The sequence below is a fragment of the Grampus griseus genome (genome assembly GCF_964374135.1).
Source record: "Grampus griseus genome assembly, chromosome: 2".
NCBI classification, from domain to species: domain Eukaryota; kingdom Metazoa; phylum Chordata; class Mammalia; order Artiodactyla; family Delphinidae; genus Grampus; species Grampus griseus.
Genome location: NC_139018.1, coordinates 116,133,642 through 116,200,571, shown reverse-complemented (window position 1 = coordinate 116,200,571; position 66,930 = coordinate 116,133,642). Strand labels below are relative to the sequence as shown.

General features: G+C 52.6%; 1 protein-coding gene across 1 annotated transcript; it reads right to left on the bottom strand.

Moving 5' to 3' along the window:
* Positions 1–17,751: 17,751 nt before the first annotated feature.
* LOXL1 (lysyl oxidase like 1) lies at positions 17,752–41,220 on the bottom strand. The gene is made up of 7 exons (XM_082649154.1): positions 39,763–41,220; positions 26,150–26,258; positions 23,240–23,377; positions 22,593–22,749; positions 21,907–22,002; positions 20,182–20,297; positions 17,752–18,090 (listed from the first exon to the last, which is right to left on the bottom strand). The coding sequence occupies exons 1-7, from the start codon at positions 40,913–40,915 to the stop codon at positions 18,084–18,086; spliced, it is 1,776 nt and encodes a 591-aa protein (XP_082505280.1). The 5' UTR covers positions 40,916–41,220; the 3' UTR covers positions 17,752–18,083.
* Between the last annotated feature and the right edge of the window lie 25,710 nt (positions 41,221–66,930).

Here is a 66,930-nt window from a genome sequence, read left to right as displayed (position 1 = left end):
GTAGAGGTAGACCAGCGTAGACCAAACCACCATTGGGTTCAGGTTTCAGCCCCAGGGCCCCTTCCTGGAGGGCCAGAGCCCCAGGTTGCTGCCCTTGCTCTGTCCCTCTCTCCACTCCTGGAGGCCGCCCAGCCAGGGCTGCCTGTTCAAAAGCCTTCCCTCCAATCCCCACCGGCCACACTCCCGCTGCCCGTGAGCCCTGGTGGGGCATGATCTTCTCTGCTTGGCCTGGGCTCCCCCTCTACTTTGGCGCTGTCGTTGTGCCTATTCCCCACTGTGTCTGTCACTGTTCTTGCGTAAGTGCCTGCCCTCCCTGCTGGACCATGAGCTACATGCCCGAGCCATCCATCACTGTTCCCTCCATTGTTACTGCACACAGTGCCCCAGGGGGAAGAGGGGAAACCCCACGCATCTTCCTCATGAAAGCTTAAGGGAAACCAAAACTCAGATCTTCTTTGTGGCTGTTGGAGGATCAGCATCACAGGGGAAACAAACTTTTCTAGATGTCTGTGTGGGTGGAGAGCAAAGCCTGCTGCCAGCCGTTAATACCCTCCTGTCCAGGGGAACTCATTCCTTGGGGAGGCCAGCACTCCAGGAAAGGGAGCCCACAGGTTCAAGGCCTCTGAGTTTCGGAGGACCCAGCAGACTTTGTAGTCCCCAGTGGGTGGACGAGGGGCACCTAATGGGGCCAGGGTGTGGGGAGGGAGGGAGAAGGGTGTCCATCAAAGAAGGCTTCCTGAGGAGATGTTGCCTGAGACTCACAGCTACATGGAGATGAGAGAAGAAAGGAAATGGGGGGAAAGACATTCGGTAGAGGGGGAAAGTCCCTGTGAGAGCACAGGAAGAGGTAGTGGGCACCTCCGATTTGGGAAACTGGAACCTAAAGTCTGAAGGGGGATGTATGCAGGGATTTTGGGGGGACTGACGCTGTGCCAGGTATGCCCCTGTACTGCACGAGGCACTTCCTATATTTGTTTTCCTCAAGATAACCTGATGAATAGTGATAAAGAGTTATATTATTATGCTATATTGATATATAATGTATTATTCTGATGTTATTTTAAAATAAGTATTTAATTTTGAATAGAGAGTTTTAAAAAGGCATGCTATGAAAATTGTCCCTCACACTCCTGATTCCATCCACATATTTTCAAACAGGTATCCCATGGTATTAGTTTCTTGGTTATTCTTCCAGAATTTGAGGTTTAAAAAAAATACATTTACAAGAAAATCCAAATATATTATTCTCTGGACGGGGGTTGCTTGTTTTTTGTTTTTTTTACAGAAATGGCAGCATAGCAAATACAATGTTGATTTGTTCCCTTAACCTTACAGTTGAGGAGCTTTCCGTATTAGCACACCTAGATTTTCCCTATTCAGTTTTGTAGTTACATAGGATTCCATTGAATGGGCGTATCATAGTTTATTTAACCTGGTTTGCATTGATGGACATTCAGATTTTTTGTGTGTGTTTTGCTATTTCAAACAATCTTGCAGTAATCTTTCACATACGCTATTTCACCTGTGGTTGAAGTTCATCTGTGGGATAAAGTCCTAGAAAGGAAATTGCTAGGTCAAAGCATTTCTAATTTAATATTGCCCAAATGCCTTCTCTGGGGGTTATTGTAATTTACGCTCCCATTATCAGTGAGTGAGAGTCTGTTTTTCCTCATAGCCATGCCAACACAACGTGTTTTTAAACTTTTGGATTTTTTGACAGTCTAGTAAGTGAAAAATTGCATCTCAGTATAATTTTTTAAAGTTGTTCAATTGCTTATTGCTTTTTAAGACTTGGATTTTCAGTCCCAGCAAAAGCAAAGGGTTTTTGCTGGCTTTCTCCAGCGTTTACTTTTTAAAGTATGATATGATAAAAATGCACCCATTTTAAATGTGCTTGATGTGTTTTGACAAATGTGAACACCGTGTAACCACCAGCCACCGCAATCAAGATATAGAACATTTCCATCAACTCACGTAGCTCCCTTGTGTCCCTTCCCATTCAAGCCTCGCTGTCCCCGCCCCCGCCCCCCCAGGTCCAGGTCACCACTGGTCTGCTTTCTGTAACTCTGATTAAATTTCATTTTTCTAGAGTTTCATACAAGTGAAACTATACCGTGTGTACCCTTCTCTGTCTAGCTTCTTTCCCTCTAGTGTTTTTGAATCATCTGTGTTATCATGTGTATTTGTAGTTTGTTCTTTTTTATTTTTAGTGATATTCTGTTGTATGGATAGATGTGTACAATTTATATATTCATCTGTTCATGGACATTTGAGTAGTTTTCAGTTTTGATTATCAGACCTCCTCTGAACATCTGTCTGTGTACAAGTCTTCGTACGGATATATGTTTTCATTTGGGTAAATACTCAGGAGTAGAATTTCTGGGTCAAGAAACTAACAAACCAATTCCAAGATAGTCGTGCCAACACTTGGTGCTGTCAGTCTTTTTCACTGGGTGTGACTGATGACTTTGAGCCTCCTTTGTGCTTATTAGGCATATGTCTTCTTTTGTGAGGTGTCTGTCCAATATTTTTTCTCACTTTAAAAAATGGCTTATTTATCTTATCAGTATAGATTCGTATTAGCTTTAAGACTTCCTAGTAAATCCTGGATACATGTTTTTTAGCACATATTTGGAATATTTTCTCTCAGTCTGTAGCTTGCCTTTCTAACTTCTTAGTGCTTTATCTTGAAAAGCAGTAGATTTTAATTTTGATAAAGTCCAGTCTACAACTTTTTTTTTATCCAGTTTTTTTCCCTAAATTTATTTATTTTATTTATTTTTGGCTGCGTTGGGTCTTCATTGGTGCGCGTGGGCTCTCTCTCGTTGCGGCGAGTGGGGGCTTCTCTTGTTGCAGTGCACGGGCTCTAGGTGCGCAAGCTTCAGTAGCTGTGACTCGCAGGCTCTAGAGTGCAGGCTCAGTAGTTGTGGCACACGGGCTTAGTTGCTCTGCGGCATGTGAGATCTTCCCAGACCAGGGCTCGAACCTGTGTCCCCTGCATTGGCAGGCGGATTCTTAACCACTGCGCCACCAGGGAAGCCCTATAACTTTTCAATGGTTAGACGTTTTGTGTCATTTCCTGGATGTCTTTGCTCATCTTTGCTCACGGTCTTGAAGATTTTCCCCTATGTTTTCTTCTAAAGTCTAAAAGTTTATAGATTCAGCTATTACTTTTAGGCTTGTGATCCATTTTGAGTTACTTTTTGTGTATGGTATGAGATAAAAGGCTGAGGTGTTTCCCCCCCCCGCCCTCCCCCCCATGGGTATCCAATTATTCTAGCACTTCTTGTTGAAAAGATATATTTTCCCCATTGAATTACCTCAAAACTTAAACTTTTTCATTTCTTTTATGTTGTGTGAAGTTGAATATTTTGTAATATGTTTAAGAGCCATTGTGTTTCTTTTTCTGTGAACTGTTATTTCATCTACTTTGTCCATTTTTTTAGTGTTGGTTGTTTCTAGTTTTGTTTTTACACCTGGGAGCTCTTTAAATGCTAGGGAGATTAGCTGTTTTTTATATGAGTTGTAAAAATTTTTTAACCCAATTTGTTGTTTGTATTTTGACTTTGCTTATACTTTTCCATGAAATTTGACAAATGTATTTGAAATGACATATATTTTATTTTATGGCTTTTAGGTTTTAAGTCATAAGAAGAACTTCCATTCTGAGATCATAAAGGAATTCCATGTACTCCCATTATTTTATTTTTTACATGTAGCTGTTTGACCCACTCGGGATTTAAATGAGCATAAAATATAGACCAAATTTTTTTTTCAATGTCATGTATTTCTGTTTGTCTTGGGGTCCATATCTGGGTTTTCTGTTGTGTTCCACTGGACTAATGTTTTTTCATGCACTGGGGCCACATGGTTTTAATGATTGAGGCTTCATAAAATGTTTAATATCTGTAAGATTAATTCTTTTTAATACTTCTTAAGAAATTCTTCCTGGGAATTCCCTGGTGGTCCAGTGTTTAGGACTCTGTGCTTTCACCGCAGAGTGCGTGGGTTCAATCCCTGGTAGGGGAAGTAAGATCCTGCAAGTCGCGCAGCCCGGCCAAATTAAAAAAGAAAAGAAAAGAAAAAGAAAAAAAAAATTCTTCCTGCCTGTTCTTCTTCTTCTTTTGTTTTTTTAAAAATAAACTTTAGAATTACCCAGTCTAGTTAAAATAAATTGTTTATATCTTTATTGAGATCATGTTAAATGTGTGAAGTAACTCAGAAAATTGCAATCTTTATGACACTGACTCTTCCTATCTGTGAACTTGGCATGTTTTTATGTCTTTTTTTAAATGTTCTTCAGAAGTTTTACAGTGTTCATATTGGTCTTGAACATTTCTTATCAAGCTTATTCCCAGGTACTTTACCTTTTCTGATACTATTACTATAAATAAGGTCTTTCCTTTCATTATATTATCTGATCAGAATGCAATTTACTGCTCTGTAGGAATTCTGTATGGTACTAACTTAATTCTTACCTTACCAGCTGTATTGTTATTCATAGTACTTCATCTTCAGTATACAATCACCTGCAAACGTCGCCTCATTTCAGTGCTTTAAAATGCTTTCTCTTGTGTAATTGCATTGGTTAGCACAGAGGTGGGTAATTTTAAGGTGGAAGTGAGAGGGTATTATGCTGAGGGGAAAGATCCAGTAGGGAGAGAGAAAGGGAGACTCTAGAGGAAGAGACGGGAATGGTATCCTGAGCCCTGATGGAGGGATTAGCTGTGGACGAAGACTGACACCTCCCTCAACCCTGGCGAAAGAAGGGAGGAAATAAGGATGGGGGCAAACCTCCCCCCTCCCCCCACGCACAGCCTAGCACATGGGGACGGGGTGGGGTAGGGGTGCGGCTCTGGGATGTTTATTAACTGTAACAATTTCAAGGGAAAGAAGTGCTAGTGGTAAAATCTTAGTCATTGGGTCATTCACACAGGCCTCGCAGGGTTAGCCTTTCGGTGGGGCCTCCAAGCCAAAAACCATGAAATGAGAGTGTTGAGGGGGTGGGGACTTGGGGAGATTTGCGTGTTGGAGGGGTAGCTGGAAGGAGAAGTTTTCTGGCTCATCATGGTGAGTGGTTCTTGATTCCCATCCTAGGCCAAGTGGAGTCCAGCTCCCCAGCCAGGACAGCAAGTCGTTTAGTGATGGCCACAGGCCAATGTCTTCAAGACTGACAAAGAGAAACTGGGAGTGCGAGGTGATCCTAGAAGGTGGCCAGGTAAGGACAGTCCTGTAGAACTAGGGTGCAGAGCTGGAAGGGAGCAGGAGATGATTGGTCCACAGATGGGAAGACCAAGGCCCAGAGAAAGCCTTTGCAGAGGGATTGTGGCATGGCTGGGCCCAGAACCTATGTCTCATACCTCCTAGCCCATGACTCTTCCTCTACGTCAGTGGGGGCCATGGTGCAGTGGGAATGGCTTAGAATAAAGGGGGTGTCAAGATCCTGGGGCTTTGTGTTGCTCTGCTAAGCCCTACTCCACTGTATGGGGATGGGTGTGGACTGTGTAGGGGTAGACAGAGAGGGGCACGTTCCCCATCTGCTGCCCCAGATTCTCTGCCACTCAGCCAGGAGAGAGGCTGGAAAGAGAAAGAGGAAAGGAGAGAAGACGGGGAAAGAACAGAGAGGAAAGAGAGGGGCAAGGAGAGGGAGGAGGCTGAGGATAAAAGGGACCTGCCCACCACAGTCCTCTGCTGGGAGCCTCTTCCCCTGGACTGTGCTGTCATTGACTTTCCAGAGCCTGGCACAGTGTCTGCCATATAATGGGCACCAGCAACTGGTTTTTATTTCTTAATAGTTATTTCTCTTTTTTTCCTTTAATTTTTTTTGCGCATCGGGTCTTAGTTGAGGCACGTGTGATCTTTCGTTGTGGCGCGGGCTCTTCGCTGTGGCGCATGGGCTACTCTTTAGTTGTGGCGCGTGGGTTTTCTCTCTCCAGTTGTGGCACACAGGCTCCAGGGCGCTGTAGATTGCGGCCTGCGGGCTCAGTCAGTAGTTGCCGCGCCTGGGCTTAGTTGCCCCGCAGCGTGTGAGATCTTAGTTCCCCGACCAGGGATTGAACTGCGTCTCCTGCATTGGAAGGCAGATTCTTAACCACTGGATGACCAGGGAAGTTCCAGCAGCTGGTTTTTAAAATGGACTTGTTGAATAAGATGAAGCAGCATTAGATTTACTGAGGAAGATGGAGGTAGAGAGAGACAGATAGAGGACAGAGGGAGACAGGTGGGGATAGGGAGAGAGGAGAGACGGAGGGAGAGATGGAGGGAGAGACTGAGGGAGAGGGAAAGATAGAGACAGACAGAGGGAGGCTGGAAGATGAACAAGGAGAGACAAAACAACAGGGAGACAGGGACAGCAAGATGAAGTAGGAGCCAAACCACTGTGCCTGGCACAGGGCCCAGAACAGGGCCCTGAGAGTCACCCCTGAGGAGCAGAAGATGCTTGTGAGGAGGACACTCAAGTGGTCTCCCGGGCGCTCGTCCTCCTGGTCTGAGTCTCCGCTCCTTGAAGGGAGCCCACAGAAGCCCAGTCATGCGCTTGTGGCACCATCTTGTGGCAGTTTGGGAGATGGCTGGTTTTCTCTTTCCAGATGTGCTTTCAAGGGCTGGGAAGGATCTTGGGGACAGAGGAGTTGCCACTGTGGAGAAAAAGTGCAGAGCAGAACCAGAGCCTGAGGTGCAGGCCTAGGAGATGCTCACCTTGCCTGCTGGTTCCCATACACATACACACATCCCTGTGTGCACCCAGGCCCAGAGCGGGCTGAGCGGTGATGGGGTGAGGGACAGGCAAGTGCGAGAATTTGGCCAGGAGAATTGGGGGAGGTTGACCAGAGTAACCAGGAAACTGCAGATCATGGAGCTAAATCTGCAAAATGGGGCTAATTATATCAAAGGCCATTTTAAGACCTTCCTAGGGTAAGGTGCTATTAGTTTTGGAGGTTCCTCCCCCAAATCAATTATTAAAATGCACAGAATTGCTACATTAAATATATTACTGTAAAATAATATGAAGTGATTTTCGTAAGTTTGCCTTGGAAATTATTTGGCTAAGAGTAATTCATTCACAGTATAATTATCTGCAAGTTCTCAGCACTCCGTGGGCATTCGTTTGCATTCTGGAAGTCCTTGCAGAGTTTTAAAAAATCTAATCTACAAATTAGTTTCAAATAGAATGAAATTCTTATGAACACTACATTTAATGATTAAAGAATTTGGCACAGAATTAATGACATAAATTAACAATTGATGACAGTTTGTAGACATTTGATTAAACATTTATTCATTTGGGTTATTCTGTAGTTTTTGTATTTTGGAGTCAGACTTTTCTCAGGTTTTAATCATTTATGTAGGTTCCTGAGAAGCTCTGGAACTCTGGGCACTGTGTCCCTTGGGACTACCTTACCTGAACAATTAAGTGGCCCTGATAATACCTACCCTGTAGGAGAGCTATAAAGAATAACAATGGGATAATATATGAAAGCATTAAGCATAATGCCCAGTAAACTCCAAGCACCCAATAAGAATTAGCAGATGTCATTCAATGTATCTGCGCACACGCATAATCCCCTATTCTTTTAATCATTCATTCTAAAAAGTTGTATTGGGCACTCACTCTGTGCTGGACAAGGCAATGTCATAGGTGTTGGAATGGTAGTGAATGAATAAACTAAGATGCCTATCCTTGTGGAATTTACATTCTAGTTTGGAGAGCCAGACATGAACAACAAGCATTAAGAATAAGAAAGGACATGGGTACCGCATGAGGGCCTGCTCATCCGGAACGGATTTTTACACCCATGCTGATCGGGATACTGGGCTGGGAAGAACTGCAAACAGCCTCGATTATCCAAACTCAGCTTTGGCACCTTAAAAACCGAGTCTGCGACTCAGGCACAGAGGATGAAGGTTTCACGGGGCAGCTTATGTTGATACCAGCTCCCCGATCACTGCCCCTTCGCCTAAATATACATTATTTAAAAAAAAAAGTCATACAGTATGTTAGAAGGCCACCGGTGCCTTGAGAGAGGGCCTGGCATGTTTTGGAACAGCACGGAGGCCAGTGTGCCTGGAGTGGAGAGCGGGGGAGAGTGGGAGATGAGGCTACAGGTGAAAATGGGGCCAGTTCATGTGGAGCCTTGTAGCCATTGTAAGGACTCTGTGCAGTGGGATGCTGCTGGAGAGTTCTAGGAGAGGAACTGACTGTACAAACAGACAAGGGCCAGACCACATATAAAAACAACTCTGATCCTCAACCTGCAGCAACCTGCCAGGAAACCAACCCCTCATATGCAACAGTCAGCCCCGAAAGCCAGCCTGCCGGAAGTCAGACTCGCAGGAAGCCAGCCTGCTATCTCGAGTGACGATCCAGGAAGCAAAACAATAACTTCCGTAACAATCAGCCCCCAGTGGTCAGGACTCGATTAATAACTCACAGCTTCACTAATTTTTGTCCCTGCTTCCAACTTGGGACCAACCAGAGAAAGCCAAATATGCATCCCTAACCAATCACATAGGCTGCCCCCTTCTGGTCAGCCCGCCTCCAGCTCCTGGGGCTCGCAGCCCCCCGGTCAGGGCACACCCGAAGCCTTCCCTGTTTTCCACTATAGAGCTTTCCACTTCTCTGCCTGTCTTTGAGTCTCTGCCAAAACAGAGCCATAGTGGCTGACTCCCTTGCAAGCTCTGAAAAAATAGAGACCCATTAAGAGGCCGTTGTAATAATCCAGGCAAGAGATGATAGTGGCTTGGACCAGGCTGGCAGTAGGGCAGGCGATTAGAAGGGGTTGGATTATAGTTATGCATATTTTATTATTTTTCTTTTGAAATTATAGATTCACTAGCAGTTGCAAAGAAATGCACAGAGAAGTCCCATGTGCCCCACTCCCAGCCATCCTAGCATCTCATATAACCACAGAACCGCATCAAAACCAAGGAACTGACATTGGCATAATCAATCGAGTTTACTCAGATTTCACTGGTTATACGTGCATTTATTTGTGTGTGTGTGTGTGTGTAGCTCTACACAATTTTGTCACGTGTGTAGCCTGGAATAACCACCACAGCAATCAAGATGCTCGATGGTACCATCACCATGAGATCCCTGGTGTCACCCCTTTATAGCCACACCCCTCCTTCCTGTTCCTAACCCTGGCAGCCACTAATCTGCACTCTATCTCTGTGATTATGTTACTCAGGATTGTTGCATAAATGGCATCACGCGGTATGTATTCTTTTGAGGTTGGCTTTTTCACTCAGCACAATTCCCTGGAGATGCATCCTAGGTGTTGCCTGTGTCAGCAGTTCACCCCTTTATTGCCGAGTGCTATTCTGTGGTGTGGATGCACCACAGTTGGTTTCACCTTTGCCCCTCTGAAGGACGTCTGGGTAATTTCCAGGTTTGGACTATTACAGGTAAAGCTGCTGTGAACAATTGTGTACAAGTTCCTCCATGAAAATAAGTCTTCATTTCTCTGGCATATGGCTGGGCCCTTGTTAAGTCTGTTTTTAGTTTTGAACTGGGTATATTTTAAGGATAGAGCCAAAGGATCGCCTGATAGATTGGATGTGGGCGTGAGAGAAAAAGAGAGGGGTGGTTTGAAATGGGCTAATGCACTTAGTGCTGGAACATAGTAAGGGCTCAGTAAATGTCAGTCAGCTACACAAGTGACAGCAAATACAACCCAAACCGTGGGGAAATAAAAAAACTCATGAGATATACGCCACAAATGTCGCCCGAGAAAGCGTTAGGAATCACTCAGAGGGCACTTAGTGTACAGAAACCCCTTTGATTATTTGCACGTAGAAGTGAAAGAGAGGAGTTTCGCTTCCTCTTAGGATGTCGAAAGCCACAAGAAAATGTTACTCCCATTCTGACAAGAAGAAGAAGAAGAAGACAGGTAATTTGCAAAATTTTTTAAACCCATCAGAGAACTGAGGTTGTCACAGACAACCAAGAGAACTGAATTCCAAAGAGCCCCAGGGTTTTGCCTTGGGGAGAGCACGTATGGGGGTGGGGAGTTTTCCCCACCTCCCAGCTCTTTCCCAGGAGGAGGATTGGAGGCAGAGCAGTAGTAGGAGAGGGAAGAGACCCCCTTGGTGGCACAGACGTGCAAGAGGTGACTGGCTGCTGCTGGAGGGCAGGCTCACAACCTCACTTTCTTCCTGAAGGAAGTTCTCCCAAAGCCACTGTGTGAGAGGGGGGCGAGGGCAGGCCGCAGCAGACTTGGTCCCAGGGCTGCTGAAAGAGAGGCAGAAACTAAGATCCACTACTTCTGGGGGAAGGGTAAGTCAACGCACCCACTTGTCCCTGTGGGAGGGGCAGGAAAGGTTCTCCTGTCCAAGACCCACAGACGACGGTCAGGAACACTGCCAAGGCCCACCCTCTGAGCCCCAGGTGCGCAGGCTCAGTGAGGCTGGGCCAGGAGGACCGAGAGACAGCAACAGCAGTCTACCACCAAGGGGCGAGGAAGAGCATCTAGAGGGACCCGCTCCGAGGTGGAGGCAGGCAGGGACCTCTGCAGGCAAACAGCGGGGGAAAAACCCTCCAGACCCCAAGGCTGTCTACAAGAAACCCATGTTAAATATAAAGAACTAGTTAAAAGTAAAAGAATGAAGAAAAGACGTGCACTGATCCAAAGCTCAAGTGTCCATATTAACACGAGACAAAGTAGACTACGGAACAGAGAATATTTCCAGGAATCAAGAGGGGCAGTACATAATGATAAAGAGGTCAAGTTCATCAAGAAGAAAAACAACGTCAAAGTATATGCACTGGAGAACAGACCATCAGGACACATACAAGTACGACTGATAGAACTCAAAGGAGAAATAGGCAAATCCACTTGTCTCTCAATATTTGTTAGAATGAGTGACTAAACAGAAAATCAGCCTGGCTATGGATAACTTGAATAACACTATTAACCAGCTTAATCCGAATGACATTTATAGGATTGACTCCACCCAACAACAGGAGGATACACATTCTTTTCAAGGCATATGGAACTGCACCAAGTCAGACCATATGCTGAGCCATAAAACAAGTCTCAACAAATTAAAAATAATTAAAATCACGCAAGTTTGTTCTCTCACCATAATAAAATTAAACTATAAATCAATAACCGAAAGATATCTGGAAAAACCCCAAATAGTTGCAAATTAAACAACACATTTTTAAATAACTCATGATTCAAAGAAGAAAAAACCAGGAGAGTAATTAGAAACATTTTAATTAAAGTGAAAACACAACATATCAAAAGTTAAAGCAGCACTTAGAGGGAAATTATAGCGTTACATGCTTTATATTAGAAAATAGAAGAGAATATGACTGTTCAGGTAGAGATTTCTTAGATAAGGTAAACAGTACAGTCCATAAAAGAAATAAAAAACATGATTATATTGGCTTTCACCAAAATCAAAAACTTCTGCTCTTCCAAAGGTACTGGTAAGAAAATGAAAATACAAACCACAGATTGGGAAAAACTATTTGCAAAACATGTAACTGATAAAGGATTTGTATCCGGAATAGATAACTCTTCCAACTCTATGATGACAGACAAGTCAATTAAAAATGGGCAAAGGATTTGAACAGAAACTAAATCAAGCATGAGATACGATGGAAAATATGTATGTGAACAGATGCTTAACATGATTAGTCATTAGGGAAATGAAAATTAAAACCACAATGAAATACCACTACATACTTAGTAGAATGGTTTAGAAAACACACATAGGATGCGAAGTGCTGGCAACAGCCACTTCGTGGAGCAATAGCCACTTTGGAAAACAGTTTTTGGCGGTTTTTTGTACAGTTAAACATAACACTTATGTGACTAAGAACCTAATTCCTAGATAGTTACCCAAGAAAAATGAAAATGTATGTCCACTCAAAGACCTGTAGGTGAATGTTGACAGCAGTTTTTTTTTTCATAATGGCCCCAAACCGGAAACAACCCAAAGACATATCTTCTGATAAATGGAAAAACAAATTGTGGTCCACACAGTGGAATACTACTTAGCAATAAAAAGGAACAAACTATTGGTACATACAACAACATGGAGGAGTTTCAAAAGCATTATGTTAAGAAAAAGAAGACAGATGCAAAAGGCCACATACTGAATGATTCCATTTATATGAGATGCTGGAAAAGACAAAACTGTAGGGACAGAGAGCAGATTAATGGTTGCCAGGGGATGGTGGGTGAGCGGAGAAAATTGACTACAAAGAGGCATAAGAAAACAGGTGATGGAATATTTTACATCTTGATTGTGGGGTGTTTTCTACAACTGCACATACTTGTCAAAACCCGTCAAAATGTATGCCTAAAATGGGTGAATTTTACTGGATGCGGATTATTCCTTAAAATGCCTGAATTATATTGCAAAAGTGAAAGAGACAATAGCTGTGAATCAGAAATAAGATGGCCTGGGGCTTCCCTGGTGGCGCAGTGGTTAAGAATCTGCCTGCCAAAGCAGGGGACGCGGGTTCCATCCCTGGTCCGAGAAGATCCCACATACCACGGAGCAACTAAGCCCCTGTGCCACAACTACTGAGCCTGTGCTCTAGAGCCCGCGAGCCACAACTGCTGAAGCCCGTGCACCTAGAGCCCGTGCTCCACGACAAGAGAAGCCACTGCAGTGAGAAGCCCGCGCAGCGCAACGAAGAGTAGCCCCTGCTCGTCGCAACTAGAGAAAGCCCGCGTGCAGCAACAAAGACCCAACGCAGCCAAAAATAAATGAATAAATAAAGTAATTGAAAAAAATTATCCTAAAGAAATATTTCTAAAAAAAAAAGAAATAAGATGGCCTTTGATGTCACATATTCTGGAAATAGAGTCCTGTGCTATCTGGTGGCCTCCAGGGGCAGTGGCAGTCCTATTTGCTGGCTGAGAAACTCCCAGGCTACTGGGACCCCAGACAGAGGCCAAGGACCCACCTCTCTTGTCTGCCAGGGGTGCGCTGCCAGCTGGATCAAGCCCCTTGGGCCCAGGGTTCTGTTGCCCAGGTCCCCACAGTCAATGTCCCCAAGTTTTTTGGGGGGATGCATATTGATACAGCCAAGAGGGAATTCCGCCAGGACTTAACTATTTAATCAGACGTTGCCAAGCCCAGCAGGGAGAAAGCAGAGAATGTAACATTTAAAAACAAACAAACACTTAAGAACTTCTCAAAAAGGAAAAGAAATGACAAATTATCAACCTAACAGAGTATTCTAGCTGACCGCAAGTTTCCAACAAGTGGCAAGTATTCAAGCTGTAGCCTTTTTGTATTTTTGCAAGCTTTGCACACCTGTTCCATTTTATTTTCTCTGCTTCCTGAGAGGGGCACCTAGGACCATAAAAAGGGAATGTTGTGTCCAAATTGCCTGGATCCAAATATCGGGTCCAGTTTTGCCCCAGCACAGATCTGGGGCACGGGGAAGCATGCCAAACACTGGGTGCTGGACAATTGTGGGCAACGCTGACTGCATTAGGCAACACCATAACACGGGGTTCCATTTGCTGGCCTTTTATCCAGGGTTTTGTATCCATTGCCAAAGTAAAACTGGTCTGTGGTTATCAACACGAAGGTGGGTAGGGTAGCATGCTTATCTTTGTCAGATTTGAGTGTCAGGATTACGTGAGCTTCGTAAAATCAATTCGGAAGCATAAAATCCATCTATCATTTCCTCCATATGCTTGGGAAAAGTTTAAATAGAGAAGTAGAAATGACCTGTTTTTCCAGTTTGAAAGAATTCATGCGAATACTCTCTGCATCTCGGATCTATTTTAGAGATGACCTGTAAAATTTCTTCTGTAGTTATAGGTGTTTCACTCACTGAGTCAATTTTGGCAATTTACAAATATATTCCTAGAATATTTTTATTTAATGTTGAAACACTGATTAATAAGCATGGAGAATGTATGTACTATTCTCTTAAAGTTCAAAAGTCAGGGACTTCCCTGGTGATCCAGTGGTTAAGAATCCATCTTCCAATGCAGGGAACACGGGTTCGATCCCTGGTCGGGGAACTAAGATCCCACATGCCGCGGGGCAAATAAGATCCCGCGTGCTGCAACTAAGACCCGACGCAGCCAAATAAATAAATATTTTTTAAAAAGTGCATTAACAAAAGTCATCTCCACAGCTGTGTTAATATTTCCTTTTTAACCTTACATTTTGTAGTATTTTTCTTGATTAGACCAGTTGATGGGTTGTCTATTTTAATTTGCTTCTTCCCATAAAGAACACTCTGAATATGAATTCCACTACTTCTAGGAGGAATTATGCTTCTCCTTGCCCAGCCACTTTTTGAGCTGCTGTTTCCAGGAGTCATGAATCCAGAGAGCTGAGGAGGAAGGAGATGAAAGTTTGAACAGTGACCTGGCTGTGCTTCAAGGCACCGGCATGTGGCTTTTTGTCTGGTTTCTGATGCCTTTGAGGATCTGGTGGAAGCCACGCCCCTGTCTCCAGAAATTTGCCTGCGTTTGAACCCTGGCTCTCCTATTTACTTAGCTGAGGGACCTGGGGCAAGTTACATGACTCTCTATGCCTCAGCTTCCCCATCTGCAAAATGGGAATAATAACAGTGCCTTCCTCGTAGGGTCACTGTGAGGATTAAATAGGATAACCTTTGTATAGCATTTAGGGCAGAGCCTGGCACATGGCTAACTGTTCAGGAAGTTAAGCGTCCTCATCATCATCATTAGTGGTATCTCCTGCTGGCTCTTTTTCTCCCTCCACCCCCAGGACGTACTTGTGCTTCCCCACGCCAAGGGCCAGATCTGAGGTGGCTTTGGTGAGCCAAGGCACACTGTGGGGTGATGGAAGGTTGCCCCAACTAGGAGGAGGAAAGGATTGAGGAGTTAGGGAGGTTGTGGTGGAAGCAGGCAGAGGAAGGAGGTCGAGACAGCTTCCCCCAGACTTGGGACATGGGGGCCATGGCTCTGCTAGTAGCAAGGAGGGTGTCCTGCTCCTGGTCGTGCCCTGAGCAGGTATGAACCTTGAGGGACACGCTGCTTGGGTGTCCTTGTGCCCAAGCTTTGCAGGAAGTGGAGACACCCGCCCTCGGGGGTTCAGTCAACAAGCCTGCATGCAGTGACTAGATGGGACCGAAGACCGCAGGGCACCTCTCTGATGTTCTGGGCCTTTTGAGGCCTCCAGGGTGGGAGTAAAATTACTCAGCACATTGAATTTCCCACCTGGTAGCCAGTGGCTCAAAGTGGATTAAATTTCACTTAGAAATTTTTTTTAACTAAGTGATTTCACATAGCCAGGGCGTATGGGAACCAGAATCCATGCCTGCTTCCCCTGCCTTCCACACCTGAGTTTCTTTGTTAAAGCTTTTTCAGGACTTTCTCACTCTTAGAAAGTTCTACTGCTATTTCCAGGGTGATGTGTGTCAGGTGCACCCTTGGGTCCCCGGTTCTGGCTGCTCTCCTCACCCAAATCCCCGGACTTCAGTGAGGTTTCCAGGGTGTGGGCACTGCCTCTCATTCTCCTTGGCCAGCTGGTGCCAGCCCTGCCCGCAGACACTGCCTGTAAGACTAACTCTGGGGGACGGCAGGGGTTGGTGGGGAGGCGCGCAGGGCTTCCCAACAAATGCTGTGGTTGGGTGTGTACCTGATGCAGCCACAGTGCGGAGCAGCTGGGGAGGCCCCATCCCTGGGCATGACCAGCAGAGGCTTTGGAGGACGGCCTTGGTATCTTGACCATGGAGGGGAGATGCCCGGTGGGAGCTGGGGAGTGATCCCCCTGCCCCAAGCTGGAAGGGCGGTTGTTGTTAAGCTCACTCAGCCTGATTCAGCAGGGCAAGCAGGAACCTTCCTCAGGAGGCTGGCCCAAGGGGTGGGCATCAGGTGTGGGGCCGCTGCAGGGGCCGTGGAAGCAGGCTGAGGGACCTCCAGCGCAGAGGGGAGGGGCTGGGCGCACAGGCACTGCCGTGGACCAAGAGAGAGCCTCTTTGGCACCCAGCCCCCCGCCGCCCAGGAAAGCCCCGTACTGTTTTCTTGGAATACGGCTTCCAAGGAACAACCCTTTTTTGGTTCAGGCACGAAGGTGGTCTGCTTCTCCTCCCCTTCTGTTCCTCCTGCTGTGGTCTCGCTCATCCTCACCCTCTAGCCCTTCCAGAGCCAGAGCACCTCCTCCCCGAACCAAGAGCCCTGTGCCTCCCCAGGAGCCTCCCTTGAGCATCTGCTGACGCCTGTGGCCTCAGTGGGATAGGCTCCCATTCTAGGCCTCAGCTTTCTGACCTGGGAACTGGGGACTTTTGACCCTACCTCCTAGGTAGACAGTCTGGAATTTGGGGACCTTGTCTCAGCCCTCCCCTTCCCTCCTGGGGGCACCTAGAAAGGAGAGAGGTGGGGCTGGAATCAGGACAGCACCTCTGAGGCACACATGGGTACAGGGTGCAGCAGAACGGGGACCTCTGGATGACAGGCTTCTGCCCCCACCCCTTCTCAGTCCTGCAACCCGGCCCCAGATGGAGAGGGGCAGAGCCGCAGCACTCACCCCATGCCAGCACAGACTCAGTGAGGGAAGGCTAGATGGGCTGCAGCCACATTCCACTCCATCCCCTGCCTGGGCTGGTGAGGGGCCCAGGGGCTCCAGTAGGCTGGGGCCAGGTCCTTCTGGAGGCACAGCCCGGCTCCAGGAAGCCCTCCTTCTCCACCCTGGCAGAGTACCTACTTGCTGCCAGGGACCCTGAGGCATGAATCGTGTGAGAGCCGAAAGGGGGACCCCCTTCTCCTTGGAGGATTCTGAGTGCTGAGTGCAATGGGCTGGGGAGACCACAGTGATGTGGAGGGGTGGGTCCAACACCCTGCAGCTCACCCAGTACCTGACTCTGCAGGAGTAGCTTACCGGCTCTCCAGGTCAGCATGTGAGCCAGGCAGGAGAGCATTCCTGTCTTACTGATGGGGAAACTGAGGCCCGGAGGTGTAGTATGCCTTGGCCAAAGTCACACAGCTCACACAGTGAGCAGGAGAACTGGCCCTGGAACCCAGAGCCCTGGTTCTTGGACCAAGTTTCTCTGCCTTTCTCACTAGTGTTACTCCCCTGGGAAGGAAGGGAGCTGGCAGGAGGCAGGTGGGTGCAAAGGTGTCCTGAGGGCATCTGGGAGGGGAAGGAACAGGAGAGGTGCCTTCCTTCTTCTTCTCCCTGCCCCGATCCAGTGTCCAGGAGCTCGGGGTACCACTGCCAGGACAGGGGCTAGAGGGCCACCGCCCCCATCAGCCTCTCCCAAGTAAACTCTTCTCCCTTCCTTTCCTGGGAGACGCTGCCTCCCAGATGAAGGCTCCACGGTTGCCCCCAGGGGCTGTCTCACTAGGTATGGGGTTCACACTGGTGGGTGCACCCGCCCCGCTGTGAGCAGGAAATGTGTCTGATTCTCCTGTGTGTGCTCAGTCCCACCACAGGCCTGGCATTCAGTAGGTGCTCAATAGGAGAGTAAGGGAGCAAGTGGCAGGTGGAGTTGGTGACTGTGAGTGAGCAGGGTGGTGGGAGTGGGAGGCTGCAGGGTGGGTAGTAGTGGAGGGTAAGATACCCAGGGCCCCTCCCCCAGCAGGATGTGGGCTTCTTCCCACGCAGCAGGCTGGGCTCTGAGATAAACCCTGTGGGGTTTCCACAGTGGGTTTGATGCCCTCTTGGTCAAGCTGTGGTCCTCAGACGGTGGTGGCTGCCCTTTCCACATTCTGCTAGGGAAGGACAAAGCCCAAGGACGCCCTCTGAGCCCAACCTAGCTTTGGTCAACCCGGCCGGCAGGCTACGTGCAGAACCACAGAGTAGAAAAACCTTGTTTTATTCAGCCCAGGCCTGGGCAATCTTGCTCTGTGGTATGGCCAAAATATAAAAAATAAAAACCAACAACCAACAAAATCACGTTGTAGGGGAAAGTTAAGTACCCAGTTGGGCCTGGCATCCGGAATCCCTGTGGTTTTGGTCCACGTTCGCTCCCTGAGGCGGGCAGGGAAGGATGCTCCCAGCGTCCAGCTGCCCCTGCCTGTGGGTGGTGGCTGGGCCCCTTGAGCCGGGCTTGTCCTGGCGGGAGGCTGCCTGGGGAGCAGGGCCTGCTTTGGGAGGTGGGGAGGTTGGCCATCTGCACACCCTCTCCTAGATCAGGATCTAAGGAAAGAAAGAGAGGAGGTCAAAGGCAGGCTGAGGCGTGGGCCCCTCGTTCAACTGTCAGCAAGGCGCCCACTGCCTCCCCAGCTGAGCGCTTCCCTTCCACAGCCTGGATCCCAAGTGGGAGGGCAGGCGTGGGCCTCCATTTCCGTCAGTAATCTGGGCTCAGGAAAGGGGGCTCCATAAAGAGGGGTTTCATGGACTCCCATGCAGGGCACGGTCTCGGCACCACCCCTCCCCATGCCCTGAGTTCCAGATTCTTTTCTAGGCCATTAGCAGAGCTGCTACTGTCTGGAAATACTTTCTTGTTTTCTCTAACTCAGTACTTTTGGAAAAAAAAAAAAAAGGCCTCCTTTTTCCTCTTCAGAAACATGATTGAAACCCACAGGCGTCAGTCCCGTGGCCTTTCTGGAAACGCTCCGTCCGGCTTCCTGCGCGCTGGCCCAGCTGCCCGCCTGTGGTCAGGGTCGAGGAGACGCACTAATGAGACCTGAGCCTCTCCAAGCACTTATGTAAAGGGCTCGGGAGGAAGGGCCTCGGCATGCCCTGCACTCACAGGCCCCAGGGTAGCTGGAGGGGGGCGCAGGGCAACTTCTCTGTCTGCCCTGCTGAGGGGCCCAGCTCGTGGTGCCACCTGGGGAAGCGGGAGGCTATTTGGATGTACCTTTCCCAGCAGCAGGGGGTACAAGAGGGCATGTAGGCTCCCCACCTCCCTCGCACCCCTCAGCCCTTGTATGCCCCTGCCTCCCTTCCTCCTGCCATCCTTCTCCTTCCCTAGAACTGCTTCCCAGAAAACCTCTACTGTTTAGGTGACTCCTGGATTTTTAATGGCTGAACAAGACAAGTCCTGAGTGAGAAGGTGCTGCAAACCCAGGCCTGCCGAAGGGCTAAGTTGCCAGGGATGGGGCGGGAGTCAGTCGTTCCCAACACACTCTGTGACCTGGATAATTCTGATCGAATTCTGCGAATGAGGAACCTAGTCTCTGAATTGAACCAGAGGCTAGTGTTCTCACGGTGTGGTGGAGGGCTGTGAACATTAGCTTAGCGGTAGCAGCCAAGGGTGCGAGGGCTATCTCCAAACACACACTGAGTCCTCACACACCAAGCTCTGAGCCTGCTCACGTGCTGAGCCCTGACCCTGGTCGCATGCTGAGCCTTAATCCCGGTCACACACTGAGCCCTAATCCCGGCCACACACTGAGCCCTGACCCTGGTGATAGCCTAAACCTCTCATACCTATCAACCATTAATAAGCAGACACGTTTGGGGAAAGATGCTTCTCTGGGCCTTGGGATCCCTGCCATTTGTTCCTCAGCTGATGGACTAAAGCTCTAGGAGACTACTCTTTTTCTCTTTACTTTTTAAATGGAAAAGAGTTGCTTTGACCTGTTCAAGCATTTAAAATGCACATGGAGTGGGATGGGGTTTTTAATGAGTTCGTAAGCAGGGGGTCCCTCTGCAAAGTACTTCATGTGAGGAATCAGGAGAGAGGCTGAGGACAGCCAGCGCAGGGCAGCAACAGCTGAGGCGCCACGTGCCAAAGGCCTGGGAGTTTATCGACTCCCTCCACATCTGGGCCCAGGGACTGATGACTGTTAGAAGTGATTCCAACCAGAATCAGTTCTAACCTGAGACTGCTTAATTCAATCCACCTGATACGGACGCTAATGATCACACAGCTGCCATTCACCGAGCACCCGTGTGAAGGGTCCTGGAACACACACAGATGGCAGGCCTTTAAATTCTCTTCACAAGTCTGCGTGGGAAGTGCTGAAGAGAAGAGTAGTCCAGAGAGGTGAGGTGAACTGCCCGATGTCACAGAGTGAGGGAGTCACAGAAGCAGGAATGCAGAGCCCGTGCACCTCCACCCAACGACACTGCCTGCTGCTGGTCTCCACCTCAGGAGAGATCATGCCCCGGGTCAATGCCCGCAGCCTGAGCACTCCGCTTGGGGTGGCCGGTCCAGCCGCAGCTGTGTGCGGCCATCAAGGTGACCCACAGGGCAGGTATCCTACGTGTTTCATGTGGCCCTGCCTGCTCCTCAGGTAGGAGAGGGGCTGGGGTATGGAGAGTTGGAGGAAGGGCACTTACTGGACAATTTTGCAGTTTGTTGTAGAAACATAGCGACCTGTATAGTGGATGTTGCATCTCACCACATTGTTGGTGAAGTCAGACTCCAAAACAATGTACTTTGGGTTCACGTGCACCTGAAGAAGGAAAGGAACAGAAGGAAAAGGGATCTGGTCATGAGGCTGTGCTTCACTTGGTCACCAGGGAAGGTGGAGAGGCAGACAGGCAGACACAGAGGAGCCAGAGAGAGGGAGACAGGGAGATGGAGAAAGACCATGAGAGACCAAGAGACACAGAGACAGAGACACACGGATGGAGAGACGGGGGAAGATGCGGAGAGACAGAGAGAGGAATGAAGAGAGAGGCAGCTTACAGTCCAAGGAAGCATCGCTGGGTCATCCTTCTTGGAAGACAGGTTTCCCCAGAGTCAGAGCCCAGGCCGGGGGGCCTCGCACGGGGCATTCAGAGCCACTGCCCCAGGGAACCCAGCAATGAGTGAGGGGCCGAGCAGGGATCCCACGCCTGGTCTCCCTGACTCCGAGGCTCGCACCCTTTCACCTCGCATGCCTGTCTAGGTGACCTGTGGAAGGCCTGTCTGATGCCAGGTAGCATCTCCTGCCCTGGAGCCCAAGGTACCTGACACTCATTGAGATGATGACCCAAGCATAACCTATCTGAAGAGGAGCTGTCCGGACACAAGGAAATCCTTTAAATGCTGGATTGATAGGGGAGGGCTTCGCTGGGGTGGGCTACACCCAGCCTTATTTGCAGAACATTTTAAGAAGAGAGGAAACGATGTTATATTTAAGTTACATTCCTTAGGGGCAGGAACTGTGCATTACTTATGTGCCTTGAATCCTCGGAACCTAGAACTCAGAAAGGCCTTTGTACGAGTTTGTTGAGAGTGGATGAATGAGGAAAGGAAAAGAACACGCTTGACAACCTTGGCCCTTGGGCGAGGCTGAGCAGAGGCCTCACCGAGCCCGTGGAGAGGTGCCCAGGATGGGGCGTGACCAACTGCTTCCAGGTTGCCGTGTTCTGAATGCGGCCACCCAGCGGCCCGTCCTCATGCAGGTTAAAGCCGCCTCCCAGGCCCACCTTCCCTGCTCTTCCTTTACTCCAGCATAGAGCGGTGGGCCCAGGGGGCCTCCTAGAGTGAGCCCTACCCTCGCTTTGCACCTGTAAAGAGGAGGCGAAGATTTGTCTTCCCCAGGTGAGGTCATGATGACCCGGCCCCCGCTCAGCCTGCATGGATGTTCCAAGTTGGGCTGTGTGTCCTTAACGTGCTCTTCTACTTGTCTCCGCAAGGGACGGGGCACTGGAGCGAGTGTACATGGAGGAGGGGTTCGGGCCACATGGAACTATTGGTCACAAGTGCCCTTGGCTTTGCAGGGGTCCTATGAGGAGCTGAGGGTCTCTCTCAGGGAGGGCAGTGTCCTCTCCCAGATGGCACAGAGCCTGCCCTGCTCACAGACAGGGGAATGGACCCCATGGCTCTCCAAGTCCTCTGCCACTTAGGGAAGACAGAGTCACCGCCTCCTCTAGGATCACCACACTTGGGCCAAGGTTCCTCGGTGTTTTTACGGGAAGAGGCTGTGTCTGCCTGAGGCTAAAACCTTCAGGTGGGAAGTGCAGACCTCAGGGACCTCATCAGCTGATACGCCCAGCCGGTGAAGCTTATGTCAGAGGCGGGGACACCGAGGGTGAGCATCAGGTTGGAGGAGTGCCTCCAACCAGGGGCCCCACCTTGAGGATGTAGTTCCCGGGCTGCACATCGGTTATGTCAATCCACTGGCAGTCAATGTCCGCATTGTACGTGTCATAGCAGCCTGGGCTCAGGCCCTAGGAAAAGGGACAGGAAGAGAGGTTGGGGTGCTGTGCACTCCTCAGAGCCACCCCATGCCCACTTCAGCAGCCTGGGGCCCTCCTTCCTCTGTGATTCGTCCTGACCCTGGCCTGGGGTAGCTGCTCAGAGTGGGTCTGCCCCGTCCTAAGCCCACTGGGTGGATGGACCAGAGAGATGATAGATATAATAGTCAGATGGAAGGATGAAATGAAGGTGGGGGGATGCCTGGGAGAGATGGATGGAGGAATGGATAGAGAGACAGGCAGGCAGGATAGATGGACACTCTCTGGATGTTTGGACAGAAAGATGGATTCGGGTGGACAGCTAGGCAAATGGAGTATCATGCCATCCAGAATTCGCTGGAATGTTCCGCTCCTTCCATGAGCAGACACCCCTGGGAATGGAGGTGGAGGGTAGCCCCGAGGGGTTCTCTGGTGGCTTCAGGACTGGCAAGAAGACCTGCACTCTCTGAGCTGAACGGCCAGGAGCTTTGGCACTAGCCCATCTTTAGCTTGGCCTAGCCTCCCCATCCCTGGCGGGCTTCCCCCCGTCCTTCAGAGCCCCTGCCCTGCCTCTCCAGCCCAACCTGTGTGTGAGAGGTGCACGCGTAGCGCTTGAGGTTGCCGAAGTCGCAGGTGCTGTCCTCCAGGCAGAAGCTGGCCTTGTGGCCCTCGGCTACCTTCTTGCCCGTGACTGCGTCCAGCAGGTCGTAGTGGCTGAACTCGTCCATGCTGTGGTAGTGCCTGGGGGCAGGAGAAGAAGAGGGAGAAGAGGGCCTAGTCACCCCTGGCTTCCCAGCCTGTTCCCCTCCTGAGACGGGCCCAGGTGACCCTGCTGTGACACCACCTCCTGAGGGCTCCTGGGGCTCCTTGGTCACTGTGTCCCACAGGCAGCATCTCTGGTGTCCTCACTGAGCCAGTCACCCTAGGAGGGCACCTCCTCAGGACCCCTCACTTCCTCTTGGGCTCCCACCTGTACCGGCCTCCCTTGGGTGATGCCCTGTATTCTAGATACTTCTGTCCCCTATCAAGACCGATCCTTCTGTGTCCCATCTTCCATTGCGGCTTTTGCTAAGGCTCCTCTGAGAAATCCTTCCCCAGTGATGGATCCTTGGCAGAAAACAACGTACGGGGCCCTCCCACCAGCACTGCCCCTCCGGAGTGCTCCTGGGGAGGGGCACTCAGGCCCAGGGCCCTGGCCCAGAAGGGGGGGCAGGCCAGGTAGCCCACTCACTGGTGGCAGCTGTGCCACTCCCAGGTGTGCCGCGGCCGGTTCGGAAGGAAGTCTGCGGTGCCCTGGTTCTTCACGCGCTGGGGGAAACGCAGCAGCACCCGCACGTCATAGTCGGTGGCCTCAGGGGCGTAGGCTGTGCTGTGGGGACAGGCGGGGAGACCAGAGTGGGCTTGGGTACCAGACGCAAACACCCAGCATAGGTCGGCTTGTTCCTGAAGATTCTCACATCTGACCCCTGCCCTGCGGCCAAGGCTCAGGCCTCTGTTCCTCTCTGCGGGCCATCCCCTCCTTTCTGGCCTCTGCCACGTGGCTGGCAGCTGCCAAAGGAGTCTTTCTAAAGAAGCATTTGGCTTGATAATGACCCTCTGAGGGTCCCTGATGCCTGCAGGTGACTCTCAGCTGGGGACAGCCCCTGAGGGTGGGGGCAAATCAAAATCTTCGGAGGGCTTTTATAAAATAGCCCTATCCAGGAGATTCTGACCTTCTCCCTCCCCCTACACCTGGGTTCCAGCTTCAAACACTGTCTCCCAAACAGACCTAACTCTTTCACTGATCTGTACTTTTGCCTGTGCCGTTCACTTGACCCAGAACTCGCCCAGCCTCCTTGACCCAACTCAGGTCCCCTCCTCCAGGAAGTCTGCCTTGATTGCCCCACTTAGAGGAATCGTGACTGCCTGTGAGATCTAACAGTGCTGCCTACAACACACCCTGACACCATACACAACCTGAGCTGGGTCAGTGTAAGCAGACCACCTCTCCCTGATTGTGTGGCTTCAGGGCCAGCGACCTGCCCTTTTTTGCTCAGGAAGCACTGGTCTGGTGTAGATTGCCTGTTCACAATTCACTTGCTGACCCCCAATTGCCAGCTGAGATGGGCCTTGTGAGGTGAGAAGGGAAAAGAGAGGAAACTGAGGGGCAGCAGAGAGGGGACACACATCACACATCCCATAGGTCGGAACGAGGGCTAGCTGAAGGCTCCTTCCTCTTCAGCTGACTGTGGACAGCTGTCTCGGCCAGACTCTGGGGCACTTCCCTGGCAATCATTAAGGTCTGGGCCCTAAGGCTTGAGGCAGGAGGTGGCCAGTCATGGGGATTAGCTCTCTCTGAGAGGATGTCTGGACAACAGGCAGTGTAGGCTCCTGTCTGCCAGGACGTAAGGCCCTTGGCCTTGTCTGAGGGAGGCTTGGAACTGTGTCTGTGTCTGTGTTGGAACTAGACATCCTCCTTCCCTCTGTTCAGTTAAGTCCTACCCCTCTGCTGGGCTCAGCACACCGTGGGAAACCATTAGGGTCTGGGTTCTAGGCCCAGCTTGGCCACAAACTCGTGGTGAGACTTGGAGCAAGTTCCTTTCCTCATCTGAGTTCTGCCTGCTGTCTGTGAACTGGCACCGGTCCGCAGCCCACACTTTCGATAATCTCCGAGGGCCCTGCTGCTCCAGGGCTTCAGTTCTGCTGCATTTTCTAGGTCTGTATCCCACACCCAACCTCCGCTGATGCCTCAGCCCTTGCCAACCTCTCCCTCCTCTGGCCGCCCACAGTTCCAGCCTGCCAACTGCTCCTTCTAGCTCTCCTTCCACTCCCTGTCACTTGGTTCTGGGTAAGAGGCCACTTTCTCCAGCTAGACCAGGATAGCCCTGGGATGGAGCCCCACTGCCTCCGCCCCAGCCCATCTGGGAGCTCAGGTGTGGGCACACGGGCTATTCCATGAAGACGGAATAACAGTTTGGTTTTGACTCAAACTCCTCAAAACTCAGCCTCAACAGACGGCCATGGAGGCTGAGTTCCTCCCCACTGGAGGAGCTGTAGCAGGAGCAGTAAGCACGTTATGCTCTCTTCCCAGAGACGAGACCTGAGTGGGCAGGCCGACTCAGTGGAACTCACATGTGGTCCCTGGACTGGTGCCAGTTCGTACACTGTCTGTTGCCAGTCTGTTGTGAGATAAGGAATTTGCACCAGCATGTAAACCAACTACATCACGAATCACACTGTCTAGTTCAGCCGATACTTCCTTTTTTTGAAGCAAGACTTTCTCGATGAAGGAAGCAGTAAGTTGAGTTACATTCCAGTGCAAGCTCCTTGTTTTGTTACAGATGGATAACAATTTGTGGTCAGCTATTCTGAGTGGCAGTGAACGAGGTCTCATTAGTGAGAAAATGTTGAGGTTCTAACGGGCTTCCCAGGTACTCAAAAGTGAAAGTAAATAGAGTTCAACTGTTTAAAAAAAGCAAATAAGAAAAATAGGAGCTTTCAACATAGACAGCTGTCAATAAAAGAAGTACGTCAATATAATCTTTAACTAGTTCTTTTAGCACAGGGAGATGTCCCCAGAGCATACATATTTGAACAGAACATTCACTGTCAATAAATTCCGAAGCAAGCTCTGCAAGAGGCAGAATAACCCAGGAATAATGGAGAGCTGGCTGTGCTCACCTCCCGGGTTCAAGTAAACTGGCGTCCTTCCCTCCTCTCTAGTGCAACACATAACTGAGGCCTCATTGTTACCCATGCCCACAGCCCCTGCTGGACAACCCACACCTGTCCTCTGTGGAGATGACTCCATCATCCTGCCCTCTATCCTGAAGGCGTCTATAAGACTTCCCTGGGCTCCCCACGAGGAACCTTCTCATGAGACACCTCAGATCTGAAGGTTTTAGTTCCTCTCACTGCTCCTCAGTTACTGACAGGGCAACACAGACCTTTGGGGCAGGTGTGAAGATTAAATACCATTAGGTTCCTCATATAGTGATATATACAGAAATGCTGGATCACTCTCATTCTCCTCCACACCTGACTGCCTTGGGGCAGGCAAGGCCCACCGATGAAGAGGCCAGGGTCGTGCAGCCTTCAGGCAGCCTGGCCGCCACGAACACAGGTTCCGGGGACTGTCCACGCTTCATCCTCATCTCCTTACCTGGCCAGACACTTCTCCTCTGCAGCACAGCGCAGGGAGTACAGATGGGCTCTCTGGACATAAGTGGACGCTTGCACGTAGTTGGGGTCCGGGACCAAGTCAGGGAGACCTGGAGTGGGGAGAGGGAGAGAGGGAGGAGGGAGGAATGGTTGGCATTGAGGAGGGTCAGGCTGGTCAGGTGTAAAGCCCAGAGACCTCTCCAACCCCGAACGCCCTGTGCTGTTCTCCTTCCTCTACACAGGCTGTCACTTCCTCCTGGAAACCTCCCAGCGTGAGCAAGGTGTGTGATTTGAACCGTTCTCCCTAGGCTCAGGTGTGGGTCAGGGGGCAGGGGCTCACCTCTGGAATTCCGTGCTGTTGGGACCGCTGAGTCTCCTGGGACATGAGCCAGACCTGGGAGACTGGGTGGAATTTGGAGAGCAGAAGACAAAAGGGTATTCTCGGCAGGAGGAGTAGCATGAACAAGGGCCTGGAGGGAGGACTGAGGGACCCAAGTAATTTCCTGACAGAGACACTCCCCTTGGTGTCCTTATTTCCCAGGCCTCTGGTCACCAGACCCCACACACCCTCTGCTCCTCTCACCCCTGCAGCTGGCATTCTTTGTGAGCCGCCAAGAGAGAACCCTGGGCTTCTGACCCCGAGTGGGTCCCAGAAGGCTCCTGGGCAGAGCCAGGTGAACGCTGGTTGGCAGAAGTGGGGGTGACGAGGAAGGGAGGGGCTCACAGGAAAACATGTCCCCAGAGCAGGCTGCTGACCGGGCAGGATTCTCAGCCTGGGCGCCCAGCCCGCCCTTCTCAGGATTCATTTCATCCTGTCATTGGCCCCCAGACCTGACCACACCTTCCCCTGTCTGCAGCCTCAGGCCTCCAATCTGAGGAGGGCCTGGCTCCCTGCCCTGCAGGGCCTAGGGCCCAGTGCCCAGGGGAAGTCTGGAGTCTGCTCCAGCCCCTGGATCACTTGTTCCCCAGGTTATGCTAGAGCCAGGGGTCTGTCCATTCTGCCTCCCACTCCGACCCCGTCCCCGTACATAACTTAGTCCCAGTGAGAATGATTAGGAATAAGCAGAAACCGAACTCAGGTGTCCAGACCCTATCCACATGGAATAAAGAAGGAAAGATCTTGATGTTGGGTGTGTGGAAGGGGTGGGGCACGTGGTGGGGTAGGAGGTGGGCAGGGGGACTCCAGAGCCCTGGGCTCCATCTCAGCTCAGCCACCAGCTTAAACGGGAATGGGCCTGGACCTCCATGTACCCTCCCCTCTCAGGCTGCAGGGATTCTGGCAGATAAATGATAAAATGAAGCTGCAGGTTCCTCTTAGCTTCTTTCAAGCCCTCTGTTCTTGGGGGGCAGGCACAGTGAAGGGGCTTGAGTCATGCAGACAGGCTTCTAGCCCCTTCTTGCTGCCAAAACCCTCTTGTCAGCTTATAGGTCCAGAAGATGAGGCAGAGGAGGGGAACTCTGGCTTCTAAGCCTTTCCCAGAGGTGTCTGCTACACGCCACCCCTCACAAACACATGCCTGGGGTTCTCAGACCCTACCCCTGCTCGCCCTGGGGCTCCGGCCTCATGCAGGAGCAGCCGGTGTGATCTCACCTACTCGGAATGAAGAGGAAGCTTGGAACACAAGGGTGGGTGAGGATGAGGTGGCTCCTGGCTGATGGGGGCTGTCCTGGCCAGCCTAGGCCCCATTACTCAAGCCCCCAGGAATGCCTGTAGTCATTTCCCAAGGGATCCTCCGGCCTTGAAAGCAAGGACCACCTCCGTATTGAGCTGTTTCTCACCCTCTGGTCCCTAGAAGCTTGTGTTGCAGGGAGGGGGGAGGTGAAGAAGACAGGAATGGTCCCCTTTCCCATTACCAGAGAGCCTTTCCCTCAGCAACATGTGGTGGTGGGTCAGCTGGGCCTGAAGCTTCATGACACCCAGCATTTGGCACCAGATGGCCTACCACCCCCCACCCCAGGCCCGGTTTCAATAAACACTGCACAGATGGCTCTACAAAGCTTTTCTGGCCCGACCCTTCCTCTCTAGGCCATTTCATGAGTTGGCTCTGCAGTCCAGGGAAGCTGGAAGAGCCAGCTAAGAGGCCAGGGGTATTCAGGGCCAGCAAGGGCTGGTACCACTCCTGGCCTCTGACTGCAGCCCGGCTATGATCACATACTGAGTCCTGATCCTAGTCCTATACTGAGCCAAAGATGACCATCTTCCTTCTACTGTGGAGGAATCTCAGGTTCAGGCAGGTGCCTCCTGCTCCAGGAAGTCTTCCCTGATTGGCAGTGACATTCCAAGCTGCACACACTTCTCACTACTAGATCTGTATTGATCTATAATTAGATTCTATCGTATTTACCTGTGTCTACTCCCCTCCAGACTATGCACTCTCTGAGGGCAGGGCCTGGGCCCCACTCACCCCCTCAGTGGGGCAACCCACCGTGCTTCAGGGCTGACTGACCGTTAGGCAGTCAGTCTCTGTCAGGCAGGCTTCTTTAATGATTAGTGCTTCATACTTTACTGTTCCAGTCATCCACGAGCATGCTCCTCACCCTGTCTCCCTCAGGACACCAGGGCACACAGAGGTGCTGGAGGGAACGGAGGCTCAGAGAGGGCAATGAATTTGCCCACAGTCACACAGCAAGTCAGGGAAGCCCCAGGAGGAGCTCTTAGGTCCCAACCTCCTTCCAGGACTCTACTTGTTATTCTTCTTTTTATAAAAATAATTTCTTTTAGTTATAATTTACATACAGTCAAATGCACAGATTTTACGCATACAGTTTGATAAGTTTCAACAAATGTATACACGGTGTAGCTACCACCACAATCAAGCTATGGATTGTTTCCATCCTCCCTGAAAGTTCCCTCCAGCTCCTTCCCAGTAAATCCCCCCTCCCTCCTTCCCAGGTAACCACTGATCTTTTTTTTAATCACTTTAGATGCTATGCCTTTTCCAGAACTTGAATGGAATCACCCTGATCATTATTTTATGTTCTTTGTTCTGCACCTCTGACCATCACAGAGGTCCTGTGACTCCCCTAACCAGCTCCCCCTGGCCCGCCCTCCACCCCTCCCTGTCACACCCTCACTGCCCTGGGATAAGCTGCTGGAAAAGAGAGCAGCCTTGGGAGTTCAGGCTGGGTCCCCCCCACCCACTTCAGGACCCCTGCAGAGGTCCCTGGGAACAGCAGACCCCCTCCCTCAGCTGGTATGTTTTCCCAGGAAGGAACAATGCCTCCTTCTCCACTGCTCTCCCAGGAGGCATTCCATTAGCAGCCAGGCCTGCAGGCTTGGGTTTTCAGCCCCTCCATAGGGGCTTGGGTGTGTGGGTGGGTTGTGTGATGTTGGAAGGAGGATAAGGGAAGGCTTGAGTGGGGGCTTGTGGATGTAGGGTACCAGTTTGCTGTCTCTGGCTTGTGGGGTACAACCAGGCCCTCCAGGCATGGTGGCCAATGTTGGGTGAAGTCTGGTTACAACCAGACCCGTGCTCCCCTCCCCTCCCCACCATCCCAAGAAATGTGCATTTTAAAGGAAGATCCTGGAGAGAGGATAAAGCTTACTCAAAGGCAGGGAGAACCATCAGTCATGGGATATCATTTTGTGTGTTGGGGGCCTGCGATCTCTTATCCAGAATATACGGAGTCATGCAGCCCTTGGACCTGGCACTGGAGACATTATAAAGTAGGTTCCAGTGGGCAGTTTTCCCAGAGACTCCTGTTTTCATAAATGCAGAGAACTGAATTTATCATAATTCTCATTTCAGAGCAAACTAACCAACTAAACTGGTCTATGCAAGGCCCCTCTTGTCATTATTTTTTTTGAACCTCTATCCTTACCCTGACCCTCAGACATACCTTTGAACATCTGTGTCTCTGTGCAGAATCTGCAGTGTGTTGGAAGTGGGTATGTATCCTTGAAGTATATAAATGACATTGTCTTATAGTCTCATTCTGTTTCTTGATTTCCAATGTAAACTTTTAAGATATGTCAAGTTCATTGCTTGTCATTGCTAGTGGGATTCCACAGTATGCAACCTCCATGGCCCATCTAGCCAGTCTCCCGGGGATGGACCCCTGCGGATGGGGCTGACCACTCAAAGGCTGGGTGGACGGTCTTGCTCAGGCTACCCAGGGAGGCCTGGTCACCATCAGCATCCTGCCTTCCATGCCCAGGAGGTAGGCAGGAGCCATACTTCTTACCCTGCTGTCACGGACCTTCTGCGTGGACCTGGGTTGGCCTGGCCCCCCTCTAGGCCTCACTGCTTCCATCGATGCAGACTGAGTGTTCTCCACCTCACTCATGCCCTAGAGCCTGGGGCCGGCCCGCTGTGAGAACTCTTCCCCAGAAGCAATGTGCTGACCACAGGGGTTTAGGCTGCACAGAGCCTGGACCAGGATCGGGGGCACACTGAGTCAGAGGGTAGCAAAGACCCCTGGGATGACCAAAGCCAGGCTCTTTGGCTGGGGAGGGGCTGGATGTGAGTGAATCGGGTCCCAAGGCCATTCTGCAGGCAGCCTCTGGTCTGGAGGAAGCCCTTCAGCCTTGGGGGGGCCCCATCAGACCCTCCAGGGCAGTGAAGACACTGAGCTGCAGGACAAGGACCAGCACTCTGCATTCCCGCTCTGCCCCTGGAGCTTCCTCTGTGGAGGATCCAGGGCCCCCTCCCAAGGCCGATGTCCTCCCACCTCACCCAGGCTGGGCCTGGAGCTGCCAGCTGGCCCACGTGCCAGCCCGTGGGAAGCCGAGGACTGTCCTCCCCTCCCCTGGCAGGACCCAGCCGGGGCCTTCTTGTGGGGAAAGACTCCAGCAGGCCATTGTGCCATCTCGCCCAACGCCCTACTGTCCAGGTCCCTTCCCTTTCTTAGGCTCAGTCTCCCATGTGGACGATGGGGAGAGCAGCCTAACTGCCCCTTGAGCGCAGTTTTGATGGCTCCATAAACACTTGGAGATTAAAATACTTTCAGGAGCTCTTCAGTCCACTCCCCAGCCTTGGGCAAGAGCCCAAGACCTCTCACAACCTCTGCAGACGATACTTTCGCTGCCAGGAAATTCTCCCACCGTCTGACCTAAATCCTTCCTGCTTTAGGAGGAATCTGTTCCTTTCTGCTCAGCCGTTCCTGGCAGCTGCCCGGAGTGGAGGGTCTGAGGTTACATTCCTGCTGCTTTGCCCACACCTCACCTGTTTTCCCTTTGGCTTCCCTTTTCCTGTGGGTTCCTTAAACCTCGTCTCCTTTGAAATCTTTCCTCCCCAGGCCTCCTGCTCACAAGAAGCAGATGAAGGAAAGCAGAATGCAAAAGAGCCCTAATCTCTTGAGCCCGGGGCTGGAGGATAAACAATGTCCAGCAGGAACCGGTCAGTGGGTTGTGAAATACGCGCAGAGAGGGATATTTCGGCTCCAGCGGCCAGACTCCAGAGGAGCCCCTAGGTGGGGAAAGCGGAAGGCTCGCAGAACACGGCCTGAATAAAGATGAGCTGCGAGGGCCTCCAGGGCGGGAGCCAGCGCGCTGGGTCCTGAGAAATTATTATCTAATAATCAGGACATTAAATTGCCAGCATCAGCCTGGCAGTGCCACACCTGAGTGACGAGCAGGCAGGCAAGGTGGCTGCAGGATCTGCTGCGGTCCACCGTGAAGGGCAATACAGCCCAGGCAAAGGAGCTAGGATGGTCATAAAGCCTGGCCCAGAACCTTCACTGGCTCCCCATCACCTACGGAATCAAGCCCAGACTTCTCAGAGTGGCAGCTAAGGCCTTCTGTGGTCTGGCCTTCCAGATCTCTTCACCCTAAGGATCAGTAGGCAGCTCCTAACACAACTGACATTTTCTGCCCCTGGCCTCTGACCCCTAGTGCCCTTGTCCTGGAATTCCTTGCTACACACACACACACACACACACACACGCACGCACGCACGCACACACACACACACACACACGCTTATCGAGTACAGTCTTTAGGCCCCAAAGCCTACCTCTTCCAGCAAGGGCCTGCTGTCCCCACCAGGCTGGGAGAGGCAGTTCACGGGCAGCGATGGCCTTGCTCCTCTGAGTGGCAGGACCAGAGTCAGAGGAGGGGATGTGTGTTTGTTCAATTGAGCAAACTGCCCAGGAAGTAGCCGGGGCTGGGCTGGGAGGAGGTTGCCGCTCACCTTTGCGGAGGCAAGCTACCTTCCTCTCTGTTCAAGCCTTCTGCCACCTCCTTGCACACCTCACTCACTCACACTCTTCCCAATGTGAAGACAGCCCCTACCTTCCTGCCGGCCCACCCTTGCAGGCCCTGCTTAGTGCCCCTCTCTCCACCTCCAGAAGCCCCTGAGGATCGTATGGTCTCCTGGGTTCCCTCCCTGCCCCTCAGACCCTTCACAGTGACCTGAACTTTTTATCTTTCTTACAAAACCCACTCGACCCATGGCCTTCCCATCTCAGCTTATGGCAACTTCATCCTTTCAGCTGCACAGGACATAACCCTTCCTGTTATGCCTGACCCCTCTCTTTCTCTTCCACCCCACATCCAATCCATCAGGAAATCCCATCAGCTCTACCTCCAAAATATAGCCCGAAACTGACTGCCCACCACCTCTGTTGTTACCCCTGGCCCGGCCACCGATATCTCCGCCTGGATCTCTGTACAGGCCTCCTCTCGGACTCCCCCTGCCGGCCCCCGCACTGTCCATTCCCAGCATAGCAGTCAGAGACCCTGTTTAAATGTCACTGCAGGAGCTCCCCAATGCATGTAGAGCAAAAGCCAAAGTCCTCACAGTGGCCTACAGGCTCTCCATGGTCTGGACCCAGTTGCCTCTCTGACCTGTCTCCCATAATGCACCCACACCCATGCCACGCTGCTCTAACCACACTGGAACACACCTGAAAGCCCCAGGGAATTCCTGCCTTGGGGCCTTTGCACTGGCTGTTTCTTCTGTCTGGAATGCTCCACCTGCAGATAGCTGCATGAATCGCTCTGTGCCTCCTTCAAGTCTTTGCTCAAATGCCACCTTCATGAGGCCCACCCTGACTACCTTTGCAACCTCTCCCAACACTCCAGATCTCCCTGACTTATCTCTATTTTTTCCACAGTACTTACCCCTTCTATTATTTACTTATTATGTTTACCCATGAAAATACAAGATCCACAAGGACAAGAATTTTGTCTCTTTTCTAAAACTAATGAATACCCAGCTCTAGACCAGCATCAGCACAAAGTAAGGAACTCCATGAATATTTGTTGAATGGCTGAATTTCCTCATGAGATGATATCTGCTCTCCTCAGCCAGGCGAGAGCCCCTGGGGGAAGGGGAGGGTGGGATTGTCCTTTGCCTGCCGCCCAGCTGCACAGCGTGTTCTGAGAGCTGGCGAGTTGGGTGAGATGGAAGTGGGTCTGGGCCGCGGCATCCTGCCTGCCTGGTCTCTTGCTTCTGGGCTGAGACCTCAGTGAGAACAGGGATGGGTCCAGGGCGCCCCTGAATTCCCTGTACCCAGCTCAGGGCCTGGCACCTGTAAGCCCTCAGCGAGCACAAGCACAAATACTGGCACCCCACAAAGGGTCTGTTGGCACTGCCTGTGTGAGCACAGCCTTCATTATCAGGCAGAGGCTGGGACAGACTCCAAAAGCCCTTTCTTTTGAAAAAGGATTAGCTTTGGGGTTGGAAAACCCATGGTTCCAGCTGGCCCACAAGGGGGAGGAAGGGTGGGTTGTCTCCTGAGACTTTGGTGGCAAAGCCCCCTCAGGCCTCGACTTCCGCATTTGTGGACCTTCCCGCTCTGGTGTTCTGACACCCTCTTCCCATTTTCAGGTGATACCTAAATGCCCAGTTTCTGGGTGTCCATGAGTAAGGGGGAGAGGGACCCAGGTGCAGCCCCAGCCCTGTAATCCTGAATCCAGACAAAAAGGCCCTCTGGGTCCAACCGCCTGTGGTGAGGAGGCTGTTAGGTCAGGGCAGGGGAGGCACGAGACCCAGCCTCTCCTTCCAGCCTCCTCCCAAGCGGACTGCTACTCCGCAGGAATGCCGGGCACAGAATTGGAAGCAGGTGTGGGCTGCCTGGGCGGACCACCCGCTCCTCGCCCCCCCCTTCCTGTCCTGCCGCTCCAGCCACTGCCCTGGGGAGTTTTCCACGTGCTCTTGGCTTGGACAGGAGTGGGGTGGACTTGGGCTGGGACTACTAGGGAGAAGTGCCCCTTTGGAGGTGACAGGAGATTGAGATGGGGGTCCCTGGGGAGGGGAGAGAGGGAGGAGAGGAGACGAAAGGCCGGGATGAAAGGCCAGAATTCCCGGGCCAAGTGCGGCAGTAGCCTGGTGCCTGTAAGTCCCGAAGGACTCCCCACCCTGCTCAGCCACCAGCCCAAAAGGCTCTGTGGGGCCTGTGAACTCAAGGCAAAAAAAAATCCAACTTTTTGTGTCCTAGGGGGTTTAGACCTGAGAGAAGCAATGAACGCAGAGACATACCCTTCCCTGCGGGGCAGAAGCAGAGGGAAGGCTGGGATGGTTCAGTGGGGGAGAGAGTCAGCCTAGGTCCGAGCTTGGCTACTGCTGAATTCTGAGACCTTGGATGAGTCACTGAACTTCTCTAGCCTCAGTTGCCTCCTCTGTAAAATGGGGGTATAATATCATCTACCTCACAAGCTTGCTGGGGGTACTAAACGAGGAAATAAAAACAAAATGCTTGGTATAGTGTCTGGTGCATATTAAGAGTTCAATAATAGCAGTGGCTATTATGATTATTTAAAATGGGAGCTGTCTCTTCTTGCAGGGATGGTCCAGTTTGAGAACAGGGGAGAGAGGATATGGCCTTGCAACTAAATGATACGAGAGGAGACGGGAAATCTGCCTGCGATGAGGTTGCTTCGGACACGACTTGTTTGTTCTGACACTAGTGACCTTCCATTGCCAAACAGGGGAGTAACAAGAGGACCCAGGTCCCTCTATCTCCATAGTTGTCTGACCCTTTACCCCAAGTTCCTCGGCCTGAAGACTCCATTTCTTTCTGAAGGAGCAACTTGAGACAACTTCTGGGAAGGAAGGAGGGATGCTGAGCTGTGATTCTGCCTCCACCAGTCACCAGTTATGCAACCTTGGGCTTAACCTCCGAGGGCCTCAGTTTCCTCATCTGCAAAATGGGGGTAATAACAATACCGAGGGTTGTTATGAGAATTAAGCGACTAATTGTAAAGCTCCAAGAACAGTGTCAGGTGCTGTAGATGTGCTTGTTAAACGAATGTTCTGGAGTCTATAGAGTGAGAATGACAAGGCTTCACGCCAACGCCTCACTGGGGAGGTGCTCGAAGCTGTGCACTCTCTCTGTTTCGTCTCACTCTGTCGCAACCAGTGCCCAGAACATGGTAGGAGTCAAGCATCTGCTGAATGACCAAATGGATGTGCAAGGTAAGCCTTAATACATGAAAATGTAGAAAAAAAAATAATGCATGGGGGTTAAAAACTCAGGATGGAGAGCCATGCAGACTCAAATTCTGGTTTCACTACTAAGAGGTCGTGTGACAGTCAGCAAGTGAGCCTGTCACCTTATCTATGAAACGGGATGGATAACAGCATCTGGCTGGTGGGGTTGCTGTGGGAATTACGAGATGATGTATACAGAATTATCCCTCTGGAGGTGGCTGGGGGAACTGAGGTCCAGGTTCAGGTCCTGCCCCAGCTGGCTTGCAGGTGGTGTGAGGGTCCTCCCGGGTCAACTGAGTGCAATGCAGAGATGACAGGCTCAGTTTGAATTCTGGCTCGGCTGCATCCAGCGGTGAGACCTCCCCAGGTCTCCGTTTTCTCATCTGTACCAGAGGACCGTAATCCCCCCCTCTCTAGGAGGCTGTGCGGGTGAATGAAGTTGCACATTCCAGCCACAAAGCTCAGCAAGGGCTCCTCTGCAATGGCTGACCTTGTCATCATCATCCTCGCCTGGGGGCTCTAACTCGGGATGCTCTGGGTGGCCAGGCCTCCTGCATCGACTCCAAGCCTTGTGCAGGTGGGTGGGCGACCTGAGTCAGGGGGGTAGGAAGTAGGGGGTGCAGCAGGGAGCCAGGGCTGCTCTCAGGGACTAAGGGGCCCCATCTGGCCTCTTGGGTGCAGGAGGCTGGATGGAGAGGGACGTACCCTAGAAACACCCCTGTGTGAGTGCAGGGACATGAAACACCTGGGCCTAGGAGCAGCACGATCCTCGTGGGGGCTGTGGAGGCCTGAGAGAGGGAGAAGGAGGAGAGGAGAGGAAGGAGGTGCCTCAGGTTCTGATGCAAAGGCTAAGGCGCTGAGATTTTGTCCTGAAGGCCTTGGGAGCCACAGAGCCTTCTTGAGCAGGAGAGTAATATGGTCAGCAATGAAAGGGTGTATCTGCCCCATGCGTAGGATGGACTGGAAGGGACCAGGGAGGAGGCAGTCACAGCTCCGATTGGTTGTGTGAGGACAGGGAAGGAGGACCCACGCCAGGCAAGGTGGGCACAGCCATCAGAGATGCCCTGGGAGGACAGCCAGGGTGGCTGCTCCACGATGCTTTCATAGGGTGGCCAGAGGCAGTGAATCAGGCTGAGGGTGTAAGGCGGGGGCCCTGAGAGAAAAGCCGTGGTCTTCTAGGGCCAGAAGTCATCTTAGTCTGCACCGGTACCACCAGCTCAGAGAAGCTGAGGCTGTGAGGAGGCAGGAACAGGGACAAGGAGGCTAGGAGAAGAGGGCCCGGCTTGGGAGAGGGAGGGGCACAGCACAGGGGCCTGGGAAGCAGGCAGCCACCCTCCAGGCCTCTGCACGGATCTGCTGTGACAGGCAGACCAGGTATGTGACCTGGGCCTCTGTTTCCTCGCCTTCCCTCCCGTTACACATTTCAGAGACAACGGTACTGCAGGAGGCCTTGGGCAGCCCCCCTCCCCGGGGTGGGAGGGAAGGGGGTGCAGGCACCCAAGGAAGAAACCAGGCTCTGGACAGGCGCTTGGAAACTGCCCAAACGTGGAGGACGTGGGTGGTGCGCACATGTGTTTGGTGTTGTGAGGACATGTCCGCGTCCACGCCCACATGCACGCGGGCTGCCAGCGCCCAGCCTCAGACCCCTGGGTGTGCGGCCAGGAGGAATGAGGTCAGTCTCGGAGAATCTACTCTGGACTCCCACACCAGGCCTGGGGGTCTGATCTCAAGCACAAGGCTTGGCCTTCCCCAAACCGGGATTTTCCATGGTCCCAGCCTAGCAGGGTGGGAAGGGGAACAAGTGATGGGGGAGAAGGTACTGCTCCCTCTCTGGCCTCTCTGTGAGCCCCGATTTAGCCTGCACCGCCCCACACACACCTTCCCCCCCATGACGAGGGAAGGGGCACTTGGAGGGTGCTGACAGCTTGCGGCAATGCTTGGGCACCTCCTCCTCTCGGAAGTCCTCCCTGAGTTCCTAGTGCCCCCGACTGGGGAGGCCCCTCCCCTGGGTCCCCTAACCCATCCCCCCAGTGCCTGCCCAATCACAGCACTGAGGTGCCCCCTTTTCTATTCCTTCCTCAGGGCAGGGCCTGGATTCAGCCTGGCATCTAGTATACTGCGTTCCGGGGAGAAATGTCTTTAATCCCAATTGAACACTGGGGCTCAGGGGCAATGGCCAGAGGCCCTGCTAAGCGCCAAGCACCCCCCGCTCCAAACATAGCCTTGCTCTGGCCAATCCCCCTCTGAACCTTAAGAACTGAGAGGCTAAAGAAGGACCTTAGAAAACCCACTGGCTTGGGGCGTAGATGTCAAGTCCCAGGCCTGGCTCTGCCAGCACTGCTATTTGAGGCGTCGGTTTTCTCCTCTGCCCAGAGGTGGAGTGCTTCTGGCTGAGCCCCACTCTGTGGTCTCGCATTCTAAGAAAAGCTACCACAGAAGTTTAGCTTATAGGTAAAACACGCTCTCCTCCACGGAGCTCTGGGAGCAGCTGATGCAGAGCTGTAACACACCCTGCTGCAGGGATGCCACAAGCCCTGGTGCGGATCAGATCCGGGTGAGGCCACGGTGGCAGGAGGATGCATCCTTCATCACATCACAGAAGGGCCTTCCATCTAGCTCCTGTCCTAGCTCCTGCAGGTTCTCAAAGTGGGATTCAGCACCCAACTTGAGTGCTACGCCTTGAATATGAGGGAGTGAGTACTGCCAGTGTGGACACTCCTCTCCCCTAGCCTTGGGCTCCAGCAGCCCCTAGAGAGACGGGAGTCCCCACCCCTGCACCCCAGCGGCAGCCTCTCTCACCCAAGGTCATTATGGCTGGAGACAAGGAAGCGTCCCCGTGCGGACAGAGGCAGGGGAGCAAAGGCTGGGGGTACACTACCTGTGCCCCTGAGCCCTGCAGTGCTCCGCCCTCACCTGGTGCGCCTGGCACAGAAACATTGTTGTGGAGCAGAGAGTCAGGAGTAAAGAATCATGGTATTAATCGCAGCCTGAAAGAGGCAAGGCTGGGGTGGAACGCATATGCATTGGGGACTGAATGGAAAACCTTGACCAAAGCTGACTTTGGACTTGCAGAGACAGAAGCAGGAAGGGGAATTCTAGGACAGCAGGACCAATGGCCGTTCAGCCCTGGCCAGACCACTAGCGGGCCCTTGCCAAGGTACTCCGCCTGCTATCAGCATATGTGGAGTTGCTCATCTGAAGAAGGAAGGCTGCCCCTTCCACTGAGTCCTCGTGTGTAGATGGCTTGGGCTTTCCCAAAACTAGGTCATATCTTCAACACCCCCTGCACCCCTGTCCACAGCTGCCTCCTGGGACTCTCCCCCAGGGCCAGGACTAGGGTGAACTGAGTGAAGTGACTGAGGCCCTGGCCTGGGGAGCAAAATTTAAGAGGGCGCCTAAAAACTCAGTAGCTAAGAGAAGTAACATTTCAGGCAATATTTTTAAAAATCAAAATTAACACACAAAAAAATCTGTGATGAACAAAACATCAAAATTTCAAATAAAGATGATCAGTATTGCTGATTTTTCAGTTTGCCTCAGGCTTGAATACAGTTTGGCATGCCACCATAACTGATTCTATTTAAAATTTTTTTCATTTTTTTTGCATTATTCTTGATTTAAAAATGCATTAAAATATTACTTATCTCGATTAGTAAGTTTTTCGGTGCCCAGGCTGGTGCCCCACTCGCCTCTCTAGTCTGGGCCTTACAGTGTGCCCCTGAAGGAACTCTGGGTTATCTAGTCTGCACTCCTGTCAGCCCAGATTCTCTCTTCTAACCTCCTGATCATTCAGGCCAAGCTCACAGATGCCCAGTGACCGGGAACTTGCCACACCTCCAGAGGCGTCCCCTAAGGCCTTTCTGACCCTGATGCTCCCTGCTTCACCCTGTGAGGTTGGCAGAGGGGCACCTCCAAGCGTGGAGGACATGCCCTGATGGGAATGAGGGAGAGGCGGGGAGGGGGGCTCCTTTACTTTGTCCTCAGATGACCCAAGCCACGTCTGGAAGGCGTCTCTTTACAAAACCTGTCCAGTCCCTCCACCCCCTTATCCCCCCAAGTCAGAGCCCCGGCCTGCCTGGCCAAATCCTGGCACCGATGATGATGAGTGGACAGGGCGAAGGCCGGGAGGTGGGAAACACTGGGGCTGCCTATGGGGAGGAGGGTGGGGGTCCTTACTTAGCAGCTGGGGGAGGCCTTCGGTAAAGGATGGAGGAGGGCCTGGGCGTCGGGACGTACTCACCTCTACCGTTTTGGCTGGGCCGGTACACGCTGCCCACACTCAGGCGGCCCTGCTGCGCGCCATTGCGCTCCGAACCCGGCGGGGGCGCGTCGGAGCTGCGCACCGGCAGGTAGGGAGGCTCCACCACGCGGAAGGGGGGCTGCGGCTCCACGGCCCGCGGCGGGCTATAGGCCTCGGGTGGCATGTTGCCGTAGGGCGGGTACCAGCCGAGGCGGGGGTCGCCGCCGTAGGCGCCACCGTTGGACTGCGCAGCGTCGGGGGCCGGGTCGGGGTAGGCCTGCTCGAGGCCCGCGGTGCCCTCGTTGTACAGGCTGTGCGAGTAGCGGCGGTCCAGGCCGTCGGCTGGCTGCGGCTGCGGCGGCTGCGGCGCGTACGGCCTCTCCGGGGCCGGATAGAAGCCCTGCGGCGGGTACTCGGGCTGCTCCTCGCCGCCGCCGTACTCCTCGTAGCGCGCCCGGGGCTGGAAGGGGTAGATGACCCCCGCCGCGGCCACGGCCGCCGTCCCTGCGCCCAGACCGCCGCCCACGCCGCGGTAGTACACGTAGCCCTGGTCGTAGGTCCGCGACGCGGGGTCGTATGTCTCGTACTGGCTGACGAAGGGCGCCTGCGGATAGGGGAACTGCTGCGGAAAGGAGGACGGCTGGCGGTAGGTGGTGGCGAAGGCCGAGGCCGAGGCCGAGGCCGAGGAGGCGGAGCCCCCGTGCCGTTGCTGGGAGACGGAGGTGCGGGCCCGGGCCATGGCCGTGCTGTCCCCGACGGCCACCTCGCGCCAGTTGTCGGGCACCTGGCCGAAGCCGAATGGGTGCCGCGCTTGGCCGCGCACGGTGTCCGAGCCGATGCGCCCGGGCAGGGGCAGCGACGGGGCCTGCCGACGCCGGAGGCCCCCGTGGCTGCGCCGATGCGGGGCCTGGGGGGCGCCCGCCAGCAGCACCCGGGAGTTACTCTCGGAGCGCTGAGTCCCCGCAGGCAAGTACTCTGAGCCCGAGTTGAGCAGGCTGTACACCTGCCCGTTGTTCTCCCACTGGATCAGCTGCCGCCAGCGTCCCTGGTCCGAGCCCTGCCCTGGCTGCGCCTGCTGCCCGTGCACCAGGACGCAGACGCAGGCGCCCCACACCAGGGCCCCCAGCTGCCAACCGGCTGGGGCCAGAGCCATGGTGGCCCTTCTGCAGAGGCCTGGTGGACTGAGAGGCTCTCAGGAGTGGCCCCCTGTGCGTGCTTCTCTTCCCACGGCCTCGAGGACAGGACGGCTCCTTGCCTGCCCCAGCTCTAGCTTTGTCCATCCTGGCCTTGTCCCGAGCGGGACGGCTCCTCCGATGACAGCATTTCGAGGCCAAGGGGTCAGGGCAGGGCAGGGGCGGTGCCCAGGGCTGCACGAGGCTCTCTGCAGGGCACCGGGCAGGCAGGACCGCCTGGGGGCCTTACATGGCCAGCCCGGCACTGGCTGGCCGCTGGGCTGGCGCTTTCCCACTCTGAATGAATAAGCAACAGGCTGGGAGCGTAGGGAGGTTTCGGGCAGCCTGGTCCGCCTGCTGGGGCCTCCTCCGCGGGGCCCTATGGCCCGCCGGGTTTTAGCTATGTGGCCTGTCCCACAGCTGCTGTGCTCCCTCAGTCTCTGGAGCTCCCAGCCAAGCCCCAGACCTGCCTCTGAGGAAGGGAATGAAGAAGGGAGTAGGACGGGGCCTCTGGGGACTCAGGCCCGGTGAGTGGGGCCCTGGCAGGTATAACGGGGCTGAGGTGTCAGCACCATTCTGACCATTTCTCTCTGCTTTGGACCCAGCATCCTTGGTCTCACCTTACTGGCTTCTTGTTCGGGCTTGAATAAGCCCCTGACTCGTGTCCACTCCAGCCTCTCCCCAGGATTCCTGGGCTCCCATTCTCCAAAGCCAGTGATCAGACACCCTCCTTGTTGGTGGGCCTTCTTGGGCAAGATGCTGACTCCCAGCTGAGCCGTTCTCTAATTCTGGACCTCGGGTGTACCTTAGTTCACTGGGCCTGAGCACAAAGCATATGGACCTTCAGCTTTTTCCCTCTTGGCACATCCCTGGGCCTTAACTCTCCCAGTCTGTAAAACAGAAGTATGCCCCTGTGCTGAACAGAACTTGTGAAATCATGGGAGAGATCAACTTCCTGCCCATCCTGTGTGGTTTCTGTCCTGTATAACCTAGAAATAACCTGAGTGTGCACATGGATAAAGTGAAACTCAGGGGCTGCCTTTGATATGGGATAGGCATCATTGGGAGGCACTATGTGCTATGAGCACATAGCAGAAAGGGGGAGTCAGGAGAACGGGACTAGTCCAGTTGCTGTGATTAGGTTGCTGGGTGATCTTGGGCAAGTCCTTTCCCCATTCTGATCCAGTCACATCTGATCAGTGGAGGATCAGACCAGATGGTCCCCAAGAGTGCTTTGGCAGGTTCTCTATTCTCTCAGCAGAAATAAGAGGGGCCTCAGAAGTTTGAACACTTTGGCATCCAAGAAATCACTCTGAATGTCTCCCCTGGACTGCCTTCTCCAACCTTGGTCATGGGAACTGGAGGACAGAAATTTCCCTCTGTGCTTATACACTAAGGAGGAAGAACCGGCCCTTAACTTGGTCTCTCCAGATTCCCCTTCTACTTTGGAAATGCCTGGAGACCACCTTGGGAGGGGACAGCCAGAGTGGACATTCCTCAGACACCCTGGACCCCTGGCTCCTCATCCTTGCCAGCCGGCATTTGTTCCCCCATCCCACTGTGCTTCAGGATGCGGCTCGGTTCAGGTGACTCGGTGCCTCTGTCTACCCTCATAGTCCAGCCAGCACCCGTTCAACACAAGCCCCTCGGCTCCCCGGTATGGGGTTTGATCTCAGACTCCAGACAGGAATCCTGCAAAGAGCAACTGGTTTGGTTCAGGACATTGAACCAGATGCTGAGGGCCGGGACCAGGAGGGTTAAGCTTTCCCTCCCGCCCGCCTGCCCCCTGCAGGGCTGGCCTCAGCTGCTTGGAATCCCTGGGGTCCTGTAGGGCCCTCCCGCCAGCCAGATGGGCAGCAGCGCCAGGAAAGGAGGAGGAGCAGTGGAAACAGGCCTCAGGGTACCCCCAGGCAGGGAGGGGAAGGGAAGAGGAGGAACAGAGGAAGGATATGGGATGGCTGTGAGGTAGGGGAGCCCCACTGGCAGAGTGGAGCAGGCAGAACCCTTCTTCCTGAGCCAGGCAGGGGACAGGGGCTGCCTCAGGGCTTTGGAGCTGTGGGGAGATCAGGGCACAGGCTGTTGTGCTCAGCCGGCCTCTGCCTGGGAGCCAGCTCTTGGCGTGAAACCCTACCCAGTGCTGGCTCCTGCTGCTCTTTCTTGTTTCTTAATAAGGTCGAATCAGAGTGAGTCAGAGGAGCCAAGTTTCCTGTTAGGCTCTGTTTGAATAAACTCTGCTCTGAGCATAGCTTGGGCCTCTGCGCAGGCTCCTGGGGCCAGGGCTGCGGCCCTGCCAGCCATCTCTGCTGAGACTGGAGACCTGGGGTCTTGGCCTGGCCTCCAGATGCTCCCCGGGGAAGCCCGTTAGGCTCTCGGAGCTACAGTCTTCATCTATAACTTGGGGGTAATAATACCTTTCTTGTGGTATATTTGGGAGGATGAAATAAGAGGTTTTATGAAAAGTACCCAGCACAGTACCAGGCATGTGGCCACTATTTTTTCTTTCCTCTGGACTGGTGAGAGAAGGGAGGGGTTCATCCCCAAAGGTGTTCCCCCCTTCCCCATTTTCTCTGTCCCTTTCATATTTTTTTTTTTTTTTTTTTTTTTTTTTTTTTTGTGGTATGCAGGCCTCTCACTGCTGTGGCCTCTCCCGTTGCGGAGCACAGGCTCCGGATGCACAGGCTCAGTGGCCATGGCTCACGGGCCCAGCCACTCTGCAGCATGTGGGATCTTCCTAGACCGGGGCACGAACCTGTGTCTCCTTCATCGGCGGGCGGACTCTCAACCACTGTGCCACCAGGGAAGCCCCCTTTCATATGTTTTATCTGTATTCAGCATCCTTCGTTGTGCCCAGCTCAGGGTGAACCCCTGGGACCTGTCCTCTTCCCTCCTCTCCACTCCCTCCCTCGTCCTCCTTCTCTCTTCCAGTCTGGGTCTCCCAAAGTTGCTGGCAACACCCGCTCAGATCTCTGAGCCCAGGGGAGCCTGCCTGGTTCCACCTCTCCACACACAGGGCAAGGCCTTGCCCAAGGAGCTGGAGGTGTCCTGGCATCCTTTGATTGTAAGCTGCAGAGTGGGGGTCTGAGAGAGACCTGGGCAGGGTGCAAAGGATGCAGAGCTAAGATCAAATGAGGGCTTCCAGTCACCAGGCTAGGCTGGGCCTGAGCTGTCTGGAGGTGATGGGACGGTGGGCAGCTCCTTACTAGGCCCAGTCCCTACAGGCTGTGTTCACACCCACAGTTTTAAGACCTAGCCATGTGGTTGAGGCCTGTTGCCAGTCCCTGGCACTAGGAACCAGGTTCAGGCGTTCTTGGAGGGCTGGGGTATAGGGCTGAAAGAGCTTGTTGGTAGCGTGTGACTTTATTAAGAATCTAATATGTTCTGGACCGGGCTGCTCTGCTGCTGGGCTTCCCATGGGACAGCCAGTGTCCTTTGGCCCTGTGCTAGAACTCTAGGCTCTGGAAAATCTGTGGGGGAATGAGGAGGCCTTAGACCCAATCAGCAGAGGGTTTGGGAAGCCGAGAAAGGACAGGAGCAGTGGGATGCCTTATTGCTTTGCAGAGGAAAGGACCAGGAGGCCCACCGTGGGTCAGAATGTTTCTATGGCTGGGGGAAAACGATGAGACAAGCTCCGAGGAGCCCCTGCCCTCTGTCCCCCACATGGGACAGGCCTGGGTCTCCTCCACCCGCCCTGATCCCTGGCTGCTGAGTCCAGTACCCGGCACCTGGGTGGGCAGCTCAGGAAAGGCCATGGACGAGATTTGTGCTGAACTGGGGATGGAAGCCCCAGCCCAGCCAGCACTGGCCTGTGCAGGCCCCAGCCGCTGCCTCTAGGAATTGGGCTGGAGGAAGTGCTGAGTGAGGAGGCCTGGCGAGCTGGCACAGAACACGCTGACTCTGCAGGGAAAGGACCACCAAGTGACCACTGCCAGCTGGGCCCTGTGCCCACCCCTCCCCCGAAGCCACATCTGGTGCAATGGTCGGGGAGGCAGGGGGGCTTTGGTCCCCAGAACCAAGGAAGGCATCCGTGGAAGGGCCCTCGGAGGGGGCTGGGGGCGTTTGGTTTGGAAGCGCCTCTCTTCAGGGCTGGAACTCTGGAGAAGCCCGGAAATGGGGGAGGTGAGGTCAGAGTCTTTTGAGGGACAAATGGGGTGAGGGGAGAGGGGGGAAGGAAGGAACCCTCCCTTTTCTAGGACCCAGGGGAATTCGGTGGCTCTGGCCACCTCCTACTCTGTTTTTCCTTGTAGCTTCCAAGGTTCCCTGGGGAATTGGAAATACCAGCGTTGATAAAATCGTCTGGGCATCAAGGCAAAGCTCTGTGAGGCAGGAAGCCTCCTCGATCCCCTGATCCCCTCGGCCACCAGCCCAGCCAGCTTCTCCCCTTCCTGACTTTCTCCCCCTCGGGAGAGGCAGGCGGGGCTCTGGGGCCTGCTGAATGGTAACATTCCCTGTCCACCCCACTCCCCCCCACCCCCACCCCCCATCCCTCCATCCCAGGGTCCAGAGCTGGCAGAGGCAGGGAAGATCATTATTACAGGAACAGGAGAGGGGATATCATCCCAGGGGCCTTCCTTGCAGGGAGGGATTTTGCCGAAGATGTTGGGTGTGGCCTGCTGGGTAGGAGAGCCGCTTATGTCAAGGTTGGGGGGTGGGTAGCACTCAGCCAGCATGCGGTAGGGAGGAGCTAACAGAGCCCCCAGCCCGAAGGAGAGAGCTGGTGAGACCAAGCAGGATGCCAGTCCTTTGGGCTGCTGCGTGGCAAACTCTGGAGAACTGGCAGAGAAACTGAGGCAGGAACCCAGTGCTTCTAATAGCAGCCTGGCAAGGTTAAGGGAGGCTCTTTTCTCTCTCTGTCTCTCTCCTTTTGTTTTCCTGCCTCTATATCTTTAACTTCCATTTGGGTCTTTCTGGGTTACTCTACCTTTTTTTGTTTCTTTTTTCAATACTCCCCATTTTCTCATTCATTCTTTCATTCATTCATTTTCTCCATCTCCCTCCGTTACAGTGGCTTGCAGTCTCTGCTATTCGTTTCTGTTCTTTCACATCTCTCTTACTCCACCTCATCTGTTTCTCCCAATTATTCCTCCATTTGTCCACTCATTCAGTCAGCATGTTCCCTGGGTGCCTGCTGCCTGCAGGCCCCGTGCTGGCTGCGGGATCCCCAAAGAGCTCACAGTCTAGTGAGAGTGATACACGTAAACAGACAAGAACAGAGTGACTGTCCTGAATAAAGGTGAATCATTGTGCTGACTCTGTGACCTTCGAGTCACTCAATAAACAATTGTTGAATAAATGAATAAATGGTGAATTTCCTGTTCTTATTCTTTGACTATTTTCTGTTGTAATGTTCATCTGCTTAGTATTGATTTATAAAATGTAGTATATTTAGCATCCTTTTGTGTATCACTTTGTCACATATTGTGCAAGTAATTTTTGAAGTTTGTCATTTGCATCAGTATTTTTAATACTTTCCTGATATACTGAAGTGCTTCATTTTTAAGCTGTCAAATTATTGATTTTTCCTTTATGATCTCAGACTTTATCGTTGTATGACCTTTGCCTTCATCAAGAATGTATACATTTTCGATTAAATTTCAAGATTTTATAATTTCATTTCACTTTTTTATTTAACTCTTTAATCTATTTTATCTTCATATGTGGTGAGAGGTAAGAACACAACTTTAAAACAAATTAAGCCACTGTCCCAACATGAATCATAAATTAATCCATAAATGAATTCCTAGTGACCTGAAAGTCCATTTTATCACATACTGAATATTCTTCTGTTCGACTGGGCTTTCTATTCCGTTCCATTGGCTTATCAGATCATTTTTACACTGATATGCCCTATATTAGTAATTGTGACTTTTGAACAAGGGTTATTAACTGAGAGTACAAGTCCTATTTATTTATTTATTTATTTATTTACTTATTTATTTATTGGCCGCACCGTGCAGCATGTGGGATCTTAGTTTCCAGACCAGGGATTGAACCCGTGCCCCGTGCAATGGAAGCACGGTATCTTAACCACTGGACTGCCAAAAATTACTTTTTGCGCTTGTCATTTAGATGAATTCTAGATTTTTTTTTTGTTGCCAAGTTAAACAAAAATAAAACAAAATATCCCTCTGGGAATTGGAATTGGATTAAATTTATAGATGAATGTAGTGATAATTAACTTCTTCGCAACACTGAGTGTTTCCATTCAGTAACGGTGTATCTTTCTATTATTAAGGTCTTTTTAATTGTTGTTCTTCAGTCAAGTTTTATAGATGAATATATGTGTTTGGTGCTTCTTTTCATGAAACATGGCAATGGCATCTGAGGTAGGCAGCTTCTGGAATGGTTCCCAATGATCCCTGGTAGTCACTCCCTTGGATAATCCCCTCCCTTTATGTGTGGGTTGGACCTAATGACTCGCTTCTAGGGAATAGAATGTGGAAAAAGGTGATGGGATGTTAATTCTGAGATTAGGTTGTGAAAGACTGTGACTTCTGTCCTGCTGGAGCTCTCTTTCTCTCTCGGGCTCTCTCATTTTCCTGCTCTAATAAAACCAGCTGCCATGTTGTGAGCTGCCTTATGGGAAGCCTGTGCAACAAGGAACTGAGGCCCTCAGGCCAACAGCCATGTGAGTGAGCTCACCCATCTGAACCTTCAGATGAGACCACAGTCTTGGCTAACTATTTGATCATAGCTTTGTGACAGACCCTGAGACAGAGAACTCAGCTCAGCCATACCCAGATTCCCGACGCACAGAAACTGTGACATAATAAATGCTGTTGTTTTAAACCACTAAGCTTTTTTTTTTTTTTTTTTTTTTGCAGTACGCGGGCCTCTCACTGTTGTGGCCTCTCCCGTTGCGGAGCACAGGCTCCGGACGCGCAGGCTCAGCGGCCATGGCTCACGGGCCCAGCCGCTCCGCGGCACGTGGGATCCTCCCAGACTGGGGCACAAACCCGTGTCCCCTGCATCGGCAGGCGGACTCTCAACCACTGCGCCACCAGGGAAGCCCCATTCATAATATTTTATACTTTCACTTGTTGACTTCTCATTTGACATCGCTCTTTTTCCTTCTGGCTAAAATTTCTTCCTTCACTAGGAGAGGTATCCGTTTCCAAGTCGTATTTGTACCTGAGCCCTGTATTGAGCCGTGAAAGCCTCTCTCTACCCTGTCGTTAGTTCTTGCCATAATGTCCCCTGTCCATTGATCATCCTTCCAGGCTTGTGTGGGAAAAGTGGGCTCAACTCTGCACCTTCAAAGGCCCTCGAGCCCTCTTTCTCCTCCAGTGTAGTGTGTTTCAGAATAAGAAACCAACTCTTGGTGCAAATCATCGTCATCTGTCAGCTCCATAAAGCTGTCAATAACGTAGCTAAGTGGAAGAAATGCTAACACATTTCAACCCGTGGAAAGCAAACTGTCAAACCAAAAACTGTCAACCAGTTATTTGATCTTTCTCAGCAAAATCGCCTTACGGCCCATTAGTTATACAGCAAAAATGCTTTCGGCAAAGATTTCTGTGACAAAGATGCTTATGGTGAAAGCATTGGACACACTCTTTTGATACATTCTTGGACTGCTTTGGACTTTGATTAAATTTTTATTAGGACTTTATATCTATATAAAAGAGACTAGTGTATGACTCATTCATTCGTTCTGTTTTTCTTTGTGCCATTTGTCAGGTTTTAGTATTAGGGTTATTCCGGGTTTACAAAAGAGTTGCGAAGTGTGTGAGTCAGGGTCCTGGCAAGAAACATTCCCCCCAAATGGTTTAAAGAGAGAGACTTTAATGAAGGGACTCCCTATAGAAGTGTGGATAAGGTGAAGGAAACAAACAAGGGACAGTGAGGCACCCAGAAATTAGCACTAGTGGGGAGACACCACCATCCCCAGGGCTGCGGGGACGAGGGAGGAACCCAGAGAGAGCTGGCACCTTGGAGAATAGGTCCAGGCAAGAGCTGAGGTTGGGGACACTGCTATTGCCAGAGAGAGGGCACTAAAGTGGGGAGGGAGCAGGAAGAATATAGCAATGCTTCTCGCCTTCTGCCCTCCAGGCTCCTGCCCTGCGCCCTGTTGTCAGAATCCAACCAGAAGCTGGAGGATCAGGAAGCCTGGGGGATGAATGTGGTTTGTGGGGTCAGCCCCCTGGGGCCTGGGACTAGACAGGGAAGGATGTGGCTTCTGCTGTGGTTTCTGTCTCGTGACTGGGCTCTGACAGATACATACATAATCATATGTCTGACAAGTTTTTAATATTCACTTCCACATCTTTATACGACAGCTTCCCCATACTGATTTTTTGTTTGTTTGTTTACTATGATTTTGCTTATTTTGATTCTTTCCTGCTTGCTAAGAGGGCATCCCTGAGGATTCTCCCCCGTGAAAGGTAGAACAACACGTGGCATGTATCCTAAGCTCTGGAGTGCAGGAAAGTCTTTTTCTGTTGTCTTCGTGCATGAGTGCCCCTGGCAGAGTGTTGGAATTTTAGGTTACAACATTGTGATCTCTCAAAATTCTGTAGAAGTGCGGTTCCCAAAGTGTGTTCCACGGAGCACCCGTCTTTCCACAGAGTCAATGGAAATGGGTTTTATCGTTAAATAAGCTTGGAAAACTGTGCTTGCTAATATCACTAATTTCACAAAGGCTTTAAAAGCCCTGAGAAAGCTTCAGTATAGGATCTTGTCTTGTTTTGCTTCACTCTGCATCTCCCAAGTTTGTTTTGTGACAGAAGTTTTTTTCTCCAACATAAGTACTTCCCAACATTCCATGGAATGGAAACTCTCTTCCAATTAAACATTATTCAGGAATGTTGTAGATGTTTCTCCCATTTTCCCCTCTGCATGGGTGCTTATAGGATTATTTCTTTACCCTTAAAATGGACAAAATCCTGCATGGTATTTCTAAGTTTTGTTTTTTTTAAAATTAATTTGACTTAGATAAAAAGGAACCATTTGAACGTATAGGCTCAGGCTTCCCGCCAGCTCATGAGTATCCTCTTCTTTTGCGATTCTTGCTTTTGTTTCATCTGTTTGGTTTCTTCTTCTGGTCTCGATGTCTACTGTGGTCTCTCCGTTTGTTTTTATCCCTTTGGGCTTTTCCTCTGCCTTGTCAGAGGACTCATGTCTGTCTCCACATTTACAGATTCAATCTTTTGTAGTTTCAGTTCTGTGCTTTACCATCGTAATGCAATTTTAAATCCTGCTGCTGCCTTTGTAGTCTCTTTACAGCCTTTCTTTCTTTCTCCTATACGGTTTGCTTCTGATTTGCACCTACCTCTCAGCCAGCAGCCTTCTCATTTCATTCTTCCCGTCTTGTTTTTCCACTCTCCTTTCTTAGAGTTCACATTTTATTTAAATGAAGCGCACACAAAGCAGATGTGGTCTGAAAGTTATTTATGTGTCTGTGATAAATCTTTTTCAAAGGAATTATTTTCCTCTGCCCTTTGAGGGACTCGTTCTTTTCCCTTCATGATACAGAATCTTTGCAAAGACTCTGTGTGTTTGCAAGCGTATGTGTGCGCGTATGGGTGGGTGTTTGCTTTTACTCCTCCTTAAAAAATGAATGTTGTGTCAAATCTTATTATTTTCCCCAAAACAAGAGGGAAAGAAATGGATTCTCTTGAGCTCACCATCCACCTGGATGTTTTCCCAGCTGTCCGGTCATCTTTTAGGCAAATGCAAACTCACGTCACCAACTGGCTGTGAAGACAAATTGCCCGTGTCATATGTCCCCCCACTCATCTCCAGAGTTGTGTCATATGTCCCCGTGTCATATGTCCCCCCACTCATCTCCAGAGTTGACCTGTGGGTCTTGTTGGCTGTAGTGTGTGTGTGTGTGTGTGTGTGTGTGTGTGTGTGTGTGTGTGTGTGTGTGTATGTGTCCTATTCTTTCTCCACTCGAGCAGAGCCTTCCAAGGGCCATTACCAGCTCAGGGATCTAGCTGGGGGGAAGAATGGGAGTTGGCTGGGGGCTGACCCAGTGGGGAATCTTGCTTCTGCACCGGAGGCCAGCTATACGCTAGGCTACTCCTCTAGGTAATTGATGCAGCCATGATAAGACTTGCGCACACCCCGTCGGGGAAGGAGAAACGTGGTATCAGGGAGACACTGATTCAGAGCTTCCCCCCGGTTGTCCACTTGGCCTAGCAACCACATGCACCCCAAGGCCTCCCAGTCAGCTCCTCCCAAACGCTGTTGATCCGCAGCACCGAAAGGGCTTCCGAATGACATATTCTCTGCAAGCCCCACGTCCCACCACCTGCCCTCCAAGTTCAGAGGCAGTTGGCAAATGCTGCCAGGATCTCATCTACTTATTTCTCATGAAGGAAGTTTCTCCAGTTTCTCAGAAACCGGAGTTGTGAAGCGGCCCTCGGGGTCTCCCTTCAATCCGGATCGTGCATATTTCCCGCACATCCTCAGCATTCCTGTCATGGGAATGTGCTTCCCCTGGCTTCCAAGCCGACTCAGCCTTGCCCTTCTTTTTTTAAATTCAATTTAAAATAATGTATTTATATATTGATTTATTTGGGCTTTCCCTTCTTTTATATTATTTTGATCAATTCAGCTGGGCTCTGGGAGGGAGGAGAGCCCTGCAACAGCATGACCTGCTGCTGTGTGGGACTTGTCTTATTCCGGATGCAGCTAAGACCCCAAACTGAGAACAAAAGATACCAGGGACCCTGTGTCCCTACATTCAGAGAGTCACCAGGGAGTGCCGGGAGCTCACACCATCTCTCTTCCACAGGGCTCGCAAGGGGGCTGGACTGGCTCTTCTCTCCTCAGCACCGTGACGGCCCACAGTGCCTGGAAGAGGAGCCAGGTGGGAGAGAGTCATTTGCCACGTGGGGAGTGCAGCGCATGTGGCCGAGGCTACTCTCTCCCCTCTTGCGGGGTGATGGCCGGGTGCTTTTCCTCCCTGAAGCCACAGGGAATTTCTTGTAAGGCGAGACAAGCTTGTCATCCCCAGGTGGGTGTCTGCTTCATCTGTGGACTCTGTGATATACCTCCAGACTGCCTGGGGAGGGGAAAGGGAAATAGGAGACAGATGGCAGGGCGGGGAGACAGAGCACTGTGGGAGGTAGCTGGGCTCAAGCTGACATGCTGGTGCCTCACCCAGGAGGGCCTTGCTCTAAGGCTTCAAGAAATGCACGGGCCCTCCTAGAGCGTCAGCTTTTGAACAGAGGATGGGTCGGAGTAGCCAGAGAAGCAGTGGCAATGCAGCCAGGAGAGGACAGCCTTGTGAGATTTGCTTCCACACCCCTCTCCTGGCCCCCCAGTCCCAGAAATCCCTAGAAGAGAGAGGAGGAAGACGGCTCTAGAGCCGGATTCCCTCTCACTCTGGGGTCTCAGCTCTGCCGGGGAAGATGAACAGGACTGAGTGTTGATTGCTGAAACGAGACTGTTCCAGTAGATGAAAATGGTAGGGGAGTTGTGCGATGCAACCAAGATGTCATTAAGAGCCCTGCCGCCCAGCGGGAAAGGGGCTTTCAGCAGGACACAGCTGGGTGAGGGGGGGTTAGTTGTTAGAAAACAATTTCATGTTTATACCCCAACAAATCGAGACTCTGCAATGAATGTGTTACATTTGAAAATCTCTTTCTTAAAAGCAAAAGGGGAAAAAAACAGCTTTGGAACATTTTGGGGGTAAGGAATGTATAAAAGGGGATGGGAGCTTCTGTGAGTGGAGACAGAGAGGGGAGGCCCATCGGCCGGGGACCGAGGGGGTCAAGGAGCATGTCTTGTCCTTTTGCTTGCAAGGGACAGGAGCCCAACTCATGTTAGCTTATGTAGAAGTGGGGACTTATGTAGAAGAGGGATCCCGGAGCATCTCACAGAATCTAAGTAAGAGTTCAGTAGTTGAGTCGGGGAGTGCTGGTGATGCAGGTGGGCACGAGTGACATCTGGAACCAGCCCTCTCCCAGCCCTCGTTTTTCCTTCCTGCTGCAGGTCAGCCTTGTTCTTTCCTCTCACTGTACACAGGTTTTGTCCAGAAGACAGAAAATATGGCCACTGACGGCTTCCAGGTGTTGTAACGTGGAGGTTGTGTCCCAAGAGAGAACTGACTCTCAGTGGTCCCAAGTCTAAAAATCCCAGAGGACGGCTTCACTGGTCGGGTCAGGCCAGATACACACCCTGGACAGTCAGCCTGGTTGGGGAGGGCAGCTCCGCAGAGGAGCAGGGAAGGCCCATCCCAGGAAGAAGAGGATCGGTACCATCAGGCATTCACAGCTGGTGTTCCCGGCAGGCATCTGACCTTTCGACACTGTGGTCTTGTGTAAGGATGGGGCTCTGACGACCCCACCATCCCTCCACCTGCCAGGGTGCCACACAAGCTGCGGAAGTTCTGATGACACTGTGGCCTTCACCCCTCAGGAAGCCCTTGGCAAGGGGAACAATCACAGAAATCATAATAGCTCGCATTTATTGCCCACTTACTATGTGCCAGGCCGTGGGCTGTGCTCTCTATGAGTTTTCATTGAATCATCACAGCAGCTGTATTATTTCCATCCATTTCGAGGATGAGGGTGCAGAGGTTAAGTTGGAAAGATTAGGAACCCAAGGGCACGTGGCTAGTGAGGGCCAGTACTGGCCCTCTGCCCAGGTCTGTCTGGCTCCTAAGTCCACAAGTTTTTACCATTCAGCTCTCCTGCCTCTAAGACTGAAGGTCTGAGCCTTGGCATTTCCAGAGAAAGTAGAAAAGTCTTCCTGGCCCGTTATGGACTTTCGGGCATCACAGACAGAGCCTGAGAAACTCCCTGGGGACTTGTGGTGTCACCATGAGGTCTCCAGAAGGTGAGCATCTGAAGAGGTGACTCTGCTATGAGCAACTGCTGTGGTTGATGGAGGGGCCGCATAGCTTGATCCTCCATCCTGATGGCTCTGGGGACAGAAGGGGCCCAGGCTCCACTCTTCCCTTCTCCTTTTGTCCCGCATTGCCTTTCTTTCTCCTCGTTTCTGGTTTTCCCTCTTCCTGCGCTAGAGGGAGAGGAGTTCCCCCAGGCACCCAGGGCCTGTTACACGGGCTCTAGCTAGGTCAGATGTGGGCTGCAGGTAGCACCGTCGTCAGCAGAGGGCGCCAAAGCTTCTTCACACATCCAGGTCCCAGGCCCGGCCCTGGAGGGGAGAGCAGAGGCAGGTTGGCAGGGTGGTGGGTACCGCATGCTCCCTGACCATTCTTCTTGCGTCAGTCAGCCCGTCCTCTGTGCGCCTGTACTCGGAGCCGATAAATGTGCACATGCCTTCGTGTGTGTGTAGGGGTGTGTGTGTGTGTGTGTGTGTGTGTGTGTGTGTCTGGTTCTCCCAGTGTCAAAGAGGAAGTCCCAGGTCAGAGCATAGGGAGAGATACTCTGTCCATAACAAAGCCACTGATTTTACAGACCTCAATAACACCATTTTCTGGGCAGGTATTATAATTCTAGTTTCTGTCCTAGTCAGGACACCTGGAGGTGTGCTGAAATCAGCTGGCACTGACTCAGATGAGCCAAACTTGTGCATCTCTTCCCAATTCTGCATTCAGTGACATTGTGCTGGTAGCTGGTACTGTGACCCAGGCAGTATTAGTCCCATTATACAGATGAGGATGAGGCAGCTCAGGGAGGTTAAGTAACTTGCCTGAGGTCACACAGCTAGGAAGTGGTGAAGGTAAGATTCGAACCCTTGTCTCCCTGATTCCAAAGTCCATGCCGGTTTCACACCTTCTAAAGCTGCCCTCTCAAACTTGTGTTTTTGTTACATGCAGACTCCCCCCCACCCCCCACCCCCCTAAAAAAATGGGCTTGAGAGCAGCCAGTGAGGTTCCAGGAGCAGCAGCTGGCTCGTGGCTGGAATGACTGAGAAATGAATGTTGATGGACAGTGGCGGTTTCTGGGATTCAGGGAATAAGGGACTATATTTAGCTGTTTGCTATGGGCTAGTTAGCTGATGGAGAGTGAGGACCCAGATTGGCTGGGAGGAGGGAGAGAGAGAGAGAATATGAATGAATGGGAATGAGGTGCCCACCTGACTGGCCTGGCTTCTTGCCCTCAGAGTTGGGTCTCTGTGGCCAGCTTTGCATGGAACCATGGCCGGTTGGGGGTCTCTTTCTGAAGGGGAGTCCCTACTATATCGTGGCTGGTGGGACAGAGAACAGGGCTTGCAGAGGAGAATCTTCCAGGCCTTTCCGATTGTCTTCTCCACATACATGATATTGGCCTATGAGCCATTCCAGCTTGGGGGTGAGGGGGGATCTGTAGACCAACGTTTGGCAAAGCTCAGATCCAAAGCACTGCAGCCACCTGCTGGATGGTTGGGGTTGAGCCCCTTTGAGTTACGTGACCTCAGTTGCCCCTCCTCATGGGCCCAGACATCCCTCTTCTTTCTCACAAGGGAAGATCGAGGCACTTGCTGTGGATGTGCCTTGGGCTTGGTTTTCCCAAGCACTCTGCTTCCCAGAGGACTAGAGAGAGAAGTTCCTGCCTTCTTCTCCCATGTCTGCGGTTCTGTCCCCGTCTGCCCTCCTCCTCAACCACTTTGTCCCGTCCTTGTGTAACTGATGCGGCTGGTCCCGCGTCCTTCTCTTCAAACTGCCCCTCCCCCTCAGGTTTCACTCACTCAGAGAACAAGTTGGAGTTTACTGACAACTTGGGTGGAAAGACCTAGAAGAGGGAGGGTCTCTCACCCCAGTGCAACACTTGAGATGCTTTTCTGACATTTCTCTCCACCCTTCTCCCCACTTAGGTCCCCCCGTTCACCTACCCACCACATCCTTCAAGGTGGGCAGCACAAAGGGCCACCAGGCACCAGGGCGCACCTTCCTGATATAAATAACAACAATACTTTTCTGTGTAGAAGTAGCACCACGACCCTTCTGGGACTCTGAGTCTGAGCAGCTGAGGCTGCAAGAGAGGCCCCGAAGCTGGAGCACAGGAGACCCGCCTGTGCCCCACCCACACCCAGCCACATTGCATGCGACACACGGCCAGGGACTCCCCTTGCTGGGCCTGGATTTCCTTGTCTGGGTTCTCTTCCCTCTAGACCGCACTGCCTTGAGGGGAGGCTCGGGGACAGGCCTGCCCTGGGACAGGCCCCAGCAGGTCCACATAGACACCAAGCTGCCCTCTTTGACCACCTCCACAGGGCTTCTGCTCTGCCCCCGAGGGGGCTCACAGCCAGGACCTGGGGCAAATGCTCTAAACCCACAGGAGGGCTCGCAGTTCAGCTCCCCTGGGAGCCGTAGATTGCTGGGTGTGGAGCAGGTGGGTGAAGGCAATGGTGGCTTTCTGAGGAGAAGAGGAAGCCCTGGCCTGTAGCAGCTGCCAACTTCCATGGTACCGCTGCCCTCCCGGCCCCATGACCAATTTCAGCCTCCCAACCTGCTGCACAGAATGCAGAACTGGGAAGAGGTGCGCAAATTTGTTGTTTTGAGCTAGCACCAGCAGACTTCAGCACACCACCCAGCAAGGGGAAGGGCGTGAATCCAGGGACCCTACCTCAAGGATGTGCTGGTTTCAGCTGGGAAGAGCCGGCAAGCAGACCCCTAAATCTGCACGTCCCTTCCACAGGTCAATTTAACAGGGGAGAATAAAAAACTCAAGGGTGCATTTCTGAGGGAATTTCTTTCAGCAACGATCAGATCATTTAGAAATTTAATTGCCTAAATATTTTTTTTACCTAATTTAAAAATCTCCTGTCCCGTCCTGTGTCCTGTGAGTGATTGGGCAATGTATTATTGAATTACTGAGGGATTTAATGCCTAAATTGAAGAAGCAATCAAAGATTTGCATCTTTTTTTTTTTTTTTTGCGGTACGCGGGCCTCTCACTGTTGTGGCCTCTCCCGTTGCAGAGCACAGGCTCCGGACGCGCAGGCTCAGCGGCCATGGCTCACGAGCCCAGCCGCTCCGCGGCATGTGGGATCTTCCCAGACTGGGGCACGAACCCGTGTCCCCTGCATCGGCAGGTGGACTCTCAACCACTGCGCCACCAGCGAAGCCCGAACGTTTGCATCTTTGAATCGAGGAGCTGATTGACACCTGAGGAGGTATTCATACCTGGCTGGGGTGGGCGGCGTGGGAACCTGGTTATCCGGGCCTCAGTAGCAGGCTGCCCCCCCCACCCCGTGCACCAGGAGCCCAACACGGTGGGAGCAGTTTTCATCGTCAGCTAGGCCTGGGCCTGCTTGCCCTCCTGGGTCCTCTCGTGCTGCTGTCTTTGCTCGTCACTTCCCAATTTTCACCTCTGTCCCTAGATTCTTCAATTTCGGCCCTTGGCTTTCCCCATTTCGGTTTGTCTTCCTCGCCTTTCTGCCTCTGTCTCCATTCGCCTTGTCCCACTCTGTCTTCTTCCCTTCTTTTGTGTTTTTTGTTTGCTTTGTCTGTGTTTGCTTTATCTCTCCATGTCTCTCTCCTCCTTGTCTCTCCTTTGCTGTCTCTCTGTTCCCCTTGGCGTCTCTCTCTCTCTCACACTTACACACACACACACACACACACACACACACACCCCTGGCCTTTTCTTCCAGCCCCAGTTCCTCCCTGCTCTGCTTTCCCAGCTGTACGCTGGTCCCTGGCTCCTTGGCACCATGCTGCCCAGTTGACCTCCCTCCATCTAGCTAACTCTGCCCTGCCTCTTGAGGGAAATCAGAGTCAGAACCTGTGCTATGAACCCACAAACACACTCAGGATTCCATTACACCTGGGAGCCACAGGTGGCAGGGGGTGGGGATGGGGCAAAGGCAGTGGTAGCTCTCTGAAGAAAACGAAATCCTTGCCTTGTAGCATTTCCAATTTCCATGGTGTTAATACTCTCACCATGGCTGATTCCAAGCTACCAGCACAATGTCACTGAATGCAGAATTGGGAAGAGATGCACAAGTTTGGTTCTTCCGAGTCAGTGCCGGCTGATTTCAGCACACCTCCAGGCAAGGGGGTGCAAGGGGCTTCCTTCCTGCCTGCAGGACCTAGGAGGGGGCTGCTGACAGGGCTGACCACAGAGCAGCCCACTGCAGCCTCCCCAGGGCAAGGTCTCCCTGGGCATGATGGGACTCGGCTCTGGGCCAACACCTCACTCCATCCTGGCTACTACTTCCTTGAAGCTGGCTTCACAGTATGCTCACCTTAGGGTGGGGCAGGGAGCCGGAGGATTGACTTCCATAGTCGCTAAGGAAGCCTTCCAAGATGAAATACCTGCGTTGAGCAGAAGGCCGAGGTACAAGAGAGGGCGGAAGCGCATTCCCAGCAGAGGGCAGGAGCCAGACCACGTGTGGGGATGGGGTCGCGGGGGACATAGCTGCTGTGGGTGGTGCTGGTGACCACAAGCAGTTCAGTGTTACCAGAGTGTGAAGTTTGAGGCTGGGGAAGGTGAGAGTGGTGCAGAGCAGGCAGACACGAGCCCGGGTCCTGGAGGGCTTTGAAGGAGCCCGGTCTTTTCTGGAAGGCAGTGAGGAGGGTAATGTGATCTGTTGCCTTAGTTCGGTTTCCGTGAAAACAGGCCTCTTGACAAGGACTTGGGTGAAGTCATTTGTTTGCCAGGTGATTCCAGGAAGCAGGTGAGGGAGTAGGGAGCTAGACAGGATGGAGAAAAGCGGAGAAAGCATGTGTTAATGATCAGGCTACTGCTGTGGGCATTTGGAGCCCCGGCCCGATGGGGCCCCTCTGACGTATGGAACGCGCCTCAGAACTGTCCAATCAAGGGTGGGAAGCAGGGTTATTCATCCACCACAGTTCATTCCTTGTTGGTGGAGGGTTGCTCTTGGGGTGTCAATGCCCCTGGCATTCCAATCTGACCCACGTGGGTGCCAAGTTCAGTCCAGGGTCAGAAAATGCCCTTATGAAGAGAGACCAAGACGCCTAGGACCTGGGTCCCAGGCTGGGAAGTGGCAGAGAAGCCCATGTGGCCAGTGCCTTTGGACGGCTGCCTTTGCATTGGGCAGCACGGGGGTCGTTGGTGTCTCTGGGGAGGGCAGTTTCAGAGGAATAAAGGGGCAGAAGCCAGAGAGGACTGACTTATGGGAAGAATGAGAGACGATACAGCGAATATAAATTATTACAAAAAGTACGGGGACAACAGGGGAACTGTTGCAAGGCCCCTGGGGCTGGGGAAAAGGTGAGCTACATGCAGACCGCGGAGTTGCTCAGAGCCCAGGAGAGCAAGCAGGTGGGTCTACAGGAGCAGCAGCAGCCCGCCCAGCCTGCACCGACTCAGACTGAACAGCCCGAGCCCTAGCTGACAACTTGCGCTTCCATATTTCTCCTTGGGCATCACGGATTGGCTCGCCATGACCAGTTCTGCAAGCATTTATTTGATTGGAAGCAGACAGGGCTCTGCTCTCCAGGGGAACAGACCCCGTGTCAGGCATCAAGGAGGTGAGAAAAGGAGGACCTGTCTGCATAGTCTAGGGAAGTGCAGCCGTGCAATGACAGATGCAGGGAGCAGGCTGGGGACATACACCAGTGGAGGCATCAGGAAGCGTGGTAGAGTCAGAGAGGAGACAGCTGTTGTGCCTGGGCTGAGGCAGCCAAGCCTGGAACGATGAGGGATGTTTAGAGGTAGAGGAAAGAGGGGGCAGGCATTCCTGGACTTCAAAGCCTTCCTAGCCTGCTTACACCTTCCTGGTAACTGGATATCACACGCCCTCAAGACTAGGGATCCACTGCCACCAGAAGCAATCCTTTCATAGCCAGACCCCTGCCAGCATCCTTTGGTGGATCAGACTGCCCTTGCCGGGGAGTGTCACAGAGGATGCTGGGAAGGAGAGGAGGAGTGTCACCGTGGGCCTCCAGCTTAAGGGAAGAAGGCTGCTTTCTTAGGTTCGGACCCGCCACCCCACGCCAAAAAAAGATATCTACGTCCTAATCCCCGGAACCTGTGAATGTTACCTTACATGGCAAAAGGGACTTTGCAGCTGTGATTAAGTTAGGGCTCTTGAGATGGAGAGATTACCCTGGATTATCCAATGGACCCCAGATGTAATCCCAAGGGTCCTTATGAGAGGGAGGTAAGCAGGTCAAAGGAGGAAGTAGGAAACATGACAATGGACGCAGAGGTTGGAGTGATGTGCGAAAGGGGCCACCAGCCAAGGAATTCAGGCAGCCTCCAGAAGCTAGAAAAGACAAGGAAACAGATTCTCCCCTGGAGTCTCCAAGAGGAACCAACACTGCTGACACCTTGGCTTTAGCCCAGTGAGACTTGATTTTGGACCTCTGGCCTCCCGAGCTATAAGAGAATAAACGGATGTCGTTTTAAGCCACGAAGTTTGCGGTGATTCGTTACAGCAGCTAGAGGAAATGAATACACCCGGGAAGCAGACTTAGCAGTAAAGGTTCGCATGGAGGGGTTTGAGTGGGGAGTGCCCCTCACCTGTAGGGAGTAAAGGCAGCAGAGATGGGCAGACCAGGCAGCCGAACCGCTGTGGAGTCACAGATGATTCCATGTGGCCCTGTAGAGCCACCCCAGGTGGCAGAGAGCTGGCCCATGACCCGTGTTGAGCAGTTCTTGGGTGGAGCTGCCCTGGGCAGGGGACGTGGCCTTGGCTAAGAGCAGCTCGTGGGGAGGGTCTGTGAGCCCCGCAGGCCATACTCACTCTGGTCCTGCAGGGCTCCTACAGCTGTGGAAGGCACACCTCTCTGAACCTTCTTCCTAAGGTCTGCGGGCCCGGTACTTGTACAGCTTTCTAACATCCTGAACTTTTTCATCTCTTGAGGAGCTCCGCAGTGTGTCCACATCTCTCCCTGAGCAAGAAATGGGGGTTTTAGTCCCAGTTTCTAGAGCTGTTACTAAGTACTTTATATGTGCTGCCGACTTTAATCCTAGGAGGAGCAGTAGCTGTTATTTATTTTATGGATGAACAAACTGATAGAAAGGTGAAATGAATGGCCAAGGTCAGGGCCAGGATGAACCCTAGGTCTGCCTGGTACCTTCACTGCCCTGTGACATTGCCTCTCGCTATCCACCATTTTCTTATTAGCTGTGTCATCTTGACCAGGTCACTTAACCTCTTTTGGCCTCAGTTTTTTTGGACATGAATTCTACTCTCTGTTGCGCCTCCCTCCTAGGGTTGCTTTCACCCGGCTTCCAAGGAGACGGGATGTAGCAGGCTTTGTGCCTGGGCCTGTGAGCCAGCTGCTCTGACTCCCTAGGCCCGGCAAGCTTGCCCCCGCCCCGTGCTTCCCCGTCACCGTCCAGTCCCTGGTAGCTCTGGGCCCCTGATCCAGAAGAGGAGGGGGATGCAGGAGGGAGACTCATCTCTGGCTGCTTGTGGGTTTCAAGATTGACTTGTCACCTTTGTAGTTTCCCTTCATGCTGGGAATTATGCAGGACCGCTGGGAATGGTCATGTGGTGTATGTGCTGGGGCTTGGCCAAGGAGGAGATGGTGGTTGAAGTGCAGCCCACACTGGGCACCTCTTGCTTGGCACAAAGGTACCATCTACCAAGGGGCTGCATCTGCCCAGAGGCGATAGCCTTTTAAAATTCTTACGAAAGCCACACATTGGATCGCAGTGGGCTGGGAATGTGTCGGCTTTTCAGGAGCCCAGGGCTTGCAGCTCAGCCCTCACACCCTGGAATCCAGAGTAGAGAAGGGGAGTGAAGCAAACCCCACCTAACTCACAGCTGCAGTGCCAGAAGCCACTGGGATCCCTCTGTGGGAGCTGCCCAACCTCCCAGACACACGCAGAGGGAGTCTTAAAGCTTTTGGCCCACTTCTCTCTGCGGACCTCTGCATGGAGCCCGCCATCCCAGGCTGGAGACAACCACAGAAGGTCACAGTCCACGTTTTTAATTGTCCCAGAGTGGTTACTTCCTTACTCCTCTCTCCCTTCGCAGTCCGTTCTGTATGGGCTCCAGATTAACGTGCCTCAAACCCAGACTTCCCTGCATTCCTTCCTTCCCTGGCTCAGAAACTTCCATGGTTCCACCCTGTCCAGACTGGCATTCAGCGCACATGATCTCTCTCATGCACACACACACACACACACACACACACACACATCCCTCCAAGGCTGACAGCTGCTCCTTTCTCTTCCCTAATTTCCCTTTGGTCTTCTGTCATCTCCTGTTCCCAGATCCCACCTAGACCTTTGCCTCCTGGACCACTATCCTCACCCTCTCCTTTCCACTCTTTAAATAATGACTTCCCCTACGGGCTGCACAAAGCCCTCCTCATGCAGGGCAGAGGGCTATTGACGCCAGGTGAGGCTGTGGGCAAGGCAAGCAGCTCTGGGGGTACAGCTTGGTGCCTCGAGGGCCCTGAGGACTGGGTTTGAAGCAGGTGCTCTGAGGGGCCTGTACCGGACAGCAGCTTCCCGTGCAATGGGGGCTCCCCGGGCAGGACTTGGGGGCCCTACCCAGCTGCGAGTGGGTTCCAGGTCCCCCAGAGGCTCCCAGGGCCCTCCTAACTGAGAGGATCAAAGGTGGAGAAACTGCAGTTCATGGGACCCCGGCCCCTGCTGCTGCAGGATCCCCAGGAGACCCCCAGCCTGTAAGCCAGGCAGTCAGCACTTACCAAGACCAGGCGTCAGAAGGTGACACGTGCAATGACTGTCTGACACATGCTGCCCCACACAGGAGCCACTCAGTGGCCACGTGTGGCTACTGAACGCTTGAAATGTGGCTCATCCCAATTAAGATGGCTGCAAGTGTATTATAATAGCACATAATAATATTATGGTTATATTGGGTTAGGTAAATCTTTTCACCTGTTTCTTTTTTACTTTTTTTTTTTTTTTTTGCGGTACGCGGGCCTCTCACTGTTGTGGCCTCTCCCGCTGCGGAGCACAGGCTCCGGACGTGCAGGCCCAGCGGCCATGGCTCACAGGCCTAGCCACTCCGCGGCATGTGGGATCTTCCCAGACCGGGGCACGAACCCGCGTCCCCTGCATCGGCAGGCGGACTCTCAACCACGGTGCCACCAGGGAAGCCCTCTTTTTTACTTTTTTAATGTGGCTATTAAAATATTAAAAAATACATTTGTGGGTCACATTATATTTCTATTGGACACTGCTGGTCTTGGGCGTAGAAAACATAGGCGAGGTCCTCGAATGGTCGGTCACACTGCGCAACAGGTGATGTCTAGAAGTGGGCTAGAGAAAACAGAGGGGGTCTCTGACACATGGAGCCCTGACCGCGGCAGGTGCCGAGTGCTGGCCCCGATGCTGCCCTGCGGCCGGGGAGCATGGCTGGTGCAGCTGCTCCCCGTGCTGGGTGCATCTCAGAACAGAGCTTCTGCTGGTGGGAACGGCAGAGTCCCGGGTGTTTGAGCACGTGGTGTGCGCAGATGAAGACCTGTGGGCCTGGGGAGGAGGCTGACAGACAGATCCTCTCCAGGCAGCCCTCATCACTATTCTAAGAGGTGACTCATCCAGATCCCGCTCTCCTCAGGCCACCCTGCATAAACGCAGACCGTCATCTGGGCCATTAGGATGATTATCGCCGCTCACAGCGAATCACGCTGAGCCACAGTGTGTGGGGGGATTCCCAGCCAAGAGAGGGGGCGTGGAGGAGGGCACGGTGCTTACTGCATCCATCCGCGGGGCTCTGGAGCTGTCAAGAGATGCTTCCAGGGGGACCCCGATGGCTCTTCTGTCCCAAGCTAATTACCACTTCCTGGCAAATCTGCAGCCGGAGGGGAAGGCTTAGGACTTCTGAGAACCATGAACCACAGATTCCTTCCGCCGCCCCCTTCCAGCCCCCCAAAACAGCTCTGGCCCAGGGGGGCTAGGCTTCCTCCCCTGCCACCCCTCCACCACAGCCAGAGCACAGGGACTGCAGAGTGACTCTGGTCAGGCAGGGTGCCTCTTCCCTGGGGCAGCCTGGCCTTCCAGGGGAGTCCTGGCTCGTGGAGGATGTGCGCCCTCTGCAGGACTCACATGCAGGTGCAGGTTCCACAGGAAGGAGGAGGTGGCTCATTCTAGAGGCTGTACCTTGCGGCTGTAGGAAGACACAGGTCCTGGAGAGGCCTTCTCTCTTGTGGCTACTGCTTCTTGGGTTAAAGAATAAATGATCACGGTGCACCTGACTCCTGCAGTGTCTGCCCAACAGCTACCAGTTCTCTGAGTTGACGTTTGCTGGGCTAAACACATTTATAGTCATTCATGTTTCAATCTGTAAGGTAGGTCTTTTTATTCCTAATTTATAGATGAGAAAATAGAGGCTCAAAGAGGTTATGTATAGTGTCCAGGGCCACACAACTGTTACCTGGAGTCTGACTCCAGAGCTCATGGACTAAACCAGTTCACTCTGCATCCTGCTTAGTGTGTGGACTCCCAGGAAGGAAATAGAGCAGACAGCTCTGGTGACTGTCATTGCAGTGACCAAGATGAGGTAAGGGTGATGGAGAAGCAGAGAGGACCTGGGCCCTGGGGTAGGAGTGACACCAGGCCGTTTCTGAGTTCTCCTAAGAAGAACTTGTCAATCTCCCAAGCCCCAGCTACATGTGCTGTCCTTCCCCACCCCCGCTCCTTCCCCACCCCTCAACAAGGCAGCTTCATTCTGCTCCACGGGCCTCTGTGGTCACCACAGTGTCCCTGTGGAAGGAGAGAACAAACTCACCCATTCACTTGGTTTTCATACTTCCTCCCATTTCACAGAGGGGGAAACTGAGGCCCAGCTGTGGGGGGTGTGCTTTCTCCAACCACAGGTCACCCTACTGGTCACTTGCAGACCTCAGGCCTGCCACCCTCACTGAGTGGGACTGGGTGGTGTAGCTGAGTCCGCCAAGCAGAGAGAAGTCAGGAGTTGTCTCTGAGCTTTCTCTACGTCTATGCTTGGGGGCGTCGCCCCTTCTCTCCTGATCACAACAGATCTTGTGTCTCTTCTTCAGATTCCTTCCCTCCTTCCTCCTGCCTTTGGTCTGACAGGTTCTCTAACATCCTCCTCTACTGAACTTAAGAGTTTTGAGAAGCCATCTTCTCCAAGTCCCCCTCATCACCTTCTGTGTCACTTCTCCATCACCCTCATCTCTTGCTGCTCACTGCAGTGACTTTCACCACGTCCACCCCTCTCCCACTGCCTCTGTTACCTGCACCTCCACCAGCATCTTCACTATCACCACCACCACCTGCCATTGCCAGCATTGCCATTATCACTATTCTCTTCCTCCTTGTGGCTTGCACCACCCTCACCTCCTTGTTGCCATCCTTTCCACCACGACCATCATCATTACCTCTAGCATCTCCATTTCATCCACAGCATCACATCCTGTATCGCCTCCACCGTTACTGTCACCGCCGAAACCACTACCATTACCTCCATCGTATTTACTGTCACCAGTGCCATGGCCACCATCTCCTCCAGGCCCATCTTCACCTCTGTCATCCCCACCATTACCAGGAACTCCACCCTCCCCTCCACCTCTGTCATCTTCTCAGCTATTTCCAGCCCTATCCCTTCCACCACCATCTCTCCCATCACCTCCGCCACCTCCACCATCCCTGTCACCACCCCACTCTCTCCCAGAGAGAGTACCTGACATTGAACCAAGGACTTTGCCCTGGCAGAGAAGAACACCTTCCTGCCTACCAACACCCCCTCCCAGATTTCTCAGAGAAGACCCTCAGCAAGCTGGGTGTCAGAACAATCCCTCCTCTTGACCCTTCCACAGGATGCTTCTGACAGGAGACAGCTCAGCCCTCCCTGTCAGCCATGCCTGTACCTAAAGAGACAGCTGCTGTCTGGATGAGGGATCAAGGCCATTAATCAGGGGCTGCCCTTGTTTGCATAATGACTGCATACATTTGCGTGCCATTTGCTCCCAGCTTCTGAGTGCGGCCCTGTGGGTGTTTAGGTGTCATTTGCATATCAGTGCAGGTGAGGGTCAGGCCTTTGAGACGTGGGCACTTATTAATTCCCTATTCTTTTATGTGCTGGTTCAGAAAAGAACTTGGAATGCCTAATTCTAGAGTCAGTCAGCTGCAGGGCTCTGAGGTGGGGAGGTGGGGAGGTCCAGTTAAGAGCCAGAGGGGAGAGGGCAGCCGGAGGCTTTGGTGTGGTCCAGGGTGGAACTGGTGGGGTGGGGGTGGGGGTGGGTTGGCTGCAGAGACAAGCTCTGGTTCTTAGTATCAGTTCAGGATAGCACCCTGCACAGCCACTCCTGTCCCCCCACCACCTCCTGTAATCCCTTCACTGTGTGACCTTGGGCAAGTCCCTCCCCCATCCTGTGTGGAAGGCGTTAAGCCACTAAGCCCACTCCATCCAATGCCTGCTCTGAGTGCTGGGGGCGGGGGTGGGTTCTCCTCCTGACTGCACATGGAGGAGCTCTTTAAAAATACCAGCGCCCTGGCCCCGCCCCCGCCCCTCCCCCTCCCCCCCCCCCCCCCCCCCCCGCCCCGTGGGCCCTGGGCACGGTTATTATTAAAAGCTTCCTGGTGACTTTAATGTGCAGCCAAGATTAAAAGGGCTGCTTGTGGCTCTACCCTCCCACCCTGCCCCCAGCCTCCGCGGCCTCCCGAGACCTCCCTCCCTCATTTCCAGCTGCCGCTGATCTTTCCCTCACTAAAGGCTCACCTAGCCCCGGGAGCTGGCAGGACGATTTGGATTCTAATGCTTTTGCTGGAGGCCTCAGAAATAAATCCTTCCCTCCTGAGCCACGTGGCTGATGGCTCACGCGTGGCGGGATAGCACTTGGCAGTGGCTGGAAATTCCGCACCCCCCCCCCCCAGTCTCCACCTTGGTCTTGCCCAGTGGCATCCCCCTGCCTGTGGCTGATCCAGAGAGGAGTCTGCAGGGGCCAGGAAGGGGAGGGGCTGCTCCTGTGCAGCTCTGCTCCACCCCTCCTCTCCCAGACTCACCCATCGGGTCATTCCAGACTCCCGGGCTTTGCTGCCGCCATTTCCACGCCTGGCAGAGAGGCCTAGCAGCCCCTCTTGGTTCCTTACGCTCAAGCCCTGCGCACTGATGTCCTTGCAACCCCAGAGCCCCAGCCCAGCCCCCATCCTGGAGAAGGAATGTTGTTTCAAACAAGCTGTAGTAAACGCGGCTGTAATCTGGCCTTCCCCGAACTTTCTGGGGTCATAACAGGCATATCCTGCCCAGGG

What these genes read in the sequence shown, in the direction of transcription:
- LOXL1 (XM_082649154.1), bottom strand. Translation starts at nt 40,915, where the DNA reads ATGGCTCTGGCCCCAGCCGGTTGGCAGCTGGGGGCCCTGGTGTGGGGC. An exon ending in GAGTGGCACAGCTGCCACCA is followed by an intron (nt 22,750 to 23,239) that starts GTGAGTGGGCTA and finishes TCCTGCCCCCAG; the next exon opens with GCACTACCACAGCATGGACG. An exon ending in CGTGCACCTCTCACACACAG is followed by an intron (nt 22,003 to 22,592) that starts GTTGGGCTGGAG and finishes CCCTTTTCCTAG; the next exon opens with GGCCTGAGCCCAGGCTGCTA.